The sequence below is a fragment of the Saccopteryx leptura genome, chromosome 2 (assembly GCF_036850995.1).
Source record: "Saccopteryx leptura isolate mSacLep1 chromosome 2, mSacLep1_pri_phased_curated, whole genome shotgun sequence".
NCBI classification, from domain to species: Eukaryota; Metazoa; Chordata; class Mammalia; order Chiroptera; family Emballonuridae; genus Saccopteryx; species Saccopteryx leptura.
Window position 1 is genome coordinate 178586550 of NC_089504.1, and position 70855 is coordinate 178657404.

Consider the following 70855-nt stretch of genomic DNA (forward strand, 5'->3'; position numbering starts at 1 on the left):
GCTCGGGGGTCTCGGGGCCCCATGAGCCGGGGCGCGGGCGCGCTTCAGCGCCGGACAACGACCTACCTCATCTCGCTGACCCTGGTCAAGCTCGAGTCGGTGCCGCCGCCACCGCCTTCTCCGTCTGCGGCCGCAGCAGGCGCCCCCGGGACCAGAGGTGCGGAGACCCGGGATTCAGGCAGCCCCCGAGGCGCGGAGGAGCCGGGCAAGAAGCGGCACGAACGTCTCTTCCACCGGCAGGATGCGCTGTGGATCAGCACGAGCAGCGCGGGAGCCGGGGGCCCCGAGGGCGCTGAGACCCCCGCCCTGTCCCCGGCTCCGGCCAGTCCGGCCCGACCCGTCTCCCCCGCTCCCGGCCGCCGCCTCTCCCTCTGGGCCGCCGCTCCGGGGCCCCCACTTTCCGGGGGACTGAGCCCTGACCCCAAACCCGGGGCCGCCCCCACCTCCTCCCGGCGCCCCCTGCTCAGCAGCCCGAGCTGGGGGGGCCCAGAACCTGAAAGCCGGGCGGCAGGCGGTGTCCCCGGCTCCTCCTCTCCGCACCCGGGCACCGGCAGCCGGAGGCTTAAGGTGGCGCCTCCGCCGCTGGCTCCCAAGCCATGTAAGACCGTGACCACGAGTGGAGCCAAAGCCGGTGGGGTAAAAGGCGCAGGTAGCCGCCTGTCATGGCCCGAAAGCGAGGGCAAGCCCAGGGTCAAGGGGTCAAAAAGCGCCGGGACTGGAGCTTCTGCTGCTGCTGCCGTCGGGGCAGGGGGAGCGGCAGCCACGACCTCTGGTGGGGTCGGGGCTGGACACGGAGCCCGAGGGAAACTATCCCCTCGAAAAGGCAAGAGTAAGACCTTGGACAACAGTGACTTGCACCCGGGACCACCTGCAGGCTCTCCTCCTCCACTAACCATCCCAGCAATCCAGGCGCCAGCCACTGCTGTCACCGCCGCCTCCGCGCAGCCAACTGGGCCTGCACCTCCAATCACTCTGGAGCCTCCAGCTCCGGGGCTGAAACGGGGCCGGGAGGGGGGCCGAGCATCCACTCGAGATCGGAAGATGCTCAAGTTTATCAGCGGCATCTTCACCAAGAGCACAGGGGGGCCTCCTGGTTCCGGGCCCCCTCCTGGACCCCCAGGCCTGTCTTCTGGCAGCGGGTCTAGGGAGCTGCTGGGCACAGAGCTCCGTACCTCCCCTAGTGAGTAGGACCAGGGTCTGAGAACAAGGAAGGGAGGGCAGCTGGAATGCTCACCTTGGGTTGGGGGAGGCATGTGCTGGACTGAAATAGGGACGCTTTTCTCTTGGGTGGGCAAAAGAACCAGGTTGATTTCTCTGCTGAGGACTGGGGTAAAGAATAAGAGGTCCTGATGGGGGTGAGTAGCTATATTGTGCGACATGAGAAATGACTTGATTTCAGAGGGACTCAGAAAGCCTCAGAGCTTTCTGGGAAAATAATGCCCTTGGTCAGAGTGACCAGGAAATTGTTCCAGGAGAAGCCCCAGACCCCATCTCCAGCCTCGGTTGGAATCTGGGAGCTTGGAAACAAGACTTTGCCTTGCCCAGAGGGACCTCGAAGGGGAAGTGGATTAGGAAGCCTCGGTTTCTCCTGAGCACTTGGGGCAGGTGGCACGACAGTGACCTTGCAGGCAGCTCTTCACCAGGGACAAGTCTTCCCCTGGGCCGAGAGCAGGCTAGTGAGGCAGCAAGAAGGGACTTTGTTTCTTTCCATGCAGTGAGGCGGATTGAACAGTAAGAGTGCGTGGGGACTGGATCGTGCTGAATACTTGAATGTGTAATGAGAGGGGGTGGATAGGAAGCCTCACTCCCCCACTGCCCACCCAGGCCCCAGAGCCTAATGGAAACCCCCAGGGGGCTGACCGAGAGTGACTCAAGGGTTCGGAACTGCTGCAAAGGCAATTCTTACCCCCTGCAGACTTAGGAGGGGGTACTGAGAAGGTAGTGTTTCTTTGGCGGGGGTCGATTAGCGGGTGTCTTTATTTCTTATCTTTTTTCTTCTTCTTCTCTTCTTCTTTTCTGGAAGAGTTGAGGAACTCATGGTTTGGCTCACACTCCCAGAGGGGAGGCAGGTCCAGGAGCGGGGGCGGCCCCCGAGGTTTGGCTCTGGAGCGGGTGGGAGCAGATGGCTCCGGATCCCAGAGTTCCCGCCGCAGCTGCGGCACCCCGGGAACGTCCGGCCAGTGTCAGTCGCGGGGGCTGGACCCAGCGGGCGGAAGTAGCATCCATCCTCCTCCCACTCCTCCAGGCCTGTGGCTTCTCTCTGCCAGGGAGTGTAGCCCTTCCCCTTAGGTCTTTTGGAGAATGCTAGTGGGAAAGGTTATGGGAGAAAGAGGCACAGAAAATCCAAGCACCATTCACTGGACTGTGGGGAAGGGTCAAAGCCTTCATGCCATTGACAGGGAGGGTATATCCCTCACCTCAGTTTCTTCCCTGTGAAATGGAGATTGACGAGAACCCACTCTCTTCTATGTCTCAGCCCCTGTTCCCTGTTCCCTGGGTCTGCCCTGGGAATCAGACAAGCCTTTGGGTAGAAGACCCTCTTATATTCTCCTTCCAGAAGGAGGAGCCCATCACTGTCACAGCTTTGGTCCCCAAGTCTGGGGCAGGGACTTACATTTGGGGATGTGTTTTAAGGGAGAAGCCAACTGAAGTATTTTCGTCTTGCTGACTCTGTTGCTAGGCAACCACTGAGCGGCAGCAACAGCTGTGGGGAGAGCTGCCTAGGATGGGAGGACTGGGGACCACTCTTAAACCTAGCCTTTCTACACAGCTCCCCAGCCTAGACAGGGCTCTGAGGGTTAAGGAAAGCTGCAGAAGGAGGAGGGGCCTGTAGCATCCCCTCTTATGGCTTCTTTCCCATTGCAGAAGCTGTGGTCAATAGCCAGGAATGGACTCTGAGCCGCTCCATTCCTGAACTGCGCCTGGTAGGTAACCCAGTCCCTTTGTCTGCTGGAAGGCTGACCTGCCCAATGCACTCTCAACTCTCACCCCTTTCCCCCTTCCCCCTCTCTGTGAGAATCAAGAATAGTTGTGTGTTTTTTTAGTTCTCCTGAAATACTACCTTTATAGCACCTTTCTGAGTCTTGATACATCCTCACAACTTCTTCTTTAGTCTCCTTTTCCTTGTTTATTCATGATTGTCTTGCAGGCTTCTCATCATTTCTGGCATCTCTCCTATAACCGTTTATGATCCATTGCCTAGAATTGGTTAAAACTTTTCAACCAGTGCCAAGGGCTTTGACATGCCCCCCCCCCCCGTCCCCATATACACCTCTAGTATGTTTTCTGAATAGCACAACACACATGTACACACACACACACACACACACACACACACACACACACACACAAATGGTACTGAGTTTCTGGTATTTTTTAGCTCATGGGTCATTTTGAGTTTGGGAATATTTCTTGCCGCACTCCTGGCCTGATCCTTCTGAATGCTCTCTCTTGACTGTCATCTTGACTGTCATCCAGGCCCCTGTAGGACATTCCTTTGATGATTTAACACCACCAGTCTTTTTAAGTTCTGCCTCCTCTTAATTTTCACAATTACTGCTCTACAACCTTGTCCTCAGGGTGTACTGGGTGATGCCAGGAGTGGAAAGTCATCGCTCATTCATCGATTCCTGACCGGTTCATACCAAGTGCTGGAGAAGACAGAGAGTGAGTTCTCAGGAACCATAGTACACTAGGGATTGGGGTCAGGGATCCAGAATCATGACTAGGCAGTGTGATCAGTGTTTAGGCAGGTATGGAGATCAGAGGGAAGGATGAGGCCATGCAGCTAAAGCAGAGGGATCATGGGGCAGTGTGGTGACCTGTGACCTCTGACCTATCACTTCCAATCCTTCTGGACAGGTGAGCAGCACAAGAAAGAGATGTTGGTGGATGGACAGACTCATCTGGTGTTGATCCGAGAGGAAGCTGGGGCACCTGATGCCAAGGTGAGGGATGAGATATGGGGAAGACAGCTGGTTGGGGTCAGCACTGGCCAAGGGAGGAGAGAGCTCTGGTTTCCCAGGTCTAACTGGGAATATCATTCAGAGAAGTAGACTTTTTTGACTTTCTATTTGCTTTCTCACCCCCGCAAGTTCTCAGGCTGGGCAGATGCTGTGATCTTGGTCTTCAGCCTGGAGGATGAGAACAGCTTCCAGGCCGTGAGCCGTCTCCATGGGCAGCTGAGCTCCCTTCGGGGGGAGGGACGAGGAGGCTTGGCGCTGGCACTAGTGGGGACACAAGGTGAGGAGGGACTGGGAAGGCACCACTGACAGCTAGTGGGGTATTGTCTGATATACAAGAGAACTTGGTAGCGTATGGAAAAAGCCATGTGGATTCCAGTTACCTTCTGGAAGGAGCCTAAACCCAGATAAGGGAGCCACTAAACCAACACAAACTTTCCAAGACCTGAGCAGAGAAAAGGAGACTTTCTAGGGAGGAAGGGACAGCTCTAGTAGCAATCGCCATTCTCTGAGATGTCACCTACCTTGTGTTCTTACACTGTCATTTCCCAATGCCACCACCATGGGAAACAAAATCTCAGGCTCCAGTGTGGTAAAAAGGCTTTTCCATCTCTCCCTTTCTATAGCTGGGTCAGGCTGACATCTTATTTAAAACGAGTAAACATAAATGAAATGATGGAGAAAACAGAGCAGAAAACATTTTAGTTCTCAGAGAAGTGATTTAGAGACATTCATACTCTCCACTAGGGCCAGGAAAAGCTTCTTCCACTACCCACCTGTGTTGGGCTGGCAGGGCTTTCTGTCTGGATGGCTGTCCAGCAGGTGTCTGCTTCTACCTGTTGCTCACCTCCAGGTTTCCTGCAGCAGAGTGAGCAGTCCACCTGTTACCAAAGGATACGAACCTTTTTTTTCTTTCCTTTTTTTTTAAAGATTTTATTTCTTGATTTTAGAGAGAGGATAGAGCAAGCAAGAAAGGCAGGATGGGGAGCGGGATGCATCAACTCATAGTAGTAGTTGCTTCTCATACATGCCCTGACCAGGCAAACCCAGAATTTCAAACTGGCGGCCTCAATATTCCATGTCAATAATTTGTCCACTGTATCACCACAGGTCAGGCAGATATGAACCTTTTTGTAATTCACATGCCAGGGGTTCTCTCATTCACTTCAGGGTTCATTGGATTTGCAAGACAGGGTGATTACCACTTGTCTCAGCCAGTTTAGATCTTGTCAGGAAGCTCCACACAACCCCAGTGGAGTATTTTTTGAAAACAAACAGAGTGCCACCAGCCTACTCATAATGCAGCTGGGCATATGAGCTGGGCACAACACTCAAAAAAAGCTTCTATACTCGATTCCACCTGGTCACAGGCGAGACATCCTCTCAGAACTTGTCCCTAGTGGGCCCAGCATGGGACTGGAGCCCAAGGGAAATGAAAGCAGGTAAGGGCCCCAATCCTGCTCCTTTCCTATCCCTTCAGACAGGATCAGTGCTTCTTCCCCTCGGGTTGTGGGCGATGCTCGTGCCAGAGCTCTGTGTGCAGATATGAAACGCTGCAGCTACTATGAGACTTGTGCAACCTATGGGCTCAATGTGGACCGGGTCTTCCAAGAGGGTGAGTGTGGAACACAGGGAGTTAGAGGCCTAGGATGTTCTTAGGGGTTGTGCATCAGGCCTCTCTCTGTGAGTGATAGGTCATTAGCCTGTGTGGGAGGGAAGGGGGATCAGAAAGGTCAGAGAAGTTTTGTTTAATAGCCATAGGGTCTTTCTGGGCTGGAAGAGCTGGCATAGTTACTTGTGGCATGAAGGCCATAGCGACAAGTAAGTTAGGGTCTATGTTATCTCTTGGGTATTTCTCAAAGCTAAGCACCAACGAGTGTTCTTGGGTATCTGCCCTGCTCATACCTCCTTCCCCTACATACTTCAGTGGCCCAGAAGGTCGTGACCTTGCGCAAACAGCAACAGCTTCTGGCTGCCTGCAAGTCCCTGCCTAGCTCCCCAAGCCACTCAGCTGCTTCCACTCCCGTAGCTGGGCAGGTGAGTTGGGGTTTCAGGGTCCACAGTGGGGCTGGTAAGAATCTGAGGAGTGGCTGATGATTTAAGAACAAGTACAGAGTACCCAACAGGTTGTTGGGGGAGGCAGATGGATATGTTGGACACCATTTGTAGAAAGTGTATTGGACTGGAAAGCTGCAAGGTTTCAACCACTGTTTGCAATACCCTTGAGCAAGTCATCTAAACCTTCCAAGGTTGTCAGGAAAATTATATGACCTAAAACTGTGAAGTCAACTTTGTGGAAATCTAAAGCACTCTGACAATGCTAGTGAGGAGTTTTATTATTAATGCTAATACAAATAGTGACGAAATCAAGGAATTTCTTTTCTTTGTTAAGTGAGAGGAGGGGAGATAGTGAGACAGACTCCCGCATGCACCCAGACAGGGATCCACCTGCCAACCCAGGAGCTAACGCTCAAATCAACCAAACTATTTTTAGTGCCTGAGGCTGATGACCTCAAACCAACTGAGCTATCCTCAGTGCCCAAGCCAGTACTCAAACCAATCAAGTCACTGGTGTGGGAAAGGAAGAGAGAGAAGGGGGAGAGGCAGGGGAAGAGAAGCAGATGGTCACTTCTCTTGTGTGCCCTTACCAGGAATTGAACCTGGGACATCCATACTGTAGGCCAACGCTCTATCCACTGAGCCAACTGGCCAGGGCTCAAGAAATTTCTTGTGTTTCCCAAAAACTAGTTGTAACTGTAGCTTGGTGGGGTGGGAGTATCTCAGCTGTTTTGACTTCTCCAGGCTAGTAACGGGGGCCACACTAGCGACTACTCTTCTTCCCTCCCATCCTCACCCAATGTTGGTCACCGTGAGCTCCGAGCTGAGGCAGCTGCAGTGGCTGGATTGAGCACCCCAGGGTCCCTGCACCGGGCAGCCAAGCGCAGGACCAGCCTTTTTGCGGTATTGGATATGCTGACCCCCCCACCCTGTCCTCTGTTACCTGCCCATCTTCTCTGGACCCTAGACTCTTCTGTTGGGCCCTTATTCATCTGTCCTCCCTGTCCTTCCACCAGTGTATGTCTCTATTTGTTCTCTAACTGATACAAATAACCATTCCAGAATCGCCGGGGCAGTGACTCTGAGAAGCGGAGCTTGGACAGTAGAGGAGAGACAACAGGGAGTGGGCGAGCCATCCCCATTAAACAGGTGGGTGGTCTAGGGGCTGAGGGCAGGCTAGGGGTAGCTGGTCTTAACTGACTTTTCATCCACATGTCTTTTTCCATATACAGAGCTTCCTGCTAAAGCGAAGTGGCAACTCCTTGAACAAAGAATGGAAGAAGAAATATGTGACCCTGTCTAGTAATGGCTTCCTACTTTACCACCCCAGCATTAACGTGAGTGGCAGACAGTGGCTGGGCCCATTCGCTGGCCTTAGATGCCTTTCCAGCTTTAGGAGTCTGTGCCTCTGACAAACACTAACATCATTTCTGGGAAGTTTGTCCCATTATTTTAATTTTAGCAAGCATATTAAGGGTTAGGCACTTCCCATGTGCCCATGCCAGGGATGAAAAGGTAACTATGTCTCCAAGAACTTTCAGTCTAGTGGGAGAGCATGGAGAACTGACCTTTGCCTGGCTTGCTATTCAGGGAATGCTTTCAAGAGGAGACAGTGCTGGGCCAAGTCTGTTTGCCTCATCCTCTGGCAGCTCATCCCACCCCAGTCAGCTCCCAGAGCCCCCTTCCCAGTCCCTCTCTAGTCCTTAGTATTGGTTGCTTCCCAGTACCACCAAGGACCCAACTTTCCCTACACTCTCAACCCCTGTGCCCCTCCAGGACTACATCCACAGTACCCATGGCAAGGAGATGGACTTGCTACGAACAACTGTCAAAGTCCCTGGCAAGCGGCCCCCCCGGGCCATCTCTGCTTTTGGCCCCTCAGCCAGCATCAATGGGCTGGTCAAGGACATGAGCACTGTCCAGATGGGTGAAGGCCCTGGTAAGTGGGGCTCATGGCAAAGGGGCAGGAGAGGGCCAAGGCTAGGGGAAAGGAGGGGCTGGGAGTGAATAAGTGAGAAGGTAGGTGATGAAGAAGTACTCCTAGGGCTTGGGGCCCAGAGACTGAGTGGCTTGCTGAGGGTTTATCTTCTTCCCCTTTCAACAGAAGCCACTACTTCCACTCCAAACCCCAGCCGCAGCCCCAGCTCCCTGCAGCCACCACCAGACCAGACATCTAAGCACCTGCTGAAGCCAGACCGGAACTTGGCACGAGCCCTCAGCACTGGTCAGTGAGGGCCCATCCTCCATCCACTGTCTTCTAGATCCAAATGGGATATGGGTAGGAAATGAAATTGGGCTGGAAGCTTGGAGGCTGGACTGTAATGTATGAGTGGATACATTGAGCATTTCCTGGGTGCCAAGCACTAACTTCAGCATTACCGTGTTTATCATAATGTGTAAAACGAGTGGATTCTAGAGCTAAACTGCCTGAACTTAACCTGGCTTGCCACTTGGGCAAGTTACTTGACTTCTCCATGCCTCAGTTTTCTCATCTATAAAATAGAGACAATAGTTTCTACTGGAGAGGGTTGCTTTAGGCTTAAACAAATTGAGAAGGTGTCCAACACATAGTCAGCATTCAGTGTTTGGAATGTTCAGAAATATATATTTTTTATTTAATTCATTTTAAATAGCAAGTAACATTGTAACAAGTAAGCCTCACAACAATCTTGTCAGGTCAAGATTATTATCCTTATTTTAGGGATGAAGAAACTGAGGCTCAGAAGATTAAGTGGCTTGCTCAAGGTATCAAGGCCAGTAAGTGGCAGAGCCAGCATCTGAGTGCAGGTCTGACTCTAAACCACTCATCTGCCCACATCCTCAGGAGTGGTCAAGGGGGACCTCCTGAAGAGGGACAGCTGAGAAGGGGACACTAAAATGCTGAAGCTAGTTCAGGGGAGGAGACAGGGTATGGTGAAGTCAGAAAATCTGTGGATAGGGCAACTGAGGCAGCTCTGTCCCCCTTCCTAAGATTGTACACCATCTGGAGACCTGAGCCCCCTGAGTCGGGAACCTCCTCCTTCTCCCATGGTGAAGAAACAGAGGAGGAAAAAATTGACAACACCGTCCAAGACTGAAGGCTCGACTGGGCAGGCTGAAGGTGAGGCCCTGGTGGGCAGTTGCTCTCCCACTCTGGACCCTCACCCCCAACTCCAGACCCCTGGCCTAGTTCCTGCAGGAGGAGGAAAAGTGCTTGAGCTGAGGGCTTGACTATCATTGCCACTTTGCACATAATTTCGTGAAAAAATGGATGGACATCCCTCAGCCCTTGTCCTTCCTCCCATTGCCCAGTCAATGCCTTTTACCCCAGCAGTCCCCAGACCCCATGCTCGATGACCCTCATAAGTTATTGCTTACTCTCCTAATGATCCTCTAGTTCCTGTTCCTGCCCTCAGCTCTGCTTACCACCTCAACTCCTGCACCCAGAAACCTCCATGACCCCTCAGGGACTCAGCCTCTGACCTCAATGCCCCCATTGACTCCTCACCCAGGACTCTGTGACCCCACAGGCCCTATTCCCAGTAACTTCCTATGATTGCCAAGCTCCCCTGATAGCTCTTGACCACAGTGGTCCCCATGCCCGCACCCACTGAAGCTCCCAAAACCCACAAGACCTCTGAACCCCAGGCCTCCTCATCCCAGGCCTATGACCCACCTTCTGTGCCCTTTCCACATTGTTTACTCAGATCCTGACCATCCCTTCCCCTCCCAGAGACCTGGCTCCTGGTTGGTCATGATAACTGGTCCCCACAGCCCCTGCTTTCTGCTGGGTGTTCAGACCCAGGTTCCAGACCTGCCTGCTCTCATGGCTCTCAGCTTCCACTCTACTCTACTCCGGGGCCACTGACTTTAGTTCTGCTTTCTCTCCCCATCTGTCTGTCCTGCTTTGTCTCTGGCATTCTCTCTCACTCTCTTCATCTCTCCATCTGCCTCTTTTTTTCTCTTTTCTTCGTCTCTTTCTCTGTTCTGCTCTTTATTCTATCTCTATCTCCTTCGCTTCGGGAAACCAGCCAAGCGCAAAATGTGGAAACTAAAATCCTTTGGTAGTTTAAGAAATATTTATAAAGCAGGTAACAAGCGGGGAGCTGGGAGGGGCTCTCAGTTGGGGTGCAGAGGGGTGGGGGTGTCCCTGCCTTCCCCTGCATGTGCTCGGGCTTCCTGCTCTCCCCTATCCTCTGCTTCCCCAGCCCCTCCGCCCCACTCCCAGGGGCTATGGATGGACATCAGGGAGGAAGGTTTGGGAAAGGCAGTCCCAGTTTGAACTCTATCCCTCCCTCTTGACCCCATTCCACTCCCCCTCCCAGAGGAAAACTTCGAGTTCTTGATCGTGTCCAGCACTGGTCAGACGTGGCACTTTGAGGCATCCAGTTTTGAGGAACGGGATGCCTGGGTCCAAGCAATTGAGAGTCAGATCCTAGCCAGCCTGCAATGCTGTGAGAGCAGCAAGGTCAAGGTAATGGGAGTGAGAAGGTTGGGGGGAAAGCAGAGATGCGTGTCTGAGGAGTTGGGAGAAGGGCTCTGAGGAAGAGTGAATAATAACCCCAGCCCTTTCTGCAGTTGCGCACAGACAGCCAAAGCGAAGCCGTGGCTATCCAGGCGATCCGGAACGCCAAGGGGAACTCTATCTGCGTGGACTGCGGGGCCCCCAGTGAGCTCAAGGGGGCAGTGGAGGGGCCTGAGAGGGATCATAGCTCGCTCGAGTTGGCTAATTCCAGGGTGCCCATGCTTGCCTTGCCGGGAGCCGACCTCTCACTCCTTCCCCAGACCCCACGTGGGCCAGCTTGAACCTGGGCGCACTCATCTGTATCGAATGTTCTGGCATTCACCGGAACCTGGGCACACACCTGTCTCGCGTTCGCTCGCTGGACTTGGACGACTGGCCGCGGGAGCTGACCCTGGTGCTGACGGCCATTGGCAACGATATGGCCAACCGCGTGTGGGAGAGCGACACGCGGGGCCGAGCCAAACCCACGCGGGATTCCTCGCGGTATGTCTGCATGTGGGGGCTCCCGAGACGGTTCCCTGAGTAGAGGGCAGAAGTCCTGAGTGGGGATCCCGAGATCCCTTCCCATTGATCCCTGGTCTTGTAGGGAGGAGCGTGAGTCATGGATTCGAGCCAAGTACGAGCAGCTGCTGTTCCTGGCGCCGCTGGGCACTCCGGAGGAGCCGCTGGGCCGCCAGCTGTGGGCTGCGGTGCAGGCCCAAGACGTGGCCGCTGTTCTCCTGCTTCTGGCTCAAGCGCGACACGGGCCGCTCGATACCAGCATCGAGGATCCGCAGCTTCGCTCCCCACTTCACCTGGCGGCCGAGCTCGCCGACGTTGTCATCACGCAGCTGCTGCTGTGGGTACGTGAGGGGTGGCGGGTGGGAGGTAGGTAAAGGGGTCTTTGAGGGCTCTATCTCGGAAACAGCCAGGCAGGGGGAGATTGGTATCCTAAAGGAACCGTGGAAGTGGGCGTGGAAATCTTGGGGTAACGCCCCCCTCTCTTCCGCGGCCTCCCGGGGGCCGCGCAGTAACGCGGCCGTTTCCGCCTTCCAGTACGGGGCAGACGTGGCCGCCCGCGACGCGCAGGGCCGCACCGCGCTGTTCTACGCCCGCCAGGCTGGAAGCCAGCTGTGCGCCGACATCCTCCTCCAGCACGGCTGCCCGGGAGAGGGCAGCAGCACAGCCACCACCCCCAGCGCAGCCACCACTCCCAGCATTACCGCCACTCCCAGTCCCCGCCGCCGGAGTAGTGCTGCCAGCATGGGCCGCGCTGACGCTCCTGTCGCGCTGGTATAGTTGCCCAGCGGGAGAAACACCCCCATTACCCCACGGGCCGGGCACACGACCGCACCGGGTGGACTGCTGGACAAATGCACCCACTCACCTCTCTAACCTTCACCCTGTATCATGGGAGCACTTCTCCCCTCACGAGGGCACAGCCCCCCCACGCCTCCCAGAAGACACAAACTCACCTCCCTTTCCCCAACGAGGCATGTCGACCTTAGCTCAACACGCCCCTTCTCCACTGTTTTCACACTGGGATTGCTCTGGGTCTACCCACTTGGTGTTTGAGGAGGAGGACGCCCGCGCTTATGGGTTCTTCCAACTATGCCCACTCGCGCCCTCTAAAAGCGGGGATGGGGGCGGTGGGGGTGAGGGAAGATCCAGTCCTGCCTGTGCTCGACAATCGCAGGGCAGGAGCACAAACCCAGGCTGGCTCCTGGGGCGACGCCACGCCAGAGAGAGGGCCTAAGACGGGGGAAGACTAGCCCCAGGTCATGGGGCTTATACAGGGACCCCACCTCTTCCATGCTAATCTCACTGCCCAGTGAAGGGGTAAGGGCAGCGAGGGGCAGGACCCCTGCTGCCCATGAGGGGTAGGGGGGTCCCCAACCCTTTCCGTGAAAGGGACCACGAGGAGTGGAAATCAAGATGTCCCCCCAAGCACACCCATGGATGGAAGCTAAAGGGCTGGGGAAGCCAAGAGCCTGGGTCCTTCCTCACTACTATCTTGGGAGGGAGAAGGGATGGAGCAGGAGTGGGCCAAGGGGACTGGGGAGGGGTCTTGTAATTTATTGCTTTGTTCCCCATCAAGGGGGCAGGGGTGGGCATGGGCTTGGGGAGGGTGTTTCAGGGTAGGGGAAGCCAAGGGTGGGAAGAGGGTGGGGTGGGGGTGCTCTTGGGTTGTGAGTGTCTGTAACCGTGACTGCGTACCTGTGACTGTGCAGCACCGTGGTGATCTGGGGTGGGGGTACCCCTACCATGGGACCCCTTCCCTACTATTTTCCTATCCAGCCCCTCCCTCCCACTGGAGCTGCTCCAGACCTATTCCTCAACCCCATGATCCCTCCTAACCAGGATAGGGGATGTGAGGGGGCTGGGAGTATTTCCAGGCCCCTGCCCCTTTCCCAGAAACTGGGTGGTGGGGCGGACTTACCTGGCCCAGCCCTTCCTCCATCAACCCAGCCCTTGGGTCTTCTGTGTCAGTGGTTTTGGTCTTTTATTTTTATTTTCTGGCTAAAATGTTTTGCAAAGGACCAGGTAATTGGGAAGGGGAGGGGCAAAGGGTAATGCCCCCCTCTCTTCCGAGACAGGTGGTGTGCATCTTCAACAGCAATTAAAGAGGAAGTGGTTTTGTCTAGGGGGTGAGCTGCTGGTCTGTTCTTGAAGAGGTGGGTCAGGGAATGACTTTGGTCAAGGTGGGGAACTGGAGGTGGGAGAGGGCTCCCCCCCCCCCCAGAGGCTGCCTGCTGCTGTGGCTGGTGGCAGGGAATCTAAGGTATCCTAGGGCCCTGAGGTGGTAGGTCAGACACTCCACTGTGCACGACAGTTCTGGGTTCACTTAGTAGAAGGAGACAGGTGGGTCAGAGCAACTGTGGGGATTCAGGGAGCAGAGAAGTCATTGACTCTCAAGATGACCCCAGTTCTGGGAAGGACTTAGGATGTAGAGTTTAGAGGAGGGACAAGGAAGGGGTGCTGCTTGGGAAGTGGGAAGATGGGGTAGTCTCAGTTAAGAACAGGGAGTTTGGAGTCAAGTCTGATTTTGAAATTAGGCCCCCCACTTCCTAGCCAGGCTGCCTTGGAAAGATACCTGGTATCTGTTGGGCATCTGGTGAGGTCTCCAGGGCCAGTCTTGTGGAAGACTGTCCCAGGGTAGCCTGCTCACCTTGAGCACCTGATAGCAGAAATAGAGCTTGTTACAGTGTCCTTCTCTTGGCCAAGAGGGAAAGAGGTGAAAGATCTCCTGGTTGCAGAGGTCCCTGTCCATGAACTCCATACCCAGCTGACGCAGACATTTGCCCTCTTCCATGTCATCTATGGGGCCACTGAGGCCAGTGTCCTGTGCTGCCTCCAACAGCTGCAACACCTGCTTCATCACACAGCCAGTGCTGCTATTCATTCCTCATTAGCAAACAGAAGTGTTTGCCCTGGGAGAGGGCTGGGTTTGGTGGTCACCAGCAGGTGCAGGCTGGGTATAGCCACCCATATATTGTCATCTACCTTTATGAACCAGTCAGTGGCCCAGTGTCTTCCAGTAGAGTTGGTGCCAGCCCTCAGCCCAATAGACATTCAGCTGCAGGTGAGCCACCAAGCTAACTAGGTGTGGTTGCAGCAATGGGCCCAGGTCCCATTCTCATGGAGGCCCTGGTTCTGCAGGATCCTAGGCTGGGTGACTAGCACAGCAGGCTGATTGAGGAAAAGGTTGGATTCAGGGGTGCAGTGCAGCGACAGATGCAGATGCAGGTGTGTGATCTGGGAAGGCAAAGTGAGAGGAAGAGGGGCAAGTAGCACAGAAGACTCAAGTGGAAGACCTTGCTGTTCCCCCTTGCAGCTCAGAGAACCTGGATTCTCCCATTTCCTCTCCATTCCTTGTTGGTGGCAAACTTACGGCCTTCCTCAGAAGCTCCGGAGTGAGAGAGAGTGTGAGGAGGAGACAGGAGCCCTGGAGAGATGGAATACCACAGAGGACCACAGGCCAGGGGGAAGTTCCTTTTATATCCAGCCAGTGAAAGGTAGTCAGGGTGTCAGCAACCCCCACAGCAAATCCCAACACAGTATTCCGCAGGATTCTCTTTTCATGGTTTGCATCTTTAGCCTGGCTGGAGATGTAAAGGGTGGTAGTGGATGGGTGACAAAACATCAAGTCCTATAGGTGGTGGCAGGACAGGACTCCAACAAAGGACTTCCTGTGGGGCTGAAGGAGAGCTGCTACACATGCCACCTTCCCATGCTGCCTTGGGTGTCCTTACCTGGATTCCAGCTACACCTACCCTCCCCCACCACCCCACGTGGCTGCCATCTGCCACACACCCTGCTCCCCTCTTTTGTTTGCCTTAGCACAGCTGGGGCAGACCACCCTCCTCTGTGGGATTTTCACTAAAAGCCAAAGAAAAGTAAAAAGGAATTTATTATTAGAAGTACAAAATGATTAAATCTAGTGAGGATTCCAGAACTGTTTTTTGATAAGACTCCATCTGCTTCATATCAAGAATAACCTTTAGCTTCTCCCTACTCTCCCATTCTAAAAGATTCTATTGTAACTTCTGATCAACTTTTGGGAATCCTTCTAAGGCTGTTGCCTCCAAATACCATCTAGTCTCTTCAGAACTCCTCTGCATTTACTGTGGGCCACAGACTGGGCTAACAGCTGGACACATGCTATCTCATTCAATCCTCACAACCATTCTATGAGGTCAGTATAATTACCTATAATTTACCTATAAGGAAACATCACTTGAAAAGTTAAATATCTTGGTCAAGGCTCCACTGATTGTAGGAAGGATGAGGATTTGAAACCAGCACTGACTACAGCTGCCCTTGAGGCCATGTCTCAAACTTGCATAGGTGAAACATCCCTCTCTTCAAGATATACAAGTGCATCTGGGGAAGCAGAATTTTATACATGTACTCATTACATTTTTAAATAGAACAATGAATCTCACTTTTGACTTTTGGAGACTTGGGAGTTCCATGCCCTCTAGCTATTTTCTTACCCTCTGAGTCAGTGGAAAATCTTCAGGAGGAAGGCTGCACATCTCAGAGATAGGGAGAAAGAGGAGAAAGGAGGGGTTGGGGGAATCCACATTTGCACTTGGCAATGGGTTAGAGATGGAGACACCTCCCCAGGCCCATCTACCCCCTGGAATACTGGGAAACTAGCCCTCTCTTTGGGCATGGCCAAAGCTAGAGGTCTTTTCTAGATGTTGAGTGGTGTGGTCAGGTGGGAACAGGGAGTGGCAACCAGATGGGATCTCCAACATGCTATAGGGAGACAGTTCAGCAGAAGGGGAGCCCTGTGCTGGACTAACACCACCGTGTGCATTTTGGCTTTCAGGATATAAAGGGGGAGAAGAGAATTAACAGAAATGGACAGATGAAGAAAAGGAGGGATGACAAGACTGTAGGTGTTTCAGCCCTTGGCAGGCTAGTGGGCTGGCTTGTTATCTGCCCTGGTCTCTTTCTGCAACCCAAGCCCCCACTGATATCACCTGGGAGGAGAACACAGAACAGGATGAGACCATGTGCTCCACCCTCAAGAGAGCACCAAGCCTCCTCCCTACTTGAGCCCCCACCCCCACCACACAAAAAATGATTGATGGAGTGATGGTCTAGTTTTTTATTTAGAAACCTGATTGCTCAAGAACCTGATGGGTAGTTCTGTACCCTACCCTTTTCACTGGATTGTGTCAGAGGTGGTGGGCAACTTTCTCCCATTTCCTCAGCAACAGGGGAAGGGGCCTCAACTCAGAAGCACAGATTGTAGGGAACAGTGTGGAAAGGGAAAGGAGAAGGAAACCCCAAGCCAATCCAAGAGAACAAGCTAGGTGACTCCCAACAGCAGCAGGGGCAGGATCAAGGGCCTGTTTCTTAGGGCCTGCTACATAGCACACACTTCTTGCTCCCCCTGCTTTACTCCACTCAAGAGATCTCTAAGTAGGGAGGGAACAGAGACCAACCGTTTGAGGATATAACAAGAGAGGGGTTGTGGGGAGAAGCCTGGGAGAGCAAAACGCACAGGGCTGGGGTGGTCTTCGAGCAGCTCTCAGCAGTAGCAGCAGCACTCAGCCTGTGGCTCCTCCACAGCCTTGGCTGGGCCCCTGAAGTCCCCAGCTGGGCTGTACACTGCTGTTTTGCCTTCAGCGCCCCAGGGGGTGGGAGATGGGTGGGGAGGCAGCGGGGCCAGTCTAGGAAGACCCTGGACTCCTTGGCAAACCGATGGTAGTAGTGGTCTCAGAAGTCAAACTCATCCGGGTCCCCTGTGCCCTCCCCACCTCCAGAGCCCCACACCCGGCGATAATTGTTCTCCAGCTCTTTCTGCCGCTGCTGCTCCCTCTGTGCCTCTTCAGCTCCCTGCACCTGGCGAGGGGGTAGGGGGTGAGCAGGAGTGCTGGTGGCAGAGCCAGGGAAGCACTGGGCGCTGGAGCTCCAGCCCCAGAACTAGCAGCACTGGGAAGGCAGGGATGGAGCACGAACACCTCATACAGGGCTCTTGCTGAGGGCCCAAGCACCGATCTGCCAGAACCAGCAGCCTCTCTTAGGGCTGAGGAAACTGAAGCTCACCAAGTGAGCCTGGGAGGTGCCTGTGTCGCTCAACCATGCTCACCACACCACAGCGCGATAGGGGAGGGGGCAGGCTGGAGGTCCAGGGCTGGGGGTAGGACGCCTCTCACCAAGATATTGAAGAAAATCTCCTTAAGGTTTTTCGTGTCCTCATCAGTCAGCCAGCGTGCATCCTCCTCAGTCCCTTCAGCCCCAGGCCGGACAATTTTGATCTCAATTTTTCCTGGAAAGAAGTGGGATGGGCAGTGAGAGGAGAGGAAGATGGGGAGCTTAAGCACAGGTCCTCTGCCCCCAGATCCCCAGCCGTGGTCTCCAGTCCACCTTGACCCAGCCCCTCTGCTACCGGCAGAAGGTAGCCAGCCCTTCCAACAGCTCTTAATCCAGCCCCGCCCTCCAGGGCCCACCTTCAGCTGTGAGTCCCTCCCTCTCCAGCAGCTCTTTCACCAGCCCCTCGATTTGTTTCAGCTGTGGGTTTTCCCGTTTCATCTCGAGGACTGTCAGATCCTGATTGGGGCCTCCGTGATGGAGCTTGGTGACCCGGACCCGGACTCTGTGCTCAGGATCCTCCTCTTAGAGGGGGAAACACACAGGAAGACACAAAGCAGAGCTGTGACTCCAGGGTTATGGGCAGTGGTGGTCACTTCTCCCTAAGCCATCGATTGGTTTAGGCAGTTATTCCATCTCAAATATGTATATGAGCCAGGGCCCAAAATAAATTAGCCCTCCAACCCACTACAGCCTATAAATCTCCCTCCACCAACTGCAGCCTCCCTTCTTCACTCCAGACCCAATAATTCTGCCCATCACCAACAGGTCAACAACTCTTCTTTCATTTGATTGATTTTATTGAGACAAAGATAGGAAGGGCAGCAGGGAGATAGAAAGAGAGAGAGAGAGAGAGAGAGAGAGAGAGAGAAGCATTCATTTGCTGTTCTACTTAGTTGTGCATTCTTTGGTGGCTTCCAATATGTGCCCCAACCTGAGAAGTGTCCGAACCTGCAATCTTAGTGTTTTGGGACTACACTCAAACTGACTAAGCAAACTGGCCAGGGTGTCAACAACTGCTTTCTGAAGCAAAAATCAGGCCACCTGGGCCTACAAAAAAGTTTCATTTTATTTTTTAAATTTTTATTTATTGATTTTAGAGAGGAAGGGAGAGAGACAGGCAGATAGAAACATTGATGTTCCTGTAAGTGCTCTGACCTGGGATCAAACCCACAACTTTTGCTATGGAAACAATGCTCTAAGCCAGTGAGCAACCGGCCATGGCAAGAAGTTTTGTTTTAGGAAGCAGAAACATGCTCTCCCTCTTGAGAGTGCACCTATGCCTTTCCCTTCCCCCACTTCTCCCCCCCCCCAGCCCCAGGCATATTACTTTTTCTTTTTTTTTTTTTCTTTCTTTCTTTTTTTTTTTTTTTTGTATTTTTCTGAAGCTGGAAACGGGGAGAGACAGTCAGACAGACTCCCGCATGCGCCCGACCGGGATCCACCCGGCACGCCCACCAGGGGCGATGCTTTGCCCACCAGGGGGCGACGCTCTGCCCACCAGGGGGCGATGCTCTGCCCCTCCGGGGCGTCGCTCTGCGGCGACCAGAGCCACTCTAGCGCCTGGGGTAGAGGCCAAGGAGCCATCCCCAGCGCCCGGGCCATCTTTGCTCCAATGGAACCTTGGCTGCGGGAGGGGAAGAGAGAGACAGAGAGGAAGGGGGGGGTGGAGAAGCAAATGGGCGCTGCCCCCATGTGCCCTGGCCGGGAATCGAACCCGGGTCCCCCGCATGCCAGGCCAATGCTCTACCGCTGAGCCAACCGGCCAGGGCCACTTTTTCTTTTTTTTTTTTTTACAGAGACAGTGAGTCAGAGAGAGGGATAGACAGGGACAGACAGACAGGAACGGAGAGAGATGAAAAGCATCAATCATTAGTTTTTCATTGCGCGTTGCAACACTTTAGTTGTTCACTGATTGCTTTCTCATATGTGCCTTGACCGCGGGCCTTCAGCAGACCGAGTAACCCCTTGTTGGACCCAGCGACCTTGGGTCCAAGCTGGTGAGCCTTGCTCAAACCAGATGAGCCCGCGCTCAAGCTAGCAACCTCGGGGTCTCGAACCTGGGTCCTCTGCATCCCAGTCCGACACTCGATCCACTGTGCCACTCCCTGGTCAGGCCAGGCATATTACTTTTGCCGTTGCCTTTCTCCTATGCTTCAAAGGCCCTTCTTAGTTGGCTCACTTCTACTACCTCTATGACTTTCTAAATAAACTTTCTCTTATAATTTGGAAATAAAAAATAGAAGAAGCAGGTTGGAAAGCTATGGTTTGGTATTTCCATGTTGGTTGGTGCTCAAAACATACTTCAATGTTTATAGAGAAAGTAGGATGGAAGGTTTGAAACTTGAACATTTCATTTGGAATGTCTGATCTCCAAATTCACAGAACCCCATGGAATGGGCACAATGTGATGCAAAGTTCTGAGTGTTGAAAGGCTGCATCCTGCACAGATGTGTGGTCTTCAGCACACAGACTCAGTCACTCAGTTAATAAGATCTACTGATCACCCACATGTGCCAAAGTGCTAAGCACTGGGCATATGGAAGCCAGTCAGGAAATAAGATAGACATGCTGTAGAAGCTACTTCCCCAAGGGATGAGTAGGAGGTAAGCAGGCAAAGAGATGGAGGCGGTGGGAAGAAGGCAAGAGTGAGAACAGTGCTCCAGAAAGAGGAGAAAGTATGCACCTTCAGAAGGGAAAGAACACACTGCCCTCCTGCACAAACCAGCTGAGGGAGAGATGGGGGACTTGGCTTCCTGATGACAGCTCTCACCTGCTGGTCGGAGGGAGGGGGGAGGCTTTCTGGGGACAACCCTCCTTCTGTGCTTCTTCTCCAGCTCTGGACTCTGCTTTTCCTCCAGCCTTTTGATGAGTTTGCTGAGAGTGGATGTCAGGGCCAGCATAGCCTGATCACGCTCCGACTCCTTCTTCAACCCATCTGGGTCCAGCTCCTTCTCTGTCTGGAATACCCAAGGGAGGCACGGAGAGTCAAGGGGCAATGAAGGTCAGTGGTCCATACTCTACCAGAGAGTCATGTCTAAGACTCATCCCTCTCTCTGATCAACCTTCCCCCCACCCACTCCCTTTCAATTAAACAGCTATCGTTTCAGAGAGTACTGTCCCAGGCTGTGCTAGGTGCTGACCTTTCTTCCCATTCAGCCCCTCAGCCTGCCCTGCCCCCAGGAGCAGACTGCTGCAGAAGCAACGGAAGAAAGAGCCACACCCACCTCCTGAATGATGTTCTCCAGTTCCTGCTCCATGCCGGCCTTCACCTCTGAGCGGAGCTGCTCTCGGTCTGATGGGAGCAGTATCCCCTCCAGTTCCTTCTCAAACTCTCCCAGTAACTGCTGTTCATCCTCATCTTCATCTTCATCCTCACCGTCCTCCTCCTCTTCCACCTCGTTCTGATGTTCTGTGTCACCCTTCTCCTTCACCTCTGGTTGCCTCTGAGGGGCTTCTGCAGCACTGTCTACAGGCTGCTCTTGGCCTGCAGTCGGCTTTCCCTGTGTGGATGGGGATCAGAAGAAAAAGGCAGATCATTAGGGTTTCAGTAGAGAACATGGTGGGGGCCTGCAGTGTGGCAATGGGGGATTGAAAAGGAGTACAGGGAAGGAGTAAGCTCTATGGGGCCCAGCTCAGGCCCAGGTCAGGGTGGTTCTCCAAAGGCTCCCAGCCGGCAGGCTCCCTTTCCCTGAGCAGGGCCCATACCTTTTTTGTTCCACCTTTCAGCTCCTCTATCAATTGAATCAAGTCTGCAGGACTCCGAATGACTTTGACCTGCACATTGTTCTGAAAATCTGAGATAGAAAAATAGGAATGAGGCCCTGGCCAGTTGGCTCCGTGGTGGAGCGTCAGCCGGGCATGTGGATGTCCCGGGTTCGATTTCTAGTCAGGGCACACAGAAGAAGCACCCACCTGCTTCTCCACCCCTCCCCCTCTTGCTTCTCTTTTTCTCTCTCTTTCTTCTCCTCTCCTCCTGCAGCCATGGCTCAAATGGAGCAAGTTGGGCCCAGCACTAAGGACGGCTCTATGGCCTCCACCTCAGGTGCTAAAAAATGGCTCCTTTTGCAACGGAGCAATGGCCCCAGATGGGCAGTGCATCACCCCCTAGTGGGCTAGCTGGGTGGATCCCAGTCAGGGCGCATGCCTCCCCTCCTCTCACTGAAAAAAAAAAAAAAAAGAATGAACCCGTTGTGTCCTAAATTCTACTTTGACTTCTCAAGGAGAGGCTGGAGGAGACCAAGGAAGGACATGGTCCAGGAGCTACCTGTCTGGTCAAAGAGACAGGGATCAACATAGCCCTCCAGACAGCACTGGCCTAAGGTGGACTCACAGGTGAGAGAGAAAAGGATGCTGACAAGCTACTAAGGCCCCTGCTCTTTCACATACTGCTGAGGCCCTTCTGGCAGTCACCCCAGTTTTTAGGACTCGAGAAGAGATTCTAGGGCCAAGTGCTCCTCTTCCCTGGATTCACTGTCTTCTCAGTTCCAGACAATCCACTGTGAACTACAGATCCATTCTCATTTAATCTCACAACAACCCTCTAAATAGGGTGACGACCCACATGTTATGAGTAAGGAAACTGAGGGTAAATGAAGTTGTCCAATGTTACAAAGATAGCAAGTAGTGGAACAACTGTGTCTGCTACCTCCATGGAAGAGAACTGTTGTCTACAAAGAGTACCAACTCCTGTAAAAATGAATTCCTGCTGCCTGGCTGCCCAACTCCCCCCAGCCCTCAGTTTTTATCTCTACCCCCACCTCCACCCCTGCCAACCTGAAAATACATTCAAGCAGTGAAGAAAATGTGGAGGGTTCACTCACCGTTGGGAGAGCTTGGCACTGGATCTGCTGGTTCAATGTCTGGTTGCTGCTCCTGATGAAAAGAGGGCAGAGTCAATTATGTGGTCATGACCACCATTCTCTTAAGGCAATGGTTCTGCATATAGCTTGCATCCCCAGACAGATGCAGGATACCTCCTAATGATCTTAGCTTGAGCGGCCCTCCATCCCACAGGCCAGGTTCAGCCTTATCAGAGAAATGGCTGGGAAGCCAGCTCCCACCTCAGTCTGTGCCTCCTCCCCTCCTTGGACCTGGTCCTCTGGCTCATGAATCATCTTCCAGAAATCTGATTCCTTATTGTCATCCTTGGTTGGGCTTGCACCTGGGATACAGAGAACAGAGAGAAATCAGAAAGGAGAGGAGAAATGGAGGGAACAAATAGAATGAGGATATTCTGCTCCTGTTCCCAGGGTGGAAGAGCCCGTGCTACTCTTTCACCCCACACCCAAAAGTCAGTCCAGGACAAGAAAACTGGATGGGGAAGGAAAGAAATGGAGACAAGTACCAAAGAACAGGTGAAGCAAGGTCCTACCTGCTCTCTTTGTGGGCGCCAACCCAGGTTTGGTGTCACTCCACATTTGAGGGTCCAGGTCTTGCAGCTCCTCTATCATTTTATCTTCATATTGCTTTGAGTTTACTGAAAAATAGCATGCAGGCAGGACAGAGATACATTCCTCTTTAATATTCTACCTTCTGCTTGTCCTTGCCCATGTCTCTCTTTCCTTTCCTTGCTCTTTTAATTACTCACCAGCTTGCCTCTGAACGTAGGCCGTGTACTCCTCAGGCTGCAGGGCAGGGTGGCAGAGAATGGCCTGGGGGGCAGCACTGGGCGGAGGCCGGAGGAGAGGGTGAGGGCAGAGCCGTGGAGTCCGAATGGTCAGCACATAGGAGCAGGACAAGGGTTCATCCACACGATCAATGTAGTCCCCAGAAATGCCAGCACCTTCGTCACAGAGGAACTGTCAGGACAGAGAGGGCAAATAAATAGTAATTACCACCAATAATTATCTTTAGTTCTTAGGAATTAGGATCCAAAGTTACTAGAATATATTACCTCAAATGTCCAGTTTTCAACAAAAAATTATGTCAAAGAAACAGTTAATTGGGACCCTTACATGGGAACAAAAGCAGGCAACAGAAAATTCCTGTGAAAGGGCACAGATGCTGGATTTCATACAACATTAAATATTCTAAATATTAAAAAAGAAGAAAGACCCCCCCCAAATCAATAACCTAACCTTCTACCTTAAGAAAACTAAAAAGCCTGACCAGGTGGTGGAGCAGTGGATAGAGCATTGAACTGGGATGCAGAGGACCCAGGTTCGAGACCCCGAGGTCCCCAACTTGAGCAAGGGCTCATCTGGTTTGAGCAAAAAGCTCACCAGCTAGGCCCCAAGGTCGTTGGCTTGAGCAAGGGGTTACTCGGCCTGCTGAAGGCCCGCGGTCAAGGCACATATGAGAAAGCAATCAATGAACAACTAAGGTGTCGCAACGAAAAATTGATGATTGATGCTTCTCATCTCTCTCCGTTCCTTTTTTTTTTTTTTTTTTTAAGATTTTATTCAATTTTCAGAGAGGAGAGAGAGAGAGAGAAAGGGGAGGAGCAGGAAGCATCAACTCCCATATGTGCCTTGACCAGGCAAGCCCAGGGTATCGAACAGGCAACCTCAGCGTCCCAGGTCAACGCTTTATCCCACTGCGCCACCACAGGTCAGGCTGTCTGTCCCTATCTATCCCTCTCTCTGACTCTCTCTCTGTCCCTGTAAAAAAAAACAAAAACAAAAAACTAAAAAAAACATCAAATTAAACCCAAAGCAAGCAGTGGGAAATAAATGAAATAAAAATAGAAAAGCAGGCCCTGGCCGGTTGGCTCAGTGGTAGAGCATCGGCCTGGCGTGCAGAGGTCCCGGGTTCGATTCCCAGCCAGGGCACACAGGAGAAATGCCCATCTGCTTCTCCACCCCTCCCCCTCTCCTTCCTCTCTATCTCTCTCTTCCCCTCCCGCAGCGGGGCTCCATTGAAGCAAAGATGGCCCAGGCGCTGGGGATGGCTCCTTGGCCTCTGCCCCAGGCGCTAGAGTGGCTCTGGTCGCAACAGAGCGACGCCCCGGAGGGGCAGAGCATTGCCCCCTGGTGGGCAGAGCGTCGCCCCCTGGTGGGCGTGCCAGGTGGATCCCGGTCGGGTGCATGCGGGAGTCTGTCTGACTGTCTCTCCCCGTTTCCAGCTTCAGAAAAATAAAAAAAAAATAAAAAAAAAATAGAAAAGCAATAGAGAAAATCAATTAAACTAAAAGTTGATTGTTTTTGGAGAGACAGAGAGAGAGAAAAGAAGGGAGAGAGAGAGAAGCATCAACTTGTTGTTCTACTTAGTTGTGCACTGCTTACTTCTCATGTGTGCCTTGACTGGGGGTTGAATTGGCAGCCTCAAGGTTAACCAGTGACCCCAGGCTTAACCCGAAGGCCTTGGGATCATGTCCGTGATCCTGGGGTAGAGCTACCAACCCTGTGCTTGAGCTGGCAACTCCACGCTCAAGCTGGCAACCTCAGGATCGAGCCAGTATCCCTAAGTTAAACCCAGTGACCTTTGGTTTAAAACTGGTGACCTCAGTGTTCTGGGCCAATACTCTATCTACTGCACCTCAACTAGTCAGGCTAATAGTTGATTAATTTTTTTTTAATTTATTGATTAGAGAGATAGAAAGAAATACCAGTTTATTTTAACATTTAGTTGTACATTCATTGGTTGCTTCTTGTATGTGCCCTGACTAGGGATTGAACCAACAACCTTGCTATATCAGGACAATGCTCTAACCAACTAAGTTACCCAGCCAAGGCCAATAGAAGTTGCATTTTTTTTTAAAGAGCAATATGCCCTGGCTGGGTGGCTCAGTGGGTAAGGAGCTGACCTGGTACACCAGAGGTCACAGGTTCAACCCCCAGTCAGGGCATGTACAAGAGGTGATCAATGAGTACACAACTAAATGGAATAATCAAATGAGGCAACCAGTTGATGCTTCTTTCTCTCTTCCCTCCCCCCTCTCTCAAATCAATGGAGGAAAAAAGATTAATAAAAGTGACAAAACTTTAGCTAGATTTACCAAGAAAAGAAAGAGAAGGCTCAAATCAAAGATGGGACATTATTACAAACCATACAGAAACAAAAAGGATTGTAAAGGAATACTATGAATACCTATATACCAAGAAATCAGATAACTTAGATAAAATGGACAAATTTCTAGAAAGACACAAAATATCAAAACTGATTCAAGAAGAAATAGACAATCTGGCCTGATCAGGTGCAGTGGACAGAGTGTCGGCCTGGGATGCAGAGGACCCAGGTTCGAAACCCCAAGGTTACTGGCTTGAGTGCAGGGTCACTGGCTTGAGCATGGGATCATAGACATGACCCCATGATAGCTGGCTTGAGCTCAAAGGTCACTGCCTTGAAGCCCAAGATCGCTGGCTTGAGCAAGGGGTCACTCACTCTGCTGTAGCCTCTGGGTCAAGGCACATATGAAAAAACAATCAATGAACAGCTAAGGTGCCACAATGAAGAGGTGGTTAGATAGCTATCTCCCTTACTATTCCTTACAGAATACAGTCAGGATTTATACAGGTTTATGCACTGTGATATATTTCACAATAATTTTTGTAAGTATGATTAGGAAAAAATGGTTATAACATTAAGGTATGAGAGAGAGAGAGACAGGAAGGGAGAGAGATGAGAAGCATCAACTTGTAGTTGTGGCACTTTAGTTGTTCATTTATTGTTTCTTGTACATGCCTTGTTCAGGGGGGCTCCAGCCAAACCAATGCCCTCTTACTCAAGCCAGCAATCCTGGGCTCAAGCTAGTGACCTTGGGCTTCAAACCAGCAACCTCTGAGTTCAAGCCAGTGACGATGGGATAATGTCGACAATCCCACACTCAAGCCTGCAACTCACGCTCAAGCTGGATGAGCCCCTGCTCAAGCCCGGGACCTAGAGCATTCCAGGTCAATGCTCTAACCATTGTACCACCACCAGTCAGGTTCTCTCCGTACTTTTTTAAAATTTTTTTTGTATTTTTCTGAAGCTGGAAACGGGGAGAGACAGTCAGACAGACTCCCACATGCGCCCGACCGGGATCCACCCGGCACGCCCACCAGGGGGCGACGCTCTGCCCACCCGGGGGCGATGCTCTGCCTCTCCGGGGCGTTGCTCTGTTGTGACAAGAGCCACTCTAGCGCCTGGGGCAGAGGCCAAGGAGCCATCCCCAGCGCCTGGGCCATCTTTGCTCCAATGGCGCCTCGCTGTGGGGGGGGAAGAGAGAGACAGAGAGGAAGGAGAGGGGGAGGGGTGGAGAAGCAGATGGGCGCCTCTCCTATGTGCCCTGGCCGGAAATCGAACCCGGGACCCCCGCACGCCAGGCCGACGTTCTACCACTGAGCCAACCGGCCAGGGCCTTCTCCATACTTTTTAAAAGCATTTCTATATTTGAGCTATGAGAATGTCATATCTATTCAAAAAATTAAATATAGAATTTTTTTATTGATTTTAATTTATTCTGTTTACATAGATTCTAATATATAGAATTTTTTATTTAAAGTGTGAAAATCTCCAAGAAGTTAGAAAGAGAACACAATAAGCAGAAAGAAAGAAGAAGCAAAGAAATAAAAAATAAAATAATGAAGACATTGGCCCTGGCTAGATAGCTCAGTTGGTTAGAGCATCATCCCGATATGCCAAGTTTGTGGGTCCAATATCAGGCCAGGGCACAAAGAAGAGTCAACCAGTGAACGCATAAATAAATGGAACAACAAATCAAGGTTTCTCTCTCTCTCCTTTCCGCTCTTTATAAAATCAATCAATAAAAAAATACTAATGAAGACATTACCCTTTGAGTAGTGAGTTTTTTCATGCTTGCTGACCCCCAGGAGTGAGTTTTTTTCAAAAAATGAAATTAGTTACAGTTACAGTTTTATTAACTTAAACTCATGTTTGTTTGATAACCAATTTATAGAAACAAGAAGAACATACATTTGCCTTTTTTAAAAATGTTGCCTTATACATTTTTAAAATAAATCAATCATACTCTGGATGGTCAGGAGGTACGAGGACGTACATGAACATTCGTACTACTCAAAGAGTTAATAAAACAAACAATAGGATGAACAAAGTCAAAAGGTGGTTCTTAGACTAATAAAATAGACACATCTCTAAAGCAAGACAGACTAAAAAAATAGAGAGGCCCTGGCTGGGTGGCTTGGTGGATAAAGCGTCATCCTGATGCACCAAAGTGACATGATTCAATGCATACACAACTAAATGTAACAAGTAAGTGGAATGAGTTGATACTCTCTCTCTCTCCCTCCCTCTCTCTCAATCAATGGAAAAATTAAAGAAAGAGAGAGAGAGAGAGAGAGAAATCACAGTCAATATTAGGAATTAAAAAAAAAAAATCTGCCTGACCAGGCAGTGGCACAGCAGATAGACCGTTGGCCTGGGACATTGAGGACCCAGGTTCGAAACCCCAAGATCACCGGTTTGAGCGTGGGCTCAGCTGACTTGAGTGCAGGGTCACCAGCTTGAGCATGAGATCACAGACATGACCCCATGATCGTTAGCTTGAGCCCAAAGGTCGCTGGCTTGAAGTCCAAGGTTTGAGTAAGGAGTCATTGGCTCGGATGGAGTCCCCCAGTCAAGGCACATATGAAAAAGCAATCAATGAACAAACAACTAAGGTGCCACAACTATGAGCGGATACTTCTCATCCCTCTCCCTCCCTGTCTGTCTCTCTTTCACTAAAATAAAGAAAAAAAATCTATCTTCAAAAACAGATTATGAAAAAGTAAAAAGACACTCTACTTTTATGGCTAACACATTTGAACATGTAGACAACTAAGTGACAGCCTATGAAATTATAATTTATTAATGCTTCATACGCAGTAAAGTTAAAAAGATCTAATAATCATATGTATGACACCAAAAGCACAGGCAATAAAAGAAAAAACATAAATTACACTTCATAACTGAAAATTTTTGTGCTTAAAGGACACAGAGTCAAGAGAATGAAAAAGTAATCCACAGAATGAGAAAAAATGTTTTCAAATCATATATTTGTTAACAGATGAATAACCAGAATATATAAACACCTCTTGTAACTCAACAACAAAAAACAAATGTTCCCATCCAAAAATGAGCAAAGGATTTGAGTAGACATTTCTCCACAGAAGACATACAAATGGCAAGAAGCACATGAAAAGACGCTCAGTATCTTCCTCTAACTTCTTGCATCAGAGAAATGCAAATCAAAACTACAATAAGATACCACTTCATACTCATTAGGATGGCCATTACTGAAAGAAAGAAAGAAAGAAAGAAAGAAAGAAAGAAAGAAAGAAAGAAAGAAAGAAAGAAAGAAAGAAAGAAAGAAAGAAAGAAAAGGAGGGAGGGAGGGAGGGAGGGAGGGAGGGGAGAGAGAGAGAAAAAAAAGTGTTGGAGGGGGTGTAGAGAAATTGGAATCCTTGTGCATTGTTACTGGAAATGTAAAATAGTACCACTGCTGTGGAAAACAGTTTGGCAATTCCTCAGAAAGCTAAACACAGCATTACCTAAGGTATCCTCCACTCTTAGGTCCATACCCAAAAGAACAGAAAACAAGAAGTTAAACAGATACTTGCACATGACTGTTCATTGCAGCATTATTCACAATAGCCAAAAAGGTGGAAACATCAGAGTGTCTATCCATCAATAGATGACTAGGTAAACAAAATGTGATATATACATACAAAGGAATATTATTGAATATTCCATGAAAGAAATGTGCCATAAAGTATGCCATACAAAGGAATCTGATATATGCTACAACATGGATGAACCTTGAAAACATTATGCTAAGTGAAATAAGCCAGACGCAAAAGGACAAATAATGCATGATTTCCCCTTCCATGAGGTACCTAGAGCAGGCAAATTCACAGACAGTGGGGAGAGGGGGAAATGAAAAGTTACTGAATAATGTGTACAGTTTGTTTGGGATGATGAAAAGTTCTAGAAATAGTGATAATGATTATGAAAAATTGTTAATGCACTTAATACTACTGAATTGTATACTTAAAATGGGCAATGCACCAGATTCATATATAAAATATGTACTCCCCATAACCCAGTGATTCTAAGTATACCCCTGGAGAAACCCTGGCACATTCACAATGAGGCCTACATTGCAAGACTGTGTAACAGCATTAGATTGAAAGCCAATGGTTTCTCAACAGAGGAATAGTTAAATAGACAATGAAACAATGCAATCATTACAATAATTGAATTAGATATCTCCATGTTATGCCTCAGAATGGCAAAAACACTAATTAGTGAAAAAGCAAGTTGATAACATTGATGTATAATTTTAAGAATTTTTAAAAAATTGTTTAGCCTGACCAGGCAGTGGTGCAGTGGATAGAGCACTGGACAAGGAGGACCCAGGTTCGAAATCCTGAGGTCGCTGGCTTGAGCGCTGGCTTATCTAGTTTGAGCAAGGCTCACCAGCTTGAGCCCAAGGTCACTGGCTTGAGCAAGGGGTCACTCTGCTGTAGTCCCCTGGTCAAGGCATATATGAGAAAGCAATCAATCAACAACTAAGGTGCCACAACAAAGAATTGATGCTTCTCATCTCTCTCCCTTCCTGTCTGTCTGTCCCTCTCTGTCACACACAAAAAAATGTTTATTTATTGATTTGAGAGAGAGAGAGAAAGGTGGGGGTGGATAGGGGAGAAGCAGGAAGCATCAACTTACAGTAGCTGCTTCTTTTTTTTTTTTGTATTTTTCTGAAGCTGGAAACGGGGAGGCAGTCAGACAGACTCCCGCATGCACCTGACCAGGATCCACCCGGCACGCCCACCAGGGGACAATACTCTGCCCATCCGGGCTGTCGCTCTGTCACAACCAGAGCCACTCTAGAGCCTGGGGCAGAGGCCAAGGAGCCATCCCCAGCACCCGGGCCATCTTTGCTCCAGTGGAGCCTCGCTGCGGGAGGGGAAGAGAGAGACAGAGAGGAAGGAGAGGGGGAGGGGTGGAGAAGCAGATGGGCGCCTCTCCTGTGTGCCCTGGCCAGGAATCGAACCCGGGACTTCCGCACGCCAGGCCCATGCTCTACCACTAATCCAACCGGCCAGGGCCAATAGCTGCTTTTTTAATGTGTCTTGACTGGGCAAGCTTGGTGTTTCAAACTAGAGATCCTAGCATTACAGGTCCACATTTAGCCACTGCGCCATCACAGGACACTTCTTCCCCTCCCTTTCCCTCTCCTTCTCCCCCTCCCTTTCCCTCTCCTTCTCCCCCTCCCTTTCCCTCTCCTTCTCCTTCTCCCTCTCCTCCTCCCCCCACCCCCTCCCCCTTCTCTCCCCCTCCCCTCCCTCTGATGTATAATTTTAAAACAAAAAACAATGTATACTGTCTATGATATGTGTATCAGTAATAAAGCTACAAAGAGAAGAGGGAGATGGGTGTGGTTGTTTATGGAGAGGAGGGAGAGAGAAGAAATGCGAGGCTGGGCTTTAACTATATCATTAGCGTTTAACTATATCATTTATTCTTTTATTCAAAAGCTAGAGACTGAAGCAAATATGGTGAAGTGTTAACAGCTGTTTAATTTGGCAGTGGATTTATGGGTCTCTATGACATCATTTTCTCTGTTTGAAATGTTTCGTAATTAAAAATTAAAACGGAAAAATATCTTAGATCTCGCTGAAATTTTACATAAGAACATTTTTACATAGAGATAGGGATCCAAATTTATTTAATTCCAGATCACTGACCAACTGTTCCCAAATCCCATGAAAATTGTACTTTTCCCAAACTGTTCCTAATAAGCCACTGGGAAGATGGAACTTCACCACGCCTGCCCTGGAATGAGGGTTTTACTCAATCACACAAGCAAAGAACTGGAGTGGTTTGTTAGGATATAAGAACTTAAAAGAGAAGCAACCTGGCAGAAATGCCCCCAACTTTCTGTCACTAAAACTCCTCCAGACCTCCCAGCAAACACACCACCTTTTCATTCCAGTTACAAGCCTAGAGCCCTCCATCCCTAGGTAACTGCACTCCTGTGTTCTGCATCCCAGTCCTGCCCACATTCTCTTCTCATTCTTTTCCCTGTACCTTAACTTCTCCTTTCTACTGGGTCCACTCAATGGCATTTAAACATACTCCTACCTTGATAATGCACAGTCACTGTGGAAAACAGTGAACTATCTGATGACCCAGCAAGTTCACTTCTGGGTATATAGCCAAAGAAATCCAAAACAATAATTCAAAACAATATATGCACCCCTATGTAAATTGCAGGGTTTTTTTTTTTTGTTTTTTAGCGAGATAAAAAGAGAGTGAGAGAGAGACAGACAGGAACAGACAGGAAGGGAGATGAGAAGCATAAACTCATAGATGCAGCACTTTAGTTTCATTGATTGCTTCTCATATGTGCCTTGACTGGGGGGCTGTGCCAGCTGAGCCAGTGACCCCCCTGCTCAAGTCAGCGACCTTGGGCTTCAAGCCAGAGACCTTTGGGCTCAAGCCAGAGACCATAGGGTCATGTCTATGACCTCATGCTCAAGCTGGTGAGCCTGCACTCAAGCTGGATGAGTCCACAATCAAGCCAGCAACCTCGGGGTTTCAAACCTGGGTCCTCTGCATCCCAGGTCAATGCTCTATCTACTGCACCACTGCCTGGTCAGGCTAATTGCAGCATTATTTACAACAGTCAAGATATAGAGGCCCTGGCCAGTTGGCTCAGTGGATAGAGCATTAGTCTAGCATGTGGATGTCCTGGGTTCAGTCCCCCATCAGGGCACACATGAGAAGTGACCATCTGTTTCTCTTCCCCTTTTTCTCCCCCTTCTCTCACTCTTCCCCTCTCGTAGCTAGTGGCTCAATTGGTTTGAGCATCGGCCCCTGGTGCTGAGAATAGCTTGGTTGATTGAGTATTGGTCCCAGACAGGTGTTGCCAGGTGGATCCCAGTAGGGTAGCATGCAGAAGTCTATCGCCCCTCCTCTCATTTAAAAAAAAAGATAAAAAAGAAATTTAAGTGTCCATGGATAGATGAATGCATAGGGAAGATGTGGTACATATGTACAGTGGAATATTACTCAGTCATAAAAAAGAGTAAAATCTTACCATCTGCGACAAGGATGGACCTAGAGGGTATTATGCTAAGTAAAATAAGTCAGACAGAGAAAAGACAAATACTACTTATATGTGGAATCTAAAAAACAAAATAAATAAACAAACAAAATATAAACAGATTCATAGATACAAAGAACAAACTGATTGTGGCCAAACGGGGAGATTTGGGGGGACAGGTGAAAAAGGCAAAGAGATTAAGTACAAATTGGCTGGTGGCAGTCATCTCCTACTCAGCGTCATGGCTTCCCTGAGACCCCTTGTAAAACCCAAGATTATTAAAAAGGGGACCAAAAAGTTCATCTGCCACCAGTCAGACCAATATGTCAACATTAAGCAGAACTGGCAGAAACCCAGAGGCATGGACAACAGGGTTGACAGAAGATTCAAGAGCCAGATATTGACGACCAGCGTTGGTTACGGGAACAAGAAGAAAACAAAGCACATGCTGCCCAGTGGCTTTTGAAAGTTCCTGGTCCACAACGTCAAGGAGCTTGAAGTGCTGCTGATGTGCAACAAATCTTACTGTGCTGAGATTGCTCACGTCTCCTCAAAGAACCGCCGCCAAAGCCATTGTGCAAAGAGCAGCGCAGCTGGCCACCAGAGTCACCAATCCCAATGCCAGGCTGTGCAGCGAAGAAAATGAATAAACAGATTGTGTGCAGCACACTGTATTTGTGTCAATAAAACCATAAAATTCTGCCAAAAAGAAAGTTCAAATTGGCAGTTACAAAATAGCCCCAGGGATGTAAAGCATAGCATAGGGAATAGTCAATATTACAACAACTATGTATAGTGTCAGGTGGGTACTAGACTTATTAGGGGGATCACTTCCTAAGTTACAAAACTTCTAACCACTACGTTGTAAAAAATAAAAATTAAAAATTTTCCTGGCTGAATAGCTCAATTTGTTAGAAAATCATCCTGATATGCAAACACTGCTGGTTCGATCCCCAGTCAGGGCTCACATAGAAACATATTGGTGTTCTGTTTGTCTCCCTTCCTCTCTCTCTAAAATCTATAAATTAAAAATTTTTTTAAATTAAAATTAAAATAAATAATGCCCCATATTTTTTAAAAAAATTTTTTTATTAATGTTAATGGGGTGACATTAATAAATCAGGGTACATATGTTCAAAGAAAACATCTCTAGGTTATCTTGTCATTCAATTGTGTTGCATTCCCATCACCTAAAGTCAAATTGTCCTCTGTCACCTTCTATCTGGTTTTCTTTGTGCCCCTCCCCTCCCTCCTCTTCCTCCCTCTCCGTAAAATTTTTTTTAAATTAAAATTAAAATTATAGCCTGACCAGGCAGTGGCGCAGTGGATAGAGCGCCAGACTGGGATGCAGAGGACCCAGGTTCAAGACCCCGAGGTTGCCAGCTTGAGCGTGGGCTCATCTGGCTTGAGCAAAAAGCTCACCAGCTTGGACCCAAGGTCGCTGGTTCAAGCAAGGGGTTACTCGGTCTGCTGAAGGCCCACGGTCAAGGCACATATGAGAAAGCAATCAATGAACAACTAAGATGTTGCAATGAGAAACTGATGATTGATGCTTCTCATCTCTCTGTTCCCGTCTGTCTGTCCCTATCTATCTGTCTCTCTGATTCCCTCTTTCCCTGTAAAAAAAAAAATTAAAAAAAAAAATAAAATTATAATAAATTATGCCCCCATCCTAAAACGCAAAACAGCACATGCCCCAACCCCACAGCTCCTCACTAGTGCTCACCTTTCCTTCATGTCCAGACTTCACCACTGTCCTTAATACCTCGCCTTTGCCACCACTGAGACTCTGGCAAAGATTGCCAATGACCTCTCATAAGTCCAACCAAAGGACTGGTCAGGAGCAATAAGAAGTAGAGGACTTAGAAATTTTCTTCTGGTGTTCATGCCTACCATCTAAATATTTTATTTCTAAATACATGCTTTGCTTTATTAAAATAGTTACTTCCACGATCATTCACAGTTTTTAATTTTCCTTTTCCTTGAAGGTTGAGATGCAGCCAACATCATGGACTGGTCTCTACTTGAAACATATCCTTTCTGGGTTCCATGTCACCATAGTCACCTCTCTGACCCCTTATTCTTTACAAAGCCCCCTTCTGCTTTTGTTTACAATGACAGCTCCCTCAAATTTGTTCCACTTTCCTCATCATATATTGTTTCTTTGGGGGAGATTTTATCCATACCATGACTCCAATCATAACCAATACATTGATGACTCCTAATCTTCTGGGTTCAATTCAGATCACTCCCTTGAGCTCCAGACTCACAGATCCAACAGCCTCCTGAGATATCTCTACTTTGATGCCCGTAGCTACTAAAATCATCCTGCTCAAAAACAAAGTAATTTTTCTTCACCAAAGCTACTCTTCTTTTCACTATACCTATGCCAATAATAGGAACCATCATCTATCTATAGTTGTTCAAGTCAGAAACCTGGGGATCTTACTATTGATTTCAACCCCTAAATCTCTCCTCCAAATAATCACATTTCATTCCTAAGCCAACTTGTTTTCTCACCTGGATTGCTGCAACCACCTCCTACCCAGTTTCTCAATGATTTTCTGTACTCCAGTCAGAGTGCGCCTTCTGGTGATGGCGTAATGAATAGAGCATCAACTCGAAACCCTGGTTACTAGTTTGAGCTCTGATTCATCGGCTTAAGCACGGGGTCTCCAGCTTGAGCATGGGATCATCAAGATGATCCCAGGATTGCTGGCTTGGCTTGAGCCCTGGGTCAAGGCACATGACATACAATCAATGAATAAAGAAACTGAAGCAACTACCAGTGGATGCTTCTCACTCTCTCTCCTCCTTCTCCCTCCCTTCCTGTCTTTCTCTCTCTCTCTCTAAAAAAATAAAACTGAACATGTTGCCTGGCCTGTGGTGGCTTATGGATAGAGCGTCGACCTGAAACACTGAGGTCACTGTTCAAAACCCTGGGCTTGCCTGGTCAAGGCACATACAACAAGCAACCAATAAACAGCTAAAGTGAAGCAACTATAGGTGATTCTTTTTGTTACACCCCCACTCCCCATAAAATCAATAAATAAAATCTTTTAAAAAAACAACTGAGGTCCTGGCCGGTTGGCTCAGTGGTAGAGCGTCGGCCTGGCATGCAGGAGTCCCGGGTTCGATTCCCGGCCAGGGCACACAGGAGAAGCGCCCATCTGCTTCTCCACCCCTCCCCCCTCTCTTTCCTCTCTGTCTCTCTCTTCCCCTCCCGCAGCCAAGGCTCCATTGGAGCAGAGTTGGCCCGGGTGCTGAGGATGGCTCTGTGGCCTCTGCCTCAGGTGCTAGAATGGCTCTGATTGCAACGGAGCGATGCCCCAGATGGGCAGAGCATTGCCTCCTGGTGGGCGTGCTGGGTGAATCCCGGTCAGGTGCATGCGGGAGTTTGTCTGACTGCCTCCCCGTTTCCAATTTCAGAAAAATACAAATAAAAACAAACAAAAAAAACAACTGAGTATGTTATCATTCCGCTTAACATACTTCATTGGCTCCCCCTTGTTTCTCAGATTGTCCAAATTCCTCAGCATAGCTAGTTTCAAACCACCCAGCTCCCTGCACACAACCTCTCAAACCATCTTCCCACAATTCCTACCGGTGGTTGTGAATACCTCACATCCTGGGATAGGCCGTCCTCTCTAGACACCAGGCATTTTGCACTTACGGTTCCTTCCACCAGGGGGCTCTCTTCTTTTCTCTCCCACACCTCTCCAGCTGCCAGGCAAACTCCTCATCCTTAAATTGTCAGTTCCAAGATCACTTTCTTCCAGAGGCCTCTCCTTTACCTAGACTCCGTTAGTTCTTTAATTTGGTGCTCCCTTATGATATGTACTTCACCTGTCAGGGTCTTTATCCTGTTTCTTGTGGATGTTTATTTAATGTCTGTCTCCTCTGAGCAGAACTTAGGTCTCTCAGTCATCACCCCCCAGATTCTATTATACTGGTTTGCATAGAGAATATGTTCAATAGATAAGAGGAATATGCAATCTTTACCCTCAGTTCTTGCCCTACTGAAGTTACACAGAAATAAAGAAATAATTAGAATACAGTGAAGTGCTATAATAGATTATATACATGTGGATGCTTGTGAGCTGCTATGGTCACAATGGTTGTGTCCCCCTAAAATTCCTATGTTGAAATCCCAATGTGATGATATTAGGAGATAGGGCCTTTGGGAGATAATTAAGTCATGAGGACAGAACCCTCATGAATGGGAACAGTATTCTTTTTTTTTTAATTTTTACTAACTTCTTTCCAAAGCTGGAAACGGGGAGGCAGTCAGACAAACTCCTGCATGCGCCCGACCGGGATCCATTCCGCATGCCCACCAGGGGGCGATGCTCTGCCCCTCTGGGGCGCCGCTCTGCTGCATCCAGAGCCATTCTAGCGCCCGAGGCAGAGGCCACAGAGCCATCCCCAGCGCCCGGGCCATCTTTGCTCTAATGGAGCCTCCGCTGCAGGAGGGGAAGAGAGAGACAGAGAGGAAGGAGAGGGGGAGGGGTGGAGAAGCAGATGGGCGCCTCTCCTGTGTGCCCTGGCCGGAAATCGAACCCAGGACTCCTGCACGCCAGGCCGACGCTCTACCACTGAGCCAAATGGCCAGGGCCGGGAACAGTATTCTTATAAGAGTCCCCACAGAGCTCACTAGACCCTCTCCTATGTGAGGGTACAAGAAGTCTGTGACCCGGAAGAGAGCCCTTACTTGACTGAGCTGGCTCCCTTATCTCTGACTAACATCATCCCAGGTACCCTACCTGTGGTACTTTGTTATACAATAGCAGCCCAAACAGACTAAGACATGGGTACACGTGGGTGTGGATGGCTGCATAGGAAGCGTTTGAAAGAACACAACTAACTTTCTGGATTAGCCAAGAAAGTCACATAAAATAGGTGACATTTGAACTAACTTATCATTCATTCCTTTCATTCAATAAATAGTCTATAGGCACCTATGTGGTGTAGGCACCGTTTCAGGCACTGAGGATAAGTCAGAAAGTAAGGCAGACAATGTCCCTGCCTTTCTGGAGCTCATTCTAGTGGAAGCAGTCACAAAGAAAGATAAAATTCAAACAAGGAAGATAATTTCAGGAAATGATACATGCCTTAAAGAATATAAAACACTGTAGGTGTTTACCAGGAGACAGGTAGAAGGATGTGTGTGTGTGCGCACATGTATGTCTGTGCCAACATCAGGTCTCCCTGTAGAGATGGCACAGTATATATAATCTGAATAAGAACTTAGTGCCATCCATTCAAATATCTGTGGGAAGACAGCTCTAGGCAGAGGGAATAATGAGACTGACAGGTTCAAAGGATAGAAAACAGGCCAGTGAGAGAAAAACACAATGAGTGTTTTTATCTCTAGGCCAGACCTCATCCTTGAACTCCAGAGTATCAGAGCCAACTACCAACCCAACACCACCAGTGGACTGTCTAATAGGCATCTTGGCATTCATATAACCAACACCAACCTAGTTTCCTCCTCCAAATCTGCCCCTTCTCATTTTACTAAATTACAATGCTACTCTTCCAGTTGCTCAAGCTAAAAATCCTGGAATCACACCTTTTTTTTTTCTTAATTGATTTTAAAGAGAGAGGAAGGGAGAGAGAGAGAAACATCGATTTTTTGTTCCACTTATTTATGCATCCATTGATTGATTCTTGCATGTGCCCTGACGGGGTCAAACCCACAACCTTGGAGTATCTGGATGACACTCTAACCAACTAAGCTACCCAGTCAGGGCCCCAGAGTCATACTTGACTCCACCCCACATTCAGTCTGTCAACAAATCTTTGGCTCTACCTTCAAAATACATTCAAAATTCAACTGCTTTCTACCACCTCCACTGCTACCACCTTGGTCTGGGTTGAAATATTTGGAACCTACCTTTTAAACAAGGCAGAACCATCCAAAGTTTTCCAGTCTGGGCAGAGAAGTGACATATGCTTACGCTGGTGTGTTGGACCAGCTCACAAAAGTCAACTGATACATTTTCAGGAATGTTGCAAGACAATTGATATCATGGTGTAACATGAATTTAGCCATGGTGAGAATATCTATACCATGGACATTGGCAAACATTATAAATTACGGCTCTTCTTTCAATCCCTTTACCCTACACCCTGGTAAAATTTACCAGCACACAATTGTATGTACAAATCTTTATTACAGAAAGATAATTCTTGTGTCACATGGCTCTCTGCAGGGTTGTTTGTGAATGCACATTAGAATCACCTAAGGAGCTTTTTCCCACCATATATCCACCTGCCCGCTTGAATTCACTAAGGACCACTAGATCACGAACACTTGTTAAGAGTGATGCAGTTGAGAGATGAAGGTATCAAGAACAGGAAAGAAGAGGAGAGTTGTGAGAGAAATCTAGATTGAATGAAAAAGCTTTGGTGTTTACTCTGAGAGAACTAAATTCCTTTCCTTCATATCACTCCACAGTCTGTAATCACAGACTCATTTCTGTGACTCTTTTGTTAACATCTGTTGTCCTTTCTAGACTATGCATTCCATGAGGGCAGGGGCTGCATGTCTGCCCATGACTGTATCCCCAGAGCAGAGCCCAATACCTACAAAAGGACAACCTCACTGAAGAGTCATTAAGTGGAGAAAGGAAGACAGAGGAAGAGAAAGAAGAGTCAATAATGACACCCAGGTTTCTAGCTTAGATGACAGAAAGGAGAAACATGTAAAAAAGAGTAAGTGTGTTTGGGGTTTGGAGGGGAGGATTTGGGAGATGTTGACTAAAAGTGCTTCTGCATCTCCAGGCAGTGACATCCAGCTGGTAGCTGGATATATGAGTCTTAAGTTTTTGTTTAGGGTCTGGAAGAAGCCCTCTTGACTGTAAAATACAACCTTGCCCTCTTCCATTAGAATCTGAATGGTCTTTGAGGAAGTATCAACTTCCCTCTTTAAAGACTCACCCGAACTTCAGCCTCCCGGGGCCTCCCGTTGAGGTCACACTTGGACCCATTGCCATAGGTCTGGCTATGGTAGCGTTTCAGGCGATGCTGCTTGGAGGCCTACAGAGGACATCAGGCAGGAGAGAGGGGGCATGAGAAAGACAGTAAGGAGGAATAATGGTCACCAAGCCCCAAGAAACATGTCAGCTAATCCTGACCCCCCACCCTCTTGTCAGGACTCTTAGTCTGCAGCCAGCAACCCTTTCTCTCCTAATCCCACACTCCTGCCACCTTGGCTGTTTCATCATCCCAGTCGAAGGCTGATTGGTAGTAGCCGAGATAGAGGACTTCACCTTTGATCTCTGAATCTGCAAGAGGAACCACAGTGAATCACAGTTATTCTCTTCTAAGAGGACTAAGAGGGAAGGGGACTAGGGAGGCAGGTCCCTTTCCATGATAGGTTGCTGAGGGCTTAGGGAAAATGTAGGCATCTGTCACCTTCCATGTGGTACTGTTGGATGTGGCGTCCATAACAGAATTCATATGTCCACCAGTCCTTGGTCTGAAAAAAAAAATGACGGGGATGAAATGCAGGTATCTCTTCTTGGAACCAAAATCTCTCCTGGCTCCAGGACATATAACCTCTCATCTACTTCTCATATTCCTTTGCTTCCATACTCAATTCATCAGATTCTCAGACAGGAGAGAGCGCTGTTTTATTCTGTAACTCAGTGAAATATCTCTAAAGACTGTTTTCCATCTGTGGGCTTTCTACACCTCCCCCTTTTTTTTTATAGAAGCATTCTTTTTTTTTTTTTTAAGATTTTATTTATTCATTTTAGAGAGGGAGAAGAGAGAGAGAGATAGAGAGAGAGAGAGAGAGAGAGAGAGAGAAAGAACAGGGGGAGAAGCAGGAAGCATCAGCTCCCATATGTGCCTTGACCAGGCAAGCCCAGGGTTTCAAACTGGCAACCTCAGCGTTCCAGATAGATGCTTTATCCACTGTGCCACCACAGGTCAGGCTACACCTCCCTTTTAAGATACTTTTTAATCTCTTTTTGATCTCCACGGTGATAAGAACTCATGGTATTCTGGAAGCACTCAGACCAAGGAAACATAAAATATTAATTGAACCTCTATATGAATTCTTGTGCTATTCTAGTCACTGCAGATACAACTATAAACAAGATAAACTCTCTGACCTCATGGGCCTAAATTCTAATACTGGGACTCAGACCAGAGATAAATAAACTGATGATTCAGTTAATAAGAAGATTTTAGATCATGAAAAGTGCCATGGTGAAAATAAAATTGCCCTGGCCAGTTTGCTCAGTGGTAGAGCATTGGCTGGGCATGTGGATGTCCAGGTTTTGATTCCCAGTCAGGGCACACAAGAGAAGTGACCATCTGATTCTCCACCCCTCTCCCACCCCTTGCCATCTCACAGCCATGGCGACTGGTTCCAGAGAACCACCCACTACGCTGAGGATGGCTCCATAGAGCCTCACCTCAGGTGCTAAAAATAGCTCGGTTGCAAGCATGGCTCCAGATGGGCAGAACATTGGCCCCAGACAGGGCTTGCTCTTTGGATCCTGGTCAGGGCACATGTGGGAATCTGTCTATCTCCCCTCCTCTCACTTGGAAAAGAAGAAAGAAAAAACAGAAAATAAAATAGGATATTGGGGCAGAATGATAGATACAGTGGGTGACTTTACCAGGAAGGTTTCTCTAGGAGAATGCCACTGTCATGCTACACTGACCCTCTTTAGGCACCTCAATCTCAGCTTAACCTTTATTCTGAGATCCATCCTAACTTCCTTTACATTCAACAAAGTATCATCAGTAGTTGAAAGATTCTTTGCCTCTTTCTTGTCTGTACATGTCTACTCCTCCAATAGCCTTTTTAACTCTTAACAGGTCCTCCCCGCATCCCACCTGAGAATCACTGACACTTTGATTCTCAGACACACAGCTAGTTCCCAAGCCCTCATTCCATCCATCCCGTTCCCCTTCACCTTCAGCAGGCAAGGAGCATCTTTCATTGGGCTCAACAACTCAGGGATCCCAGGCCCTTGGTAAGCAGGTGTCTCCTCCTCCCTTTCACGCTGGAAGTGAATGGCTCCAGCTGGCAGGCGACATTCATAACGCTGCTTGTACTTAGAAGAGACTATCACCACGTCTGAAGCTTGGCTCTAGGAAAGAAGGGAGGGAGAGTCGGAGGACAGGCAGGCAAAGAGAGGCTGGGGTCAGAAAAAACAATGAGATACCTCTGAGAATCCTGGGGGAGAACCCAGTCAAGACAGAATGAGTCTGACCAGGCGGTGGTGCAGCGGATAGAGCATCGGATTGGGATGCAGAGGACGCAGGTTCGAGACCCGAGGTTGCCAGCTTGAGCACGAGCTCATCTGGTTTGAGCAAGGCTCGCCAGCTTGAGACCAAGGTCGCTGGCTTTAGCAAGGGGTCACTCGGTCTGCTGCAGCTCCCCAATCAAGGCACATATGAGAAAGCAATCAATGAACAACTAAGGAGCCACAACGAAGAATTGTTGTTTCTCATCTCTCTCCCTTCCTGTCTGTCTGTCCCTATCTGTCCCTCTCTCTGGCTCTCTTTGTCTCTGCCACACATACACACACAAAAAGACAGAATGAGCCACAGATCCTCCAGCTGTGCTTGCTGAGTGAGGGGAAAGGGAACTACCACTTCTCCACGGGGGCGGAGTCTGAACATATTTCAATCAGGAACTAGGACCGAGCTGACAAAGGGAAGCATCACCCTCCCAGTCCCTGGCCCAAAGAGAATGTGTCTCAGTCTGCGATCCTCAGGAGACATCGTACAAATCCTACCCACTCTTCCCGATTCTCCTTTGACTCCCGCCGCAGACTCCACAACGGCCCTTCTTCCTCCACTTTTCCCTTTCCGCTTGCCCCGGACCCTTGTCCGCTCTACGCCTCCTCACCTGCCCTCCCATGACAGGCAACGGCAGAATTTCGATCCCATAACGCATCTCACTCAGCTCCTCCAGGTTCAGGCTCCCGACACCGCTGGTCAGATTTGCCGGTGACAGGAACCCCAAAAGCAGCAACACCAACAGCCTGGACAGCACCGCTTCTGCCGCCATCTTTCACTGTTCGTCTCATCCAGAAGTTTTTCCGCCCTAAACAGGGCAGCGGCCTCAGTACGTCATTAAAATTGTCAAGTCTTATTGGCTGGTTGTTCTGTCTCTCTTAGGTATCTTGGTCCCGTTTGTGAACGTGGCTGCAAAGCCCACGGAGAGGTGGATCACCACGATAGCAAAACCATTCACTATGACTGATTGGTCCGAGATGCAACCAATCACTGACGAGATTAGACATCCACCGTCTCCCGGTTCTAGAGAGGCACCGTCTCTGCTCTGGGCCCTTTTAAGCAGTTTTATTCTGTCTTCGCACAGCTGTCGCCCACATCTCTTCTTAGTATTTTTTTTTAGTTGTTCCTGCATTGTATCCCGCCTCCGCCAGGCGGAGGATTGACGCCAATGGTGGGTCCATGCAACATCCCTGAAAAATACTTGTTGCAAAACAAGCTATTACATAAAGACATTTCTTTTCGTGTATACATACGATTTTAGGGCCATGTGGTAATTGTGTCAAAACCTTTCTACACGATTCTGTCTGTATAATATGTTGTCTTACAAAAAATTATAAACAATGGGAATTTTCATTAAAATTGGGGAGGGGGAAGATGCACAATTTATCCTTCAGGCCATATTAAAACAGAGAGAAAGGAGATAACAGCAGCAAAATTTTAGAAGCTAAAAAGCAAATAAAGGAATGGTAACTGGTTTAGCAAGCCTGAGAAACTGATTCCTAAACAAAGGTAAACAAGAGCATGATTACACCTTTGGAAAATTTCTGTAGGGAATCTGACCAGCCCAAAAGAGAAATCCCAAAAATACTCTCATCAGGTTTCTCTTAATAAAACCGATGAAGGAATCCTACAATTAAGCCTTTGACCTACATACCCAGCCCTCACAATATTTCCAATAAGATTTTTAATGTCCTCACTCTTAAATAGCATACAGCCAAAGATCATAAAACATTTGAAGAAAGTCTTTGTTTGGTACATAAGAAAGAAAGCAAAACAAGCAAGAAGGAAAAAAGAAATTCAGAAGAAACCAAAATTATAAGGGAAAAAAACTTAAACAAAAAATCCATCATTAATATTCTCAGAGAGATTATATATTGTATCCATAAAATGATAACAGGGAGCAATTTAAAATGTAACTATTATTCAGATAAGCAAAAAGAGCTCTTGGAAATCAAAACCATGATAGCAGAAACAAAAATTCAGTAGAAATATTGGAGTGGCTTAGTTGTTTAGAGCAACTGGATATGACAAGGTTGTGGGTTCAATCCCAGGTCAGGGGCACATATGAGTCAAACAATGAATGCATGGATGGGTAGAGCAACAAATCAACTCTCTCTCTCTCTTTCTCGCTCTTGCTCTCGCTTTCTCCCTGCCTCCTCCTCTCTCCCTAAAATCAATCAGTAAATTAAAAAAAAATTTTAAAAGAAAAAGAAAGACTGGAAGATGAAATTGAAGGTCAAATTTGGTGTACTTTAGGAGAAAATTAATAAAAATTAGAGAATCTGAGCAGAAATTCAAACATCTAAATAATGAGGGTTTCAGAAAGAGAACAAAAAATCAGAGGGAAGAATAACCAGAGAATTATTTAAAAGTATTCCTCTGAAATAGAGAACTGTGCCTCTAAATTAAAAGGACCTACTAAGTATCCAACTAAACAAATCAAGACACATCATTATAGAATATCAGAACACTGGGCACAGAAACAATTCTGAAAGTTTCCAGAGAGAAAGTACAAGTTGTATACAAGGGTGTAAAAAATCAGAACAGCCTTAGTCTTATCAGTTCAACAACTGTAAGGTAGAAGACAATGAAGAAATCCTTTCAAAATTTAGAAGGAAATTATTTCCAACCTAAAATTCTACACTTGGTCAAACCAGTTTAATTTTAAGTCCAGAATAAAGGTAATTTTTAGATATGTAAAATCTCAAAATATTAAATCTACAGGTATTGTTTTTTCAGAAAAATAGTAAAGGATTTATTATACTAAGACAAATAAGTAAGTATGGAATCCAAGAAACAGAAGATCCAGGCCAAAAGAGAAACAAAAGGAATCCCAAGGGCAATAGTGAAGGGAGATTCTGAATTGCAAGGCAGGACTAGAGATCAATTCATCAAGATTAGAGCAATTCAGAGAATTTGGGAATGATTCTTTTTTCAAGAAATAAAATAAATAGAATACCTAATGCATGTGAATTTATTGAGAAGAGATTTGTATGACCAGAAGAAAGTTTGAGGCTATATTAATGATAAGTATCTAGAAAGCTAAGGTGGGGGTGTGGGGAGAAGGCTAATTCCAATGAAAGTAAAAAATTGTGCTGGAAAGGTTTAAAAACATGGTGAAGCCAACAGGACAGTAAAATATTAACAGGTTTAAATTAAAATGAAGTCAGAAACCTAGAGTTATCTGAAACATTGCAGTTTCTTTTGCTTGGAAGGCATTTACAAAATTGCAGAATTGAGCTTTGCTGTCTTTTTTTGTTTGTTTGTTTTTTGTTTTCCAAAGGGAGGAACAGAAGGCCCACTCAAGGTGATAAGTCTGAAAGAAGATCCTCCTGTAGTAAAGCTGCCCCCAGCTCTTCAGGGAGCTGCAAGGAAGCTTGCCTTGGTGCCAAATAGAACAGGGGAATTTATGACCACAAGTAAGTTTTTAAAAAAATTTGCATTCCAATTTCACAATATTTAGGTGGTAAAAATAATTTCAAGCTGTAGGTTTAGATTTAAGGAGGAGAGAATAATGCACTAGGCACTTGGCAGAAGCAAACACAAATAATTCACTCTGGAAAAGTGTCCCTTCTCCCTAGCGACCAAAGAACTCCTACAAATCACTTTCCGAGGAAAGTTAGTATCTCATAATAAAAATGACTAAACATAAAAAAGGATAAGATACCATGAATGAGAACCAGAAGAAACAACAACAGAAACTGAGCCTCAAAGTCTTCAGATATTGTAATTATCTGACACATAAAAGAATTATGCTTACTATACTTAAAGAAATAAGAGAGAAATTTGAAACTATAACAGAAAACTATTAAAAAATGACCCAACATATTTAAAGTAGAGGTTCTAATAGTGAAAAATCTAAAGTTTTAAATTAAAAACTGAATGGATAAATAGTTTAAGAAGCAATTATTCTTCATAGAAGAATTCCAGTTAATTGCAACAGGAATGTTATACTGTCATCATTTTACAATCCTAATGAAATAACTTATCTAGGCAATAGTCATCAATGACTGTCAGAAGCATTAGTTATGAGGCTTACAGGTGAATCAAACTGTTGCCACGTACATACACTGATAAAACTTAACATCATGAAAAGAGGAACAACCAGACATTATGTGCTTCTTGATGGGTACAAGAGGATATACAGAGAATTATCTGTGAAGAATTCTTGCCAAAACCACATGACTTTAAATATAACTACCAGTTTACAGGAGATATGAGTAATAGGAGAATATGTTAAATGACATCATTACAATGTGATTCTGATGTAATCAGGAATAAAACAGGATTAACATCTCAGTTTCTTCAATAAATACATTGTAAGAAAAAAAGGGGACAAGAACTGTTAAAGATGAAAAGAGATCTAAGAAACATATTAGCCAGCCCTGGCCAACTAGCTCAGTTGGTTACAATTAAACCATCTATAAAAAGACTTTTATGAACCCAGAAATTCTACTTTTGGATGTATGTCTGAAGAAACCAAAACACTAATTCAAAAATATACGTGCTCCCCTAGCCTGACCAGGTGGTGGTACAGTATATAGAACATCGGACTGGGATGCAGAAGACCCAGGCTTGAAACCCCAAGGTCGCAGATTTGAGCACGGACTCACTAGCTTGAGCACGGGGTTGCTGGCTTGAGCGTGGGATCATAGGTCACTGGGTTGAGCCCAAAGGCCACTGGCTTGAAGCCCAAGGTCGCTGGCTTGAGCAAGGGGTCACTAGGTCTGCTGCAGCCCCCTAGGTCAAGGCATATATGAGAAAGCAATAAATGAATAACTAAGGTTCCACAACGAAGGATTGATGCTTCTCATCTCTCTCCCTTCCTGTCTGTCTGTCTCTCACTAAAAAAAAAAAAAAAAATACAGTGTGTCCGTAAAGTCATGGTGCACTTTTGACCAGTCACAGGAAAGCAACAAAGGACGATAGAAATGTGAAATCTGCACCAAATAAAAGGAAAACTCTCCCAGTTTCATACCTATTAGGTGCAGTTCCATGTGGGCTCACACACAGATTTTTTAGGGCTCCTTAGGTAGCTATCCCGTATAGCCTCTACAGACTCGTCACTGACTGATGGCCTACCAGAACGGGGTTTCTCCACCAAACTGCCGGTTTCCTTCAACTGCTTATCCCACCGAGTAATGTTATTCCTATGTGGTGGCGCTTTGTTATAAACGCACCGATATTCACGTTGCACTTTGGTCACAGATTCGAATTTAGCGAGCCACAGAACACACTGAACTTTCCTCTGTACCGTCCACATCTTGACTGGCATGGCCATGGGCTGCTCCGCTGTATACACGGTGTTATGTCATCTTCTGCGCATGCACACATGCTGCCACTCATCCTACAGAAACTGGGAGGGTTTTCCTTTTATTTGGTGCAGATTTCACATTTCTATCGTCTTTTGTTGCTTTCCTGTAACCAGTCAAAAGTACACCATGACTTTACGGATACACTGTATACATATAGTTTCTATCTTTTTGAGATACATACTTATGTATTTACAATGATATATTATAATGTCTGGCATTTGCATTGAAATAATTCTGTGGGAGTTTGGGAGAAGTGGTAGGGGTATAGATGAAACAAAATTTACGATATTTTATAATAAGTGAAGCAGGATGATAAGTACATGGATTTCAGATTGCATTTGAAAATTTCTACTCAAATTTTCCTTTAAAAAAAACTCAAAGAGCAGCTTAGATTTAACTGAGGTTAGGATTAATAAACTTGAAAACAAATTAAAAGAGATTATCCATAATTAAATACAGAGAAGAATATGAAAGAAAATAAGACATATGAAGAATAAAATGAGAAATTTAACTAATTGGAGTTCTAGAAAAAGTAAGAGAGAATGAAGCAAAGATAATATTTTAATACTTTCCAGAACTAATGAAAAATATAAATCCACAGATTCAAGAGGCCCAACAAATTTCAAGCAAAATAGGTGACAAGTCTATACACAGAAATATCACAGTGAAACTGAGTAACATTAAATAAAAACAGTAGTTCTTAAATGAATCCAGGGTTATATGGTATATGCATTTCTCAAAACTCATTGACCTACAACATTTAAGGCATGTGCATTTCACTGCATGTAAATTTTACCACAATAAAAATAAAATTAAATTAAAAGCAGCCATAAAAATAGATGATCCTCAAAGAATGAAATGGAGAATAGGTAAAAATCCTGTGATTACTGACAGTAAAAAACAATGCTAATTTAATATCTTCTAAAGTTTAACTATTAAGATAGAATTAATACCCAATAAAACAATAATATATACTTTGGGAGGCTGATGGATAAAGTTAAAATTTTCTAGGTTTCTAGATTTGAAAGCAGAGTGTGCTGATTATCAAACAATGTTATCAGACTGAAGGGGTCCATTTGCCTGCATGCATCAAAGTCCAATAAAACATGAACAGCCTGATCAGGTGGTGGCACAGTGGATAGAACATCAGACTGAGGCATGGAGGACTCAGGTTCAAAACCCAAGGTTTCCCGCTTGAGCGCAGGCTCATCCGGCTTGAGTGCGGGGTCGCCGGCTTTAGCGTGGGATCACAGACATGATCCCATGGTCACTGGCTTGAGCCCAAAGGTTGCTGGCTTAAATCCCAAGGTTGCTGCCTTGAGCAAGGGGTCACTCGCTCTGCTGTAGCCTCCCGGTCAAGGCACATATGAGAAAGCAGTCAATGAACAACTAAAGGAGCTGCAACAAAGAACTGATGCTTCTCGTCTCTCTTCATTCCTGCCTGCCTGTCCTTATCTGTCCCTATCTGTCCCTCTCTCTGACTCTCTCTCTGTCTCTGTTACAAAAAAAGAAGAAAGAAAGAAAGACATGGACAGACCTGACTGGTGGTGGTGCAGTGGATAAAGTCAACCTGGAACACTGAAGACCCAGGTTCAAAACCGAAAGGTCACTGGCTTGAGCTCAGGCTCACCATGAGTGCAGGCTCATCTGGCTTGAGCACAGGTTCATCAGTTTGAACATGGGGTTGCTGACTTAAGCTTGGAATCATCAACATGACTCCACAGTCACTGGCTTGAACCCCAAGGCTGCTGCTGGTTTAAAGCCCAAAGTCATTGGCTTGAGACCAAGGTTGTTGGCTTGAGCAAGGGGTCACTGGCTTGGTCTGAGCCCCTAGGTCAAGGCATGTATGAGAAGCAAGTATGAGAAGCAATCAATGAACAACTAAAGTGCCACAACTACAAGTTGATGCTTCTCATCTCTCTCTCCTCTCTCTCTCTCTCTCTCTCTCTCTCTCTCTCTCTCTCTTGCATGCATGCTAAAAGACTTGAACAGGAGTTTGCAGCCAAGAGAGCAAGAACTTATTAAGGAGATGGCACCATGCCCAGAGTCTCAGGAAACTCATGCTAAAAGCCCTTCAGGGTATGTGGTACGTAGGGGGAAATCATTAATCATGGTGACCAATAGAGTTAGGGTGATGGTCTCCACAGATTGGGTGGTTCTAGAGTAGGGGATAATAAATCATTGCATTTGGTTCTGATGTCAGCCATGGAGTTGTTCTGTTCAATTTTACAAGGATTTGTTCAGTGAGATCATTGTGCTTTCCTGGGTTCGGAGCTAAAATGCAACTGAGGCCAAGATATTATGTTTAGCTTGATTGAAAACTGTCTCAATAGTCAATAGACCCAAGACCTTGTTTCTAAGACTACTGGATGCTGGCCAGAACTTCATTATCCTGAGGGCTTAATGATTAAGTAAGGGGGAGGGAGATGGGTGAGCGAGGGCACTAGGTGAGGCCAGTGTGAGTCAAAGGGAAAAAAAAGGCCAGATTAAAGAAAATAAGGTTTCTGTGTGGTTATAACTGTTTTTCAGCTTCAAATCTACTCATATATGTGTTGCTGGGGCTGGTATTCTGAAAACTACATTCAATTTTTTTTCTATTAAGTAGGCCTTATTTTGCCCTGGCTTGATAGCTCACTGATATTGTGGGTTTGATCCCTGGTCAGAGCTCAACCAATGAATGCATTAAAAAATGAAACAACAAAGTGATATTTCTACTATTTCTCTCTCTCTCTCTCTCTCTCTCTCTCTCTCTCTAAAATCAATCAATAAAGTAAGTTTAAAATAGACTTTATTTATTTATTTATTTATTTTTATGACAGAGACAGAGAGAGGGACAGACAGGATGAAAGAGAAATGAGTAGCATCAACTCATGGTTGTTTTTCTGAGTCACTTCTTCTACTTCTGTGATTTTCTATTCTTTGTTTAAGTGAGAGGAAGGGAGATAGTGAGACAGACTCCCACATGTGCCCTGACCAGGATCCACCTGGCAACCCTCCTGTAGGGCCAATGCTTGACTACAGAGCTATTTTTAGCATGTGAGGCTGATGTATTGAGACCAACCAAGCTATCCTCAGCACCCAGGGCATTACTTGAACCAACTGAGCCACTGGAGGGGAAAAGAAAGAAGAGGGAGAGGGAGAGGAAGAGAAGTAGATAGTTGCTTCTCATGTGTGCCCTGACCAGAAGTCAAACCCGGGACATCCATATGCAGGCTGATGCTCTATCCCAGAGGTCGGGAACTTTTTTGGCTGAGAGCCAAGAACGCCACATATTTTAAAATATAATTCCGTGAGAGCCATACAATATGTTTAATACTAAATACAAGTAAATGTGTGCATTTTATGTAAGACCAACACTTTTAAAGTACAATAAGTCTCTGAATTCTTTTTAATAATGTTGTTATGCTGTTGCTAACCAATGATGAATAAAGTACTTCTTACCATTAATGCGATTTCTGGTGCTGCGTGGTTTTGCTGATGGCTTTGTAGTCTGGTTGATAGATGGTGAGGTTAAGCTTCATGCAGGCATTGAGACTTCCATCCATTAAACGTGATTGTAGGTTGGTCTTAATGTTCTTTAGATGTGAGAAAGACAGCTCACATGCATATGTAGAGCCAAACATTGTCAGTACAGCAATACTTAAACGCTGCAGTGTGTGGTATGTGACGGGAAGCGCATTCCAAGTTTTGACAATCAGCTGGTCCACAGGTTGAAGTTTTTTCGTTTCTCCCCACTTGTGTTTGCTCGCCAACTCTGCTTGCTGTTGTGCAAGTCTTTCCAATTCTTCATTCAGTTACTTGAACTTATTCATCCACATGTCTGTGGCCTTCAGGTCAGCAGCTTGTAGCTCAAAATCTCTGACGGAGACACCAGGGATGTAACTCAGGTCGGCGCTGTTCACTGCACACTCATGTGGATGGTGATGAACTTAAAAAGATGAGTGTGCTCACGAAATTCTCCAAAGTGCACTTTGAATGACTGCAGGAGATTAGATGTGAAGCCCGCTAGCTGCTGGAGATCAAGATGTTGAGCAGGGTCACTTGCTGTGCATGCATCTTTAAACTCTCCCAGTTTTTCAAAGTGTAGTAAACGACCTGTTTCAATGTCAGAAATGTAGAGTTCCAGCTTGTTTTCAAATGCAAACACTGCTTGTTGAAGGGATAAGACTGTATTTCCAATGCCTTGCATTTTCACATTGAGCTGGTTCAGATGTTCAGTCATGTCCACAAGATAGTAGACATCACCTCACCAAGCTGCTTGCCACACATCTGAGCACAAAGCACCTCTTGATGTAGGATGCAGTGAAAACTTATGATGGGTCTCTTTTCATGTTCACGAAGAAGCGCTACAAATCCTCTGTTTTCCCCCACCATGCATGGAGCACCATCAGTACACACTCAGTGTTAGCTAACTCAGGATGCTCGACGTTTTTCATTTTGAGAAAAGTCCGGATTTCACTCAGACAAGCTGCGAAACGGCTGAGCACCTTTCCTCTTGACAACCAACGCACATTGCTGTGCAGAAGCAGACCAGGATAATTATTCCCAACTTCATCCAGCAGTGTTTTAAACTGGCGATCATTTAAAGCTCAGGCAACAATAAAGTTGACCACCCAAATGACCAGCGACATCACCTCACCACGCTGCTTGCCACACATCTGAGCACAAAGCACCTCTTGATGTAGGATGCAGTGAAAACTTATGATGGGTCTCTTTTCATGTTCACGGAGAAGCGCTACGAATCCTCTGTTTTTCCCCACCATGCACGGAGCACCATCAGTACACACTGAAATAAGTTTATCCACCAGTAGATTTTTTTCTTTAGTGAACTCCCCTCTTGTTGTCTCTTTCATAGGCAAAACAGCAAGACTTTCCTCATGTAGTGTGTCACTGACAGCATACCTTGCAATCGTGCTGAACTGGGATAAATGGCTTACATCTGTTGAATCATCCAAAGCGAGAGAAAAGAATGGTGCTGCATTTATGTCCTTCACTTGTGTTGCCTCAATTTGATTTGCCATTATGATGGTATGATCGTGAACAGTTCTTGCTGACAGAGGCATGTCTTTTATTCATTTGATTATCTTGTCTTTATCTGAAAAGTCATCAAAACGTTCATTGGCAACATCAAGCATGAATGTTTTGGCATACTCCCCATCTGTGAATGGCTTTCCATTTCTTACAATTGCTAAAGCACTAGCCGAATTCCAGTCACCTTGTTGGGTCCAAACACGGAGTTGCTGCTGACTAGTTTGCACTCTGCACAGTAGCTCTTGACATGCTTTCTTCCTGCTGTCCCCCGCTGGATATTTTGATGCAAATGTAGTATGGCGTGTGTTGAAGTGCCACTTTATATTTGACCGTTTCATCGATGCAATTTTATCATTGCATATTAGACACACTGCAGAACCTGCTCTCTCCACAAAGGTGAATTCCTCTGTCCATTCCTGCTGAAAAGTATGATACAAATATTGATTGACTTACGACCTATGCAACTTACGACCATTCGACTTTACGACCACAATCACTAGCCACGACTGCTCTGTGACTGGCAGCACAAGCATTGACCAGCTAGGCATATGACAGTGTGGACCAGCTTCCGGCAGCACTACCATCTCCGCGTGCACCATTTCAACTGTTATCCCAGACTCGGTACAGCAATTTGTGTTTTGTGTCTTGGATATTTTTCATCAAACCCCTCCCAAGATTTCTACCAAGGGGAAATTGTCTTTGCAAATATTAAACCAGTTGTACTGGTAATGCAGTGTTTTACTTAAACCTGATGCATGTAAAAATAAGAAACAAAATGGTGTAGAGATGATACAAACAGCATAAAATGAACAAAGAAAATAATGATATATAACAATAATGAAAGAAAATTATGATAAAATATGACTTAAAGATTTTTATAACATCATTTCACAGTACTGTACATATAGCCTACTCAAGTTACGACCAAATCGTGTTACGACTGGTCTGTCAGAACCAATCGTGGTCGTAAGTCGAGCACTAGCTGTACTCCTCATCTTTTTTCTTTTAGCTATCTTCTTCATCAAAAGGGTTTCTGCAGTTAGCTAGCTGACTACTTGATTAAAAGGAGGGAAGTTTACTTCCTGACCTCACAACGACCCGTGTATGTTCCGCATTATCCAATAAAAATTTGGTGTTGTCCCGGAAGATAGCTGTGATTGGCTCCAGCCACCTGCAACCATGAACGTGAGCGGTAGGAAATGGATAGATTGTAATACATGAGAATGTTTTATATTTTTAACATTATTATTTTTTATTATTAAAGATTTGTCTGTGAGCCAGATGCAGCCATCAAAAGGGCCACATCTGGCTTGCGAGCCATAGGTTCCCAACCCCTGCTCTATCCACTGAGCCACTGGCCAGAGCCAATGACTTTCTAAATAAACTTTCTCTTACAGTTTAAGTCTTGGCTCTGAATTTTTTCTTAGCCAGACTCAGGTACCCAGGTTGCTGAACCGAGGTGTAATATGTGGTGCCCTTTTGCCACCAATACTTTTGCCAGTCGATCAGGCAACCAGACAAAAAGTAAGTAGAAAATTTAATCAACACAATTAGAATCTTTAAAAAATTTTTTTTTTATTTTTCTGAAGCTGGAAATGGGGAGGCAGTCAGACAGACTCTTGCATGCGCCCGACCGGGATCCCCCCCCACCCCGCGGCATGCCCACCAGGGGGTGATGCTCTGCCCCTCCAGGGCATTGCTCTGTTGCATCCAGAGCCATTCTAGCACCTGAGGCAGAGGCCACAGAGCCATACTCAGCGCCCGGGCCATCTTTGCTCCAATGGAGCCTTGGCTGTGGGAGGGGAAGATAGAGACAGAGAGGAAGGAAAGGGGGAGGGGTGGAGAAGCAGATGGGTACTTCTCCTGTGTGCCCTGGCCAGGAATCAAACCCCGGGACTCCTGCACACCAGGCCGATGCTCTACCACTGAGCCAACCAGCCAGGGCCACACAATTAGAATCTTGAATGGTCTAATTAGAGAAGTCACATGCTTTCAAGCAAATCTGTATGCTTTTAAAAAGTTCTCCATAGCCTGCCCAATGGTGGTGCTGTGGATAAAGGATCAACCTGGAATGCTAAAGTCGCTGGTTCAAAACCCTGGGCTTGCCATATCAAGGCACATATGACAAGCAATGAACAACTAAAGTGAAGCAACTATACTTCTCACTCCCTCACTCTCTCTCTTCTCTCTGTAAAATTCAATAAATGAAATCTTTTTAAAAAATCTTCACCACAAAGAAAGTTTTAACAAGAATCAAAAGAATCATTGACACAATGGCATAAAATTAGAAATCAATAGTAATCATAGAAAAGGAACAAAATAATAAGCATAATTCTATATGTTCCAAGTAAGCATAAATCATAATGAAAATGAAAACATCACATATAAAAACTTGAGGGATACAACCAACATGGTCCTCAAAGTGAAGTGGATGATTAAGAAAGGAGAATGTGAAGGAAGCATCCCACACAGAAAGTTGGAAGAATAGTTGCAAGTCCTGTCAGAACAAAGGGATGATCTATTTTATGAAGAGCTGTTATAAATTGGAAGAGAAAGATCAACAAGCCATTAGAAAAATGAGCAAAGAATTTGGATGATTGAGAAAAAATCATCCAAATTGATGCTTCTCATCTCTCTCCGTTCCTGTCTGTCTGTCCTTATCTATCCCTCTCTCTGACTTTCTCTCTCTGTCTCTGTAAACAAACAAAACAAAACACTGGGTTGACATAGCTGAAGAGAAACCAGCATTCTCATACATTTCTGGAGAAAGACTGTATTAGTCAGGGTTCTCCAAAGAAACAAAAATAGTGTACATATAAGGAGATTTGTTAAAAGAATTAGCTTATGTGATTATGGAGATTTATTATAAGGAGTTAGCCTCTGTGATTAGGGAGGCTAAATGCCATGATCTGCAGTGAGCAAACTGGAGACTCAGGAGAGCCAGTAGGGTAGTTCCAGTCCAACTTTGGAGGCTTAAGAACCAGGAGAGCCAATGGTATAAGTCCCCAGCCAGAAGGAAGGAGGAGACTGATGTACCCAGGCAAGCAGTTAGGCAGAAAGAGATCAAATTCTCCCTTCTTCAGCCATTTTGTTCTATTCAGGTCCTCAACAGTTTGGATAATGTCTACCCACATTGAGTAGGGCAATCTGCTTTACTTGGTCTATTGATTCATATGCTAGTCTCATCCAAAAACACTGTCACAGGCCCTCTGGTAGCTCAATTGTTAGAGCATCATCCTGATACACCAAGGCTGTGGGTTTGGTCCCTAGTCAGGGCACATAAAAGAAGTAACCAATGAATACACAGCTAAGTGAAACAACAAATTTTTCTCTTTTTCTCTCTTCTTTTGATCTCTCTCTATAAAATTAATAAATTAAAAAAAATTAAAATACTAAGAAAAAAGTCACAGACACATTCAGAAATAGCATTTAACCATATATCTGGACAGTCTATAGCCATTCAAGTTGGTATATAGAATTAACCACAACAGAGAAAAAAATGACCTTCACAGGACAATTTGGCAGTACAAAGCAAAATCACACAAGTCCACTTCTAGAAACTTAAACTACATATATTATATAGGTACAAAATTATTCACTATAGCACTTTTGCCTTAATAAAATATTTAAAACAACCTAAATGTCTATTGGCATGAAACTACTTAAGTAAATTATGGTAATAGAATAAATGAAGCCATTAAAAAAGATAAAAAGTAAATCAACAACCTAAATATAAGAGCTAAAACTAAATACTCTTTGAAGAAAACATAGTAAACCTTCATGACTTTGGATTTGGCAATGGATTCTTAGCTATGATACCAAAAGCACAAGTAACAAAAGGAAAAAGTAGATGAACTGGATTTAAATAAAAATTAATATGTGCATCAAAAAACATTATCAAGAAAGTGAAAAGACAGCCAAAGAGTGGAAGAAAATAATTGGAAATCATATACTGAATAAGATATTAATACTCAAAATATGTTAAGAACTCCTACAACTCAACAATAATTACAAAGGAAATATTTTAAAAGGCCAAAAGCCTGAATAGACATTTTTCCAGAGAAGGTAAACAAATGGATACAAATGGCCTCTCTTGCCTTATGCTTCGGATTTTCCTAAAACCTCTCAAACAAGCAGCATCTGGCCTCTGTGTTCCCTGTACCTCTTGCTAAGTGACCTCAGACCTGGCACTAGTGGCAGCTGACATTGGTTCACAGCTTGGCCTCTCCTGGGCATCTCCAAGCCCAGAACAAGTAATAGTCATCTGCACATTGCTCTGTAGCTCATGCTGTGTGGCTCCAGAAGGGCAGAGTCAGTGGGCACCAGAGCCCCACTGAAGCAAATGCTGCTTCATGGGGTCAGCTCCTGCACCACAGCCCCTCCACTGTAGTCAAAACCAGTCCTTGCCAGCAATCAGCCTGGAGGGTCTATACCTCTCAGTGATATAACAGCAATCAAGACTCAACTACAAGACAGTGCACAAAGCCCACACAGGGGTGTACCTGGAGTGCTCAGCTTGGGTTGCTGGGAAGGCTGTACCACTGGGCCCTACAGGACACTCATTACACAAGGCTACTCTACCAAGTCTGGGGGACAGCGCTACTCTACCTAATATATAGAAACAAACATAGGGAAGCAGCCAATGGAGAGGAAGAAACATGTCTTAAATAAAAGAACAGGAGAAATCTTCAGAAAAAGAACTAAAAAAATAGAGGTATGCAAACTATCAGATACAAAGAACAAAACAATGGTTTTAAAAATGTTTAAGGGCCCTGGCCAGTTGGCTAAGTGGTAGGGCATCAGCCCAGCATGTGGAAGTCCTGGGTTTGATTCCCAGTCAGGGCACACTGAAGAAGCACCCATCTGCTTCTCCACCCTTCCCCCTCTCCTTTCTCTCTGTCTCTCTCTTTCCCTCCCACAGCCAAGGTTCCATTGGAGCAAAGTTGGCCCAGTCACTGAGGATGGCTCCATGGCCTCCGCTTCAGGTGCTAGAATGGTCTGGTTGCAATGGAGAAACAGCCCAGATGGGCAGAGCATTGCTCCCTAGTGAGCATGCCAGGTGGATCTTGGTCGGGAACATGTGGGAGTTTGTCTCTCTGCCTCCCCACTTCTCATTTAAGAAAAATACAAAAAAAAAAAAAAAAAAAGAGAATACTTAAGGACCTGACCCATGGTGGCACAGTGGATAAAGCATCGCCTGGGATGCTGAGATTACTGGTTTAAAACCCTGGGCTTGCCTGATCAAGGCACATATGGGAGTTGATGCTTCTACTCCTCCCCCTTTCTCTCTCTTTCTCTTTCTCCCTCTCTCCTCTCTCTCTAAAAATGAATAAATAAAATCTAAAAAAAAAAAAAAGAATGCTTGAGGAACCTTGACCAGGCTCTGGCGCAGTGGATAGAGCATCGGCCTGGGTCACTGAAGACCCAAGTTCAAAACCCTGAGGTTGCTGACTTGAGCACAGGCTCACCAGCTTGGGCACAGGGTCACCATCTTGAGTGTGGGATTGTAGACATGACCCCATAGTCATTGGCTTGAACCCACTCAGTCACTGGCCTGAGCAAGTAGTTACTGCCTCCGTTGGAGCCTCCCAGTCAAGGCACATATAAGAAAGCAATCAGTGAACAACTAAGGTGCCACAACTACGAGTTGATGCTTCTTATGTCTGTCCCTGTCTGTCTGCCTCTCTTTCGCAAAAAAAAAAAAAAGAACTTAGGAGGACATAGAAACTATAAAAAAAAGAACCTGTCAGAAATGAAGTGTACACTAACTGAAATGAAGAATAATTTACAGAGAATCAACAGTAGAGTAGATGAAGCCAAGAATCAAATCAGCAATTTAGAATACAAGGAAGCAAAAATCACCCAATCAGAACAGAAAAAAGAAAAGAAAAGATAGTGTAAAGAGCCTCGGGAAAACTTCAAGCATACCAACATTTGCATCATGAGGGTGCCAGAAGACGATGAGAGAGAGAGCAAGAAATTGAAAACCTATTTGAAAAAATGACAGAAACCTTCCCTAACCTGGTGAATTAAATAGACATACAAGTCCAGGAAGCACAGAGAGTCCCAATCAAGATGAACCCAAAGAGACCCACACCAAGACACATAATAATTAAAATGCAAAAGGTTAAAGACAAAAGAGAATCTTAAAAGTAGCAAGAGAAAAGCAGTTAGTTACCTGCAAGAGAGCTCCCATAAGATTGTCAGTTGATTTCTAACAGAAACTTTGCAGGCCAGAAGGCAGTAGCAAGAAATATTCAAAGTGATGAAAAGCAAGGACCTACAGCCAAGATTGCTCTCCTCAACAAAGCTATTATTTACAATCAAAGGACAGATGAAGAGCTTCTCAGACAAGAACAAGTTAAAGTTCATCACCACAAACCAGTATTACATGAAATATTAAAGGGTCTTCTAGAAGAAGAAGAGAAAGAGGAAGAAGAAGAAGAGGAGGAGGAAGAAGAAGAAGAAGAAGAAGAAGAAGAAGAAGAAGAAGAAGAAGAAGAAGAAGAAGAAGGAGGAGGAGGAGGAGGAAAAGGGGAATAAGAGGAATTAATAAGAATAAGAATAAGAATAAGAATAAGGAGAGGAAGGGGGAGGGGGAGGGGGAGAGGGAGAAGGAGAAGGAGAAGGAGATGGGGAGGAGAGGGAGGGAGGAGGAAGAGGAGGAATGAGAGGAAGGAGAGGAAGAAGAGATCAAACATATGAACAATAAAATGGCAATAAATCCATATCTATCAGCAACTGGATTAAAAAAATAAATAAATGAACAGGCAGATAAGAAAAATATTCATAGATACAGAAAACATTTTGAGGGTTGCCAGATGGGAAGGGGATTTGGGAATGGGTGAAAAGGTAATGGGATTAAGAAATACAATTTGGTTATTAAAGAATAGTCATGGGATGTAAAGTATAACATAGGAAATATAGTAAAAAATATTCTTATATATACCACTTAATATAATATGTTTAAACTGTAGAATGTTTAAGTATAATTCTAAAATATAATAAATCATTTACCATATTTTTTGCTCCATAAGATGCACCTGACCATAATACACACTTAGGGTGTTAAGGAGGAAAATTAGAAAAATAATATTCTGAACCAAATGGTGTGTTAAAATATTTAATAAAATACCATATTTTTCACTCCATAAGACACACGGGCATTTCCCCCTCCACTTTTGGGGGGGAAAAGAGCGTCTTATGGAGCAAAAAATATGATATTTTTTCATACTCTAGAAAAAGGAAAAGATATACAAATGGCCAGCAGGCACAGGGAAAGATGTTCAATATCAAGGGTCCCCAAACTTTTTACACAGGGGGCCAGTTCACTGTTCCTCAGATTGTTGGAGGGCCGGACTATAAAAAAAAAAACTATGCACACTGCACATATCTTATTTTAAAGTAAAAAAACAAAATGGGAACAAATACAATATTTAAAATAAAGAACAAGTAAATTCAAATCAACAAACTGACCAGTATTTCAATGAGAACTATGGGCCTACTTTTGGCTAATGAGATGGTCAATGTCCGGTTCCATATTTGTCACTGCTAGCCATAACAAGTGGTATGACGCACTTCCGGAGCCCTGACGCGTGCATCCCGCATCACTGGAAGTAGTACTGTACATGAGCTACGCCTTGCTTTGCAGCACTGCCACATACAGTACTCCAGGAGCACAGGATTCATCCTGTGCTCCTCTCACTGACCACCAATGAAAGAGGTGCCCCTTCTGGAAGTGTGGAGGAGGGCCGGATAAATAGCCTCAGGGGTCCGCATGTGGCTCGCAGGCCGTAGTTTGGGGACCCCTGCTCAATATCATTAATTATTAGGGAAATGAAAAAGAAAACCACAATGAAATACCACCACACACCACTATGGCTATAATTTTTTTAAATTACATAGTTAGCAATACTGTATTATAAACTTCAAAGTTGCTAAGAGATTATATCTTAAAATTGTTTTCATCAGTGACAAAATGGCACTGGAGTAGGCGGACGTACCAACTCCCACCTCCCAGAACCAAAGTGGATTACAAACTAATTTTAAGAACTATCATCTGGAAAAACCAACTTTGGACTAAACTAAGAGGACTCTTCAACCAAGGAACACTAAAGAAGCCACACTGAGACTGGTAGGAAAAGCGGAAACACGGAGAGGGCTGCCCAGCTCCCCGGAGCGAATGGCAGCCAGGAGAGACTCGCGTGGTGGGAAGTAAGTTTAGCAGAGAAGGGAGGGTCCTGAATCCCAGGAAAGCCCCAGCCTGCAGCCCCAGAGCCTAGAAGAGGCGTATGGACAGTATTTAGCTGGAAACAAGTCAGGATGCTGTTTGTGAGAAAGAGACTGATTTCTCAGACCCAGGATTCTTCTTAAAGGGTCCGCGCAGAAAACCTCTCTCACAACCACTCACCTGGGGCTCTGGGGAACAGAGAGAGAGAGGAGAGGACTGGAGTAGCAGGAAGACAGTAGTGAGTCTTAGGGTCTGAGCTGCAGTGCCCGCACCCACATGGCTGAGGGCTCGCCGGAGGGCGGGCGGCGGTGGGACATGGAAGTGTGGTTCTGTTGGCAAGGGTGGAAGCCGGGTGGCCACAACTGGGCCCGGGTGGGGAAGAGGGGGCGTACAAAAGTGGTCAAGCCCAGCTGCTGGCCGCCTGTAATCCAGCCTGTGGGAGAAGGGTGGGAACAATGGAAGAGGTGGAGACAGGCCCTTGAGCAAGGGCGCAGAAGCAAAGCCTTGCCCCGTCCGGGGAGCCAAGGCTTGTGGCCTGAGTTGGGAGCTGGCTCCTCCCATGGGGGTGGAGCCAAAAGCCCAGAACAGGCAGAGTCCCACTACTGAGCGTGAGCACGCAGTCCCGCCTAGCCTGTGGAGCCAAGGCTTGCAGCAGTTCCACGAGCGGGCTCCTCCTGCAAGGGCAGGGTAAAAGCACGGAAACAGGTGGAGACCCGCAGTTGAGCAAAGGTGCTCGCCACTGTCCTCAGGGCCAAGCATAATGCCACCCACGGGGGTGGGGCAAAGGCCAAGGCCACCAAGGCTTGTATAGCCGAGCATGTGATCACAGCCACCCCAAGAAGAAAAGGCAGAAACCACAGCAACAGCCCCAGTGGGCAGGCACCGGCAACGCCCATACCCAAACGCCCTATGCAGCAACAGCAGAGGGGGTGGTGGGCCTGCAGACAGACCACACCTAGGGAACAGAGGCCACACCTAGTGAGCTCCAGTGCCCAAGACCTTCTTTTACACAGAGAAGATGAGAATGCAGAGAAATGCAACACAAATGAGTCAAGAGAAATCCCCAGAAAAGGACCTGCATGAATCAGATATAACCAAATTACCAGATGCAGAGTTTAAAATAACAATTATTAGGATGCTCAAAGATATTAGAACAACAATAAATGGTCATTATGAATACCTAAATAAAGAGATAGTAGATATAAAAATGGACATTGAAATAATAAAAAAGAATCAGTCAGAAATGACAAATACAATATCAGAAATGAAGAACACAATGGAAGGAATTAAAAGCAGGATAGATGAAGCTGAGAATCAAATCAGTGAGTTAGAGGACACGATAAATAAAGGCACGGAAGCAGAACAGAAAAAAGAAAAGAGACTCAAAAAGTCTGAGGAAACTCTAAGAAAGCTCTGTGACAACATGAAGAGAAATAACATCCGCATTATAGGGGTTCCTGAAGAAGAAGAGAAAGAACAAGAGATAGAGACTTTGTTCAAGCATATCATAGCTGAAAACTTCCTTCAATTAAGTCAGGAAAACATCTCACATGTTCAGGAAGCACATAGAACTCCATTAAAGAGAAACCTAAAGAAATCAACACCAAGACACATCATAATTAAAATACCAAAGCTAAGTGATAAAGAGAAAATATTAAAAGCTGCTAGAGAAAAAAAGACTATCACCTACAAAGGAGCCCCCATAAGGATGACTTCTGACTTCTCAACAGAAACACTTGAGGCCAGAAGGGAATGGCAAAAAATACTCAAAGTAATGCAGAACAAGAGCCTACAACCAAGACTACTTTATCCAGCAAGGCTATCGTTTAAAATTGAAGGAGAAATAAAAAGCTTTCCAGACAAAAAAAACCTCAAGGAATTCACTACAACCAAACCAAGGCTGCAAGAAATGCTAAGGGGCCTGTTGTAAACAGATCAAAGGAGAAAAAGAATATAGCAAAAGAGGAATACAATTTTAAAGAATAAAATGGCAATAAACAACTACATGTCAATAATAACCTTAAATGTAAATGGATTAAATGATCTGATCAAAAGACATAGGGTAGCTGTGTGGATAGGAAAACAGGACTCATACATATGCTGTCTACAAGAGACACACCTTAAAACAAAAGATGCACATAGACTGAAGATAAATGGATGGAAAAAATATTTCACGCAAATGGAAATGAAAAAAAATCTGGGGTAGCAATACTTATATCAGACAAAATGGACTTTAAAACAAAGACTATAGTAAGAGATAAAGAAGGTTACTACATAATGATAAAGGGAGCAATCCAACAGGAAGATATAACCATTATAAATATCTATGCACCTAACATAGGAGCACCTAAATATATAAAGCAGACTTTGATGGATTTAAAGGAAGAGATCAACAACAATACTATAATAGTAGGGGATTTCAATACCCCACTAACATCACTAGATAGAGCCTCAAGAAAGAATTTACAAAGAAACAGCAGACTTAAAGGACATACTAGATCAACTCAATTTAATAGATATCTTCAGAACCTTTCACCCTAAAGCAGCAGAACATACATTCTTTTCAAGTGCTCATGGTACATTCTCTAGAATAGACCACATGTTAGGGCACAAAAGCGGTCTCAACAAATTTAAGAAGATTGAAATCATATCGAGCACTTTCTCTGATCACAATGGCATGAAACTAGAAATCAACCACAACAGAAAAACTGAAAAATACTCAAACACTTGGAAACTAAATAGCATGTTATTAAATAATGAATGGGTAAACAATGAGATCAAAGAAGAAATAAAAAAATTCCTAGAAACGGCCTGACCTGTGGTGGCACAGTGGATAAAGCATTGACCTGGAAATGCTGAGGTCACCGGTTTGAAACCCTGGGCTTGCCTGGTCAAGGCACAAATGGGAATTGATGCTTCCAGCTCCTCCCCTCTTCTCTCTCCCTGTCTCTCTCTCTCCCTCTCTCTCTCCTCTCTAAAAATGGATTTTAAAAAAGGTTTAAAAAAATCCTAGAAATGAATGATAATGAGCATACGTCAATTCAAAATTTATGGGACACAGCAAAAGCAGTCTTGAGAGGGAAGTTCATAGAATAACAGGCATACCTCAAGAAGCTAGAAAAAGGTCAAATAAACAACTTGGTTCTACATCTAAAAAAACTAGAAAAAGAACAGCAAGTAACGCCCAGAGCTAGTAGAAGGCAGGAAATAATAAAGATCAGAGCAGAAATAAATGACATAGAGGCTAAAGAAACAATACAGAGGATCAATGAAACCAGGAGCTGGTTCTTTGAAAAGGTAAACAAGATCGATGAACCTTTAACTGACTCACCAAGAAAAAGAGAGAGAGAGGACTCAAATAAATAAAATTAGAAATGAGAGTGGAGAAATAGCAACTGATACAACAGAAATACAAAATATTGTAAGAAAATACTATGAAGAACTGTATGCCAAAAAACTAGACAACCTAGATAAAATGGACAAATTCCTTGAAACGTATAATCTTCCAAACATTAATCGGGAAGAATCAGAAAACCTAAACAGACCAATTACAACAAATGAGATCAAAACAGTTATCAAAAGACTCCCAAAAAAGAAAAATTCTGGGCCTAATGGCTTCACAAGCGAATTCTACCAAATATTCAAAGAAGAACTAACTCCTATCCTTCTCAAGCTATTTCAAAAAATTCAAAAGGAAGGAAGACTTCCAAACTCCTTTTATGAGGCGAGCATAATTCTGATTCCAAAACCAGGCAAAGACAACACAAAGAAAGAAAATTATAGGCCAATATCCTTGATGAATTTAGATGCTAAAATCCTCAACAAAACATTAGCAAACTGGATCCAGCAATATATGGAAAAAAATCATACATCATAATCAAGTGGGATTTATTCTTGGAAAGCAAGGCTGGTACAATATTCGCAAATCAATCAATGTGATTCATCATGTAAACAAAAGGAAAGAGAAAAACCACATGATAATTTCAATAGATGCAGAAAAAGCATTTGATAAAATCCAACACCCATTCATGATCAAAACTCTCAGCAAAGTGGGAATACAGGGAACATACCTCAACACGATAAAGGCCATCTATGAGAAACCCACAGCCAACATCATACTCAATGGGAAAAAATTAAAAGCAATCCCCTTAAGATCAGGAACAAGGCAGGGGTGCCCCTTTCACCACTCTTATTCAACATAGTTCTAGAAGTCCTAGCCACAGCAATCAGACAAGAAAAAGAAATAAAAGGCATCCAAATTGGAAAAGAAGAAGTAAAACTATCATTATTTGAAGATGATATGATATTGTATATAGAAAACCCTAAAGTCTCAGTCAAAAAACTACTGGACCTGATAAATGAATTCAGCAAGGTGGGAGGATATAAAATTAATACTCAGAAATCAGAGGTATTTTTATACACTAACAATGAACTGTCAGAAAAGAAATTAAGGAATCAATTCCCTTTACCATTTCAACCAAAAAAATAAGGTACCTAGAAATAAATTTAACAAAAAAGATTAAAGACTTGTACTCGGAAAATTATAAAACATTGATAAAAGAAATCAGGGAAGATACAAACAAGTGGAAGCATATTCCGTGCTCATGGTTAGGAAGAATAAACATCATTAAAATGTCTATATTACCCAAAGCAATTTATAAATTCAGTGCAATACCAATTAAAATACCAATGACTTACTTCAAAGATATAGAACACATATTCCAAAAATTTATATGGAACCAAAAGAGAACATGAATAACCTCAGCAATCTTGAAAAGGAAGAATGGAGTGGGAGGTATCACACTTCCGGATATCAAGTTATACTATAAGGCCATTGTACTCAAAACAGCCTGGTACTGGCATAAGAACAGGCATATAGATTAATGGAACAGAACTGAGAACCCAGAAATAAACCCACACCTTTATGGACAACTGATATTTGACAAGGAATGTGAGAGCATACAATGGAGTAAAGACAGCCTCTTCAACAAATGGTGTTGGGAAAATTGGACAGCTACCTGCAAAAAAATGAAACTAGACCACCAACTTATACCATTCACAAAAATAAACTCAAAATGGATAAAAGACTTAAATGTAAGCTGTGAAACCATAAGCATCTTAGAAGAAAACATAGGCAGTAAGTTCTCTGACATTTCTCGCAACAATATATTTGACGATTTGTCTCCACAGGCAAGTGAAATAAAAGACAGGATAAACAAATGGGACTATATCAAAATAAAAAGCTTTTGAACAGCTAAAGACAATAAGAACAGAATAAAAAGACAAACTACACAATGGGAGAACATATTTGACAATGCATCTGATAAGGGGTTAATAACCAAAATTTATAAAGAATTTGTAAAACTTAATACCAGGAAGACATCCAGTCCAAAAATGGGCAGAAGAAATGAACAGACACTTCTCCAAAGAGGACATTCAGATGGCCAATAGGCATATGAAAGAATGCTCAACATCACTAATCATTAGAGAAATGCAAATTAAAACCACAATGAGATATCATCACATCACACCAGTCAGAATGGCGCTCATCAACAAAACAACACAGAATTAGTGCTGGCGAGGATGTGGAGAAAAGGGAACCCTCCTGCATTGCTGGTGGGAATGCAGACTGGTGCAGCCACTGTGGAAAACAGTATGGAGATTCCTCAAAAAATTAAAAATTGAACTGCCTTTTGACCCAGCTGTCCCACTGTTAGGAATATACTCCAAGAACACCATAGCACTGTATGAAAAGAAGAAATGCACCCCCATGTTTCTGACAGCATTGTTCACGATAGTGAAGATCTGGAAACAGCACAAGTGTCCGTCAGAGGATGAGTGGATTAAAAGCTTTGGTACATATATACTATGGAATACTACTCAGCCATAAGAAATGATGACATCGGATCATTTACAACAACATGGATGGGCCTTGATAACATTATACTGAGAGAAATAAGTAAATCAGAAAAAACTAAGAACTATATGATTCCATACATAGGTGGGACATAAAAATGAGACTCAGAGACATGGACAAGAGTGTGGGGGTTATGGGGTGGGGAGAAGGAGAGGGAGGGGGTTGGGGGAGGGGAGGGGCACAAAGAAAACCAGTTAGAAGGTGACGAAAGACAATTGGACTTTGGGTGATGGGAATGCAGCATAAGCAAATGGCAAAACACCTAGAGCTGTTTTCTCTGAACATATGTACCCTGATTTATCAATGTCACCCTATTAAAATTAATCAAAAAAATTGTTTTCATCACAAAAAAGAAGCGATCATTGCCTGACCTGTGGTGGCACAGTGGATAAAGCACCAACCTGGAAACACTGAGGTTGCCTGTTCAAAACCCCAGGCTTGCCTGGTCAAGGCACATATGGGAGTTGATGCTCCCTGCTTCTCCTCCTTCTCTCTCTCTTTCACTATCTAAAATAAATAAATAAAGAAATCTAAAAATAAAAAGAAATGATAATTATGTGTTGTAATAGAGGCGTTAGCTAACACTATTTATGATGGCAATCATTTGTATGTTGTACCCCATAAACTTACACAGTATTATATGTCCATTACATCTCAATTTTTAAAATCATACTTGTAAAGATGGAAAGTGTTGTCAAGAATGTGTAAAGCCTGAAGAGGCGGTGGCGTAGGGGATAGAGCATCGGACTGGGACGCAGAGGACCCAAGTTTGAAACCCTGAGGTCGCCAGCTTGAGTATGGCTTTATCTGGCTTGAGCAGGGGCTCACCAGTTTGAGCACAGGTTCGCTGGCTAGAGTGTGAGATCATAGACATGACCCATGGTCACTGGCTTGAGCCCAAAGGTATCTGGCTTGAGCCCAAAGGTTACTGGCTTGAAGCCCAAGGTCGCTGGCTCGAGAAAGGGGTCACTCAGTCTGCTGTAGCCCCCCAGTCAAGGCACATGTGAGAAAGCAATCAATGAACAACTAAGGTGCTGCAACAAAGAATTGATGCTTCTCATCTCTCTCCCTTCCTGTCTGTCCCTATCTGTCCCTTTCTCTGTCTCTCTAGCTCTGTCATAAAAAAAGAAAAAGAAAAAGAATGTGTTGAAATTGGAACCCCTCATACATTGTTAGTGGGAATGTAAAATATTACAGCCACAACTGAAAATAATTTGCAAGTTTTCAAAAAGTTAAAAATAAAATCACTATAAAACATAGAAATTCCACTCCAGGGATATATCCAAAGAATTGAAACAGATACTCAATAAATACTTGTACCCAAATGTTCATAGTACTGTTACCAAACTCAAGGGGTTCACCATTTGCAGTGTTCTATTTACAAATGAGACCTGGTTGTCCCAAAATAGTTTTATTTATTAAAAGCAAGTAAAGGAGCAATGGGATTCATATTGGAAGCTCTGTATCCCCAAATGGAGGTTTAGTCATTGCTTATATACACTATTTGGTCAATTATATATTGATTTCTTCTTTACAGTTGGCTACACTTTGCAGATTGAGTTTCTGTCAGGCTTATCCTGTTTATAGCTGGTCTGTAAAATACGGACTAGCTATAAACAGGTCTGTATAAAATGGTGCTATATTTTACGATTTAGCAAGAATAATAGTTAGGACTGCGCAGACCGTGAGACTCATGTCTTATCTAACAGTACTACTATCCACAACAGCCAAAAGTTGGAAACAACCCAAATGTCAATCAATGGATGAATGGATAAAGAAAATGTGGTATATGCACATAATGCATTATTCAGCCATAAAAAGAATTAAGTACTTATACATGCTAAACAAAGATGAACTTAGAAAACATTATGCTAAGTGGGAAAAAGCAGACATAGAAGGTCATATATCTTATGATTCATTTTGAAACATTCAGAATAGGTAAATTATAGAGACAGGAAGCACATTGGAGTTTGCCAGGTGCTAAGGGAAAGGGAGAATAATAAATGGCTACTTGCCTGACCAGGCAGTGGCACAGTGGATAGAGCATCAGACTGGGATGCAGAGGACCCAGGTTCGAAACTATGAGGTTACTGGCTTGAGCGTGGGCTCATCCCCCTTGAGCGGGGGCTCACCAGCTTGAGTGTGGGGTAGCTAGCTTGAGTGTGGAATCATAGACAAGACCCCATAGTCACTGGCTTGAGCTGAAAGGTCCCTGGCTTGAGCGAGGGATTGCTCACTCTGCTGTAGCCCCCGCCCTCCAGTCAAGGCACATATAAGAGAGTAATCAAACAACTAAGGTGCTGCAAAGAAAAATTGATGCTTCTGATCTCTCTTCCTTCCTGTCTGTTGGTCCCTTTCTGTCCCTTTCTCTGTCTCTCTATTTGTCAAAAATAAATAAATGCGTATTTAATGAGCACAGGGCTTCCTTTTGGGGTGATGAAAATGTTTTGGAACTTGGTAGGGGTGGTATTTGTACAATATTGTGAATGTACTACATGCCACTGAATTGTACATTTATAAATAGCTAATTTTGTGTTATGTGAATTTCACCTAAATAAAAAATAAAAAATGAATTAATTCTTTATACAGGGTAGGACAAAAGCAGGTTTACAGTGGTTCATATGGAAAATGATACAATACTGAATAAATAGTAATAAAAGAATAAATTGTGTTTCTCATACTCACAACTGTAAACCTACTTTTGCCATACCCTGTATAGTTTGGAAAGAGTATATTTGGAAAGAGCTCATTGATACATACTGTACTTGTGTGTGCACTAAAAAAAATCACTGGCCATGGCTGAATAGCTCAATTGGTTAAAGCATTGTTCCAAAGTACAGAGTTTGCTGGTTTGATCCTTGGTCAGGGCAAATACAGGAATGTTCCCATCTCTCCTGCTCTCTCCCTTTCTCTCTTTAAAATCAATAAAATAAACATAAAAAAAATCTCTGTAAGAACCTGACCAGATGGTGGCACAGTAGATAGAGCATCAATCTGGGATGCTGAGGACCCAGGTTCGAAGCCCTGAGGTTGCAGGCTTGAGCACAGGCTCACCAGCTTGGGTGCATGGCCACTGGCTTAAGCATAGGATCATAGATATGACTCCAAGGTCACTGGCTTGGGCCCAAGGTTGCTGGCAAAAGCAAGGGGTCACTGGTTCAGATGGAGCCCCATGGTCAAGGCACATATGAGAAAGCAATCAATGAAAACTAAGGTGCCGCAGCTGTGAGTTCATGCTTCTCATCACTCCCTTCCTGTCTGTCTGTCTCTCTTTCTCTTTTGCTAAAAAATAAAAAAAATTTTGAAAGGTATCTAAAAATACAAAAAGAAAACAAAAGCAGAAACAAACAACTGTGGTTACCTGTTGTATGTAGATCAGAACAGGCTGATGAGGGACAGTGGCTTTTTTGGTGTGTGAGAAAGACAAAGAGAGACAGACAGATAGGGATAGACAAGAAGGAAGAGAGAAGCATCAATTCTTTGTTGCAGTACCTTAGTTGTTCATTGATTGCTTTCTTATATGTGCCTTGACCAGGGGGCTGCAGCACAGCAAGTGACCCCTTGCTCAAGCCAGTGACCTTGGGCTCAAGCCAGTGACCTTGGACTCAAGCCAGCGACCCCATGCTCAAGCCGGAGACCTCGGGTTTCGAGCCTGGGTTTTCCGTGTTCCAAGCTGATGCTCTATCCACTGTGCCACTGCCTGGTCAGGCGGGACAGTGAGGTTTATTTAAATTAATTTTAATGGGGTGACATTGATAAATCAGGGTACATATGTTCAGAGAAAACATCTCCAGGTTATTTTGAGATTTGATTATGTTGCATTCTTATCACCCAAAGTCAAATTGTCTTCCGACACCTTCTATCTGGTTTTCTTTGTACCCCTCCCCTCTCCCTCCTTCCCCCCTCCCCCCCCAGGTAACCACCACACTCTTGTCCATATCTCTGAGACTCATTTTTATGTCCCACCTATGTATGGAATCATATAGTTCTTAGTTTTTTCTGATTTACTTAGTTCACTCAGTATAATGTTATGAAGTTCCATCCATGTTGTTGTAAATCAGGGGTAGTGAATCTTTTTATACCTACCGCCCACTTTTGAATCTCTGTTAGTAGTAAAATTTTCTAACTGTACACCGGTTCCACAGTAATAGTGATTTATAAAGTAGGGAAGTAACTTTAGTTTATAAAATTTATAAAACAGAGTTACAGCAAGTTAAAGCATATAATAATAATTACTTACCAAGTACTTTATGTTGGATTTTCGCTAAGTTTGACAGAATAAATCTTTATAAAACAACTTACTATACTTAAATCTATCTTTTTATTTATACTATGGTTGCTCCGCTACCACCCACCATGAAAGCTGGAACACCCACTAGTGGGCGGTAGGGACTAGGTTGACTACCACTGTTGTAAAAATTCCGATGTCATTATTTCTTATGGCTGAGTAGTATTCCATAGTATATATGTACCAAAGCTTTTTAATCCACTCATCCTCTGACGGACACTTGGGCTGTTTCCAGATCTTCACTATTGTGAACAATGCTGCCATAAACATGAGGGTGCATTTCTCCTTTTGAAACAGTGCTATGGTGTTCTTGGGGTATATTCCTAACAGTGGGATAGCTGGGTCAAAAGGCAGTTCGATTTTTAATTTTTTGAGGAATCTCCATACTGTTTTCCACAGTGGCTGCACCAGTCTGCATTCCCACCAGCAGTGCAAGAGGGTTCCCTTTTCTCCACATCCTCGCCAGCACTTATTCTGTGTTGTTTTGTTGATGAGCGCCATTCTGACTGGTGTGATGTGATATCTCATTGTGGTTTTAATTTGCATTTCTCTAATGATTAGTGATGTTGAGCATTCTTTCATATGCCTATTGGCCATCTGAATGTCCTCTTTGGAGAAGTGTCTATTCATTTCTTCTGCCCATTTTTGGATTGGATTGTCTTCCTGGTGTTGAGTTTTACAAGTTCTTTATAAATTTTGGTTT

The 70855-nt window shown here is 45.6% G+C and overlaps 2 protein-coding genes and 1 pseudogene across 6 annotated transcripts in view; 2 read left to right on the plus strand and 1 right to left on the minus strand.

Annotated features, from left to right (window-relative positions):
- The window catches only part of AGAP2 (ArfGAP with GTPase domain, ankyrin repeat and PH domain 2), a 16255-nt gene extending 3669 nt beyond the window's left edge, over nt 1–12586 (plus strand). The window contains exons 1-19 of one of the 4 annotated variants that reach the window (XM_066369352.1): nt 1–1180; nt 2866–2924; nt 3579–3666; nt 3862–3947; nt 4095–4242; nt 5443–5577; nt 5890–5999; nt 6765–6923; nt 7083–7169; nt 7253–7357; nt 7797–7959; nt 8125–8244; nt 8992–9120; nt 10031–10090; nt 10325–10473; nt 10578–10668; nt 10785–11007; nt 11111–11366; nt 11560–12586. The exon at nt 1–1180 is cut by the window's left edge and continues 579 nt beyond it. In XM_066369352.1, the coding sequence (XP_066225449.1) occupies nt 22–1180; nt 2866–2924; nt 3579–3666; nt 3862–3947; nt 4095–4242; nt 5443–5577; nt 5890–5999; nt 6765–6923; nt 7083–7169; nt 7253–7357; nt 7797–7959; nt 8125–8244; nt 8992–9120; nt 10031–10090; nt 10325–10473; nt 10578–10668; nt 10785–11007; nt 11111–11366; nt 11560–11802 (3570 nt within the window). In that variant the 5' untranslated portion in view covers nt 1–21 and the 3' untranslated portion in view covers nt 11803–12586. The remainder of the gene's footprint in view (nt 1181–2865; nt 2925–3578; nt 3667–3861; nt 3948–4094; nt 4243–5442; nt 5578–5889; nt 6000–6764; nt 6924–7082; nt 7170–7252; nt 7358–7796; nt 7960–8124; nt 8245–8991; nt 9121–10030; nt 10091–10324; nt 10474–10577; nt 10669–10784; nt 11008–11110; nt 11367–11559) is intronic. The other 3 variants (XM_066369354.1, XM_066369353.1, XM_066369355.1) reach the window with 3 other exon arrangements.
- Nucleotides 12587–16108: 3522 nt separating this feature from the next.
- Nucleotides 16109–42170, minus strand: OS9 (OS9 endoplasmic reticulum lectin). 2 transcript variants are annotated; one of them, XM_066369356.1, is made up of 15 exons: nt 41982–42170; nt 41041–41217; nt 39524–39587; nt 39317–39393; nt 39047–39145; nt 22703–22913; nt 22487–22591; nt 22176–22276; nt 21936–21987; nt 20821–20909; nt 20340–20615; nt 19886–20072; nt 17472–17636; nt 17178–17290; nt 16109–16863 (listed from the first exon to the last, which is right to left on the minus strand). In XM_066369356.1, exons 1-15 carry the CDS (start codon nt 42141–42143, stop codon nt 16738–16740), a joined length of 2004 nt encoding a protein of 667 aa, XP_066225453.1. In that variant the 5' UTR covers nt 42144–42170; the 3' UTR covers nt 16109–16737. The 2 variants fall into 2 exon arrangements, with proteins under 2 accessions (XP_066225453.1, XP_066225454.1); XM_066369357.1 differs by lacking the exon at nt 17472–17636.
- On the plus strand, nt 32325–32754 carry LOC136393221 (large ribosomal subunit protein eL32-like; annotated as a pseudogene).
- Nucleotides 42171–70855: the final 28685 nt, after the last annotated feature.

Excerpts from the sequence above, each read along its gene's own strand:
- OS9 (XM_066369356.1), bottom strand. The coding sequence starts at position 42,143 with ATGGCGGCAGAAGCGGTGCTGTCCAGGCTGTTGGTGTTGCTGCTTTTG. Across the intron at positions 22,914-39,046 it reads CCCGGGAGGCTGAAGTTCGG|TTCCTCTGTGACGAAGGTGC; the intron begins GTGAGTCTTTAA and ends CTGTCCTGACAG. Across the intron at positions 20,910-21,935 it reads AGTGCCAAGCTCTCCCAACG|ATTTTCAGAACAATGTGCAG; the intron begins GTGAGTGAACCC and ends TTTCTATCTCAG.